Below are 72,089 nucleotides of genomic sequence, written 5' to 3' on the forward strand. Positions count from 1 at the left end.
TTAAGGCATTATTTTAACACGGCGATGTAATTTGAGGCAAGTTCTTACCACAAACACTAACAAATAATTAGAAAAAGTAGTCGTTGTAAATCGTAAGAAAAAACGCATACAGATCTATAGTTGTAGAGGCAAGAGAACTATTGAATTCGAAAGTATTTATATACATTATAATTAGGACCTAATTAGACTACATCCTTGTAATCTAGGCGATATGCAGTAATTACTGAAAAGTATGTTGTTAGGTCAGTAATTATAAATGAAAGTTATTACCTAGTTTTTGCTGGGTACTAACCTGCCAGAGTAAATATCCAAGAAAAATCCACACTTTCACCAATTAAAAAAAACGTATCTTTGAAAATACATTTCACTAAAAAAATCTGCAGTATAAGTTATATATAATTAACTAATTGTCAGATATTACTCATACGTCTGGTGGACTTTAAGTAAAGACGTATATACACAGTTGTTAGTTGGCAAAAAAATGTTCAGAAAAAGGGTAACTTAAAATCTTTGTCTTGCAACGCTGTTAAAAAAGCATTGTCAGTATTTGGTAAAACGAAAATAATATCAGACGCCATTGCTAGATAATTGTTTCACAATTTTTATTGTTAGATATTAATTCGCATGCATTTGACAATGGAACCATTATTAGATAAATTTTTTAGAACATTGTCATTACATTGACAGATTTGCCAACGTTGAAAAATCTGACAACCGTGTATATGTAGGTTATTTTTTTATATAATATAAATAAATAATTTTAAATGTATCCACCTACAAATATTGAATGTTTTTCTGTCTGTCTTTTAACCAATGCATTTTTCTTAACATTTTGTTCTTTCTCATTTCGGGTTTAAAAGCATTCAATATTTATTTTCACAAAAATCTTTCAACTTCAAATGCTGCACGAACAGTTGGATATTTCTTATAGTGTAAAAAATATATAAAAACAAGCAAAAGAAACGATGAACAAATAGTATAAAAATGATGTCTAAATTTATTTTTTCACATCACATGTTGGTCTTATTGTTTAAAGGCACATTTATTTAAAAAAATAACACACAAACAAATGAACATACAAATGCATTTTCTTCTGATATCCTGTCTTTTTTGTAGGCGTGTAAGGGCAAGTTACATATGTGTGACTTGATTTAAAAATTTTATGCTAATAATACGTTTCTTTATTATTGCTGCACATTTAGCATGACATTAATCCCTATTTGTCTCCTTTTGTATAAATTTATACATTTGCTCTAATACTATGTTGCACCAACATCTAAAGACGTGTTCATGTGTATTTGTTTTTGTAAAATATCTTTCATCCGCTTGTCAATCATGCTGTGTGATTGTGGATTTTATGTCACTTATTGAGATTTATTTTATTCGTTTTATACTCTTTTTTTTGATATTTTCTAGCAATTATTCTGTTTTAAAATTGCAGTTTTTTTCCTATAAAATTGTATTTTATTAGAAAAATGTTGACGTGTTGTTGGTTTTTCTTGTAAATTACCATATTTTTTCACTCCCTACTCATTTTATCTTTGCTTTTAGTTAAAAAAGTTTTAGTTTTCAGTTTAAACTTGGCAGAATTGCAAATTTTTATTTTCTTGTTTATTGTTGTGTTTTTCTTTATAAAAATATCCCCCTTTTAAGTTTATATATATATATATTTTTTAACTATTTTGTTTTTTGACTTTAAACTAATAAAGTAAACTTAAGTTTTCTATTTAGTAAAAGAAAGTGTAGTCAAGAAGTGAAACTAAAATGTAGAAGAAATAATATTGAAATAAACAAGCAAATAAACTGAATGGTAATTTTCTAAAAGTAGTAAAGTAAAACTTGTTAAATCTCGTAAAAGTTTTCTTTATCATTGACTTAAAAATTGTATTTGCAAATTGACTTGTTGCATACAAGGAAGTAATAATAAATTATTAGGGTGAAACATGTTGTTTAACCGGTGAAATTTTTGCTATAAGGGTTTTATTTGTGTTATACTTTTAGGCGCTATTTTAATGTTCAAATTGTTTTGTAAAGAACATTTTTCGTAGCGAAATTCTGCCTTCAGTTTTCATAAAAAAATATTAAAAAATTTTAACGAACATTTGCGTAAAATCTATTTTACCTAGAATTAATTTTAATTATTATTTATTTAATTGGAAATTTACACAGATAAATTTCAATAAATACTTTTGTTTTCCTCACATTTTTTAATCCGACATTTTTTCACTCATAATTTTCACAAAAAATGTTATTCGCCGATAATGTTTATCATATTTGAAAATTATGCTAAAAAGTAATTTCGAGATAAAAATTTCTCTCGATAAATTTATCATTAGAAAACTCGGTAAAATTCTCTGAAATATTTTCCATTTTAATATTGAATGATTGCAATTAACCCAAAATTTTGCAGCAAATTAAATTCTTCGTAATTTTATTTTCTCTGCCTACTTGTCTTGTTTTTAAAACGAAATTTTAAAATAAAATCATAATAGTGTCAATTTCTTAACCAGTATCCTTTTATCAACTTCCTCTTGTATGGCACCCATTTATAAAAAAAAAATATTTTTTTTTATATTTAATATTCTTCAAAATTTCCGAATAAAAATAAAAAATAATATGTATAAATAAAAAATAACCAAAACAATATACTCTACTAAATGAATACATTAATTTGTCCTATTTCTATGTTGTAAACCCTGTAGTTTGTGAGTAGTTTAACACTTTGGACTGCTTCTTTCTGGTTACTGCTCTTAATAGAATATATTCACATATAGTTATCCTATATAATTTCGATTGAATAAGGAAAATAATGGAAAAAGTCAGAGTAACTTCTCGCTTCTCGCAAATACAAAGAGTACTTACTACCCAAATGATTCAAAAGTATTGAGCCAAGATTGATTTGGTTTACTTTAAGGAAAATATTTGAGAATTTATAGTCGATCAATAAAACAAGGTTTACATGGAGGGACAGACAGACAAATGGACGGATACACAAACTTAAGCCACTCAAAAGTGATTCTGACCAGATTACTTAGTATACATTAAAGTGGATGCAGTATAATTACTACAAACGCATAATACCCTCCATACTATAGTTGTGTAGAGTATAAATACGTTGTGAATGATGGCACATTGACTACTTACAAGAACTACAGGGAAAGTTTTCAAACAAAGAATACAACAGCAAAAACAACTGGAATGTGTTTAGTTTAGTGTGACTGTATCCGACATCCATCACATTTTTATGTTTAAGTGTCATGGCTTTAGGCAACAATGTTGCCATTTGTAATACATGATTCAATGCGGGTATTTGGAGGATACGACGATGACGATGTTGAATGTTGCTGACAATGATGATGTATTCAAGCTTTTCTATTCTAAAGTTGTTTTTATTTATTTATTTTTTTTTCATACAGCCGATTTATTTAGTTTTATATATTTTTGTTTATTTTATTTTTTTTTAACTTCATATAAAAATATTGCCAACACCATGTTGTTGGTGGTTAACCATTGATTGTTGTTGGTGATAATTTCAATGTTTGTAGCTGTTTTGTTGTTTTTTGTTGATGTTAGCTAGCTGTATTGCTGCTTGTTAGCATCATACAAATGCCTGCCAAAAGTGTCATCAATGGCAGTTTTTGTCATTTATTTATACGGATGGTTTGGATGTTGTAATCATAATACAACAATGATTACAAGTATATCCCAAAATATATTAATATTGAAGAATATTTTTTGTTTTGTTTTTAAAAAAGTAATTTATTTTAAGGGGATAAAATAATAGAGTTTTTTAAATATGTTAAAACATTAAATGTATGTTAGACAATGATAATATATATAGACACGTTTTAGCAAAACGGAAACCTAAAACAAATATTTACAATTGAAAAAGTTTAGGAAAGGTAAAATTTTATTTAATTTGTATATAATAATTTGCATAGGCATCAGAGCAAAACGAGAAGAAAAATAAAATAAATAAAAATTACATAAATAAAAATGATGATGAACATTAAGTATAAAATTGATTTCCATACGAGTCATTTAACGGCGTAAATGATAAAGACTCCACAAAAATAACAACAAAAATAATATACAATAAAATAAAGGCAAGACTAATAGCAACAAGAAAGTAAAAAGCAAAAACAAACCAAAAAGAGAAATGACTTAAAAGCCTACAATAATTTTTATTTCCCATAAGAAAACAAAGTAACCTAATTTTGCACATATGTTAGTAAAATTTTACACTTAGACATTTACATTTTATATGTATTTATGTAGTATATAAACAATTGCGTAGTGTATTTGCTTTTTGCTCCCTTTTTGCGTTTTTTAAAACGGAAACGAAACAAATGTTTATAAATTTGTTAGGAAAGGTGGAAAATTTGCTATAAAAAAATGAAACGTAGAAAATGTATATCACTTCTAATCAATAGCACTTGAAAATTTTTTTTTGCTTATAGCAATACGTTGTTTAATGTTTAACACCCTACATGAAAAAACTTAGTACTATACTACAAATTATGCAATTCATTGCAAAATTTTAACAGTGTCTGAAAAGTAACGAATAATTTTTAGATCAGTTTATTTAGAAAATATTTGGTCTTAGAGTTAATTACTTAGGATCGGTTTATATTTTAAATTAGATAGCTAGTTGGTTAGTGAGTTAGTAAGTAGTAAGTTAGGAAGTTAGTAAGTTAGTAAGTTAGTAAGTTAGTAAGTTAGTAAGTTAGTAAGTTAGTAAGTTAGTAAGTTAGTAAGTTAGTAAGTTAGTAAGTTAGTAAGTTAGTAAGTTAGTAAGTTAGTAAGTTAGTAAGTTAGTAAGTTAGTAAGTTAGTAAGTTAGTAAGTTAGTAAGTTAGTAAGTTAGTAAGTTAGTAAGTTAGTAAGTTAGTAAGTTAGTAAGTTAGTAAGTTAGTTAGCTAGGTAGTTAAACTTTCAGAATTTCGTGTATGGTATAAATTAGTCAAGCTTGTACTACTATACTTTTACTTTTCAATAATAAACTACGTGATAAAGTGCTTTGTGTATATTGTTTACAAACATTTTTTTCTTTTGTTTTTACATTAAAACTACAAAAATATAAATAAAGTTTGTTAATTTCCTTATGCGTAAAGATTTTCTGTAGGCAAAATTTTCTGTTATTGGCAATACTGTTGTATTATTTTTACAATGTTAAAAAAATATAAAATAATAATGGTTTGTATAAATATACAAACACTTACATATCCTCAGCACTAAAGAAAAACTTTCCCTTTTTCGCTCAAATATGCATACATGCACAACAAATAAACAAGAAATATGTAAAACAAATAAAATTACACACACGCAAAATAAAAGAAATAAAAAACACCAAACAAAGTTCATGTTGTTTTATTTAACAAACAACAATATACAAAAAGAACTTTTGAAAAATTTGTATTGCTAAGAGTGTAAGTATTCAGTAACATATACAGGCATACATATGTATTCATTAAGTACCAATGATATGGGTATGCGTTTGTGTGTTAATTTTCTTAAGGGCCTTTTGAATTTGTGTTAATACTCATTGATTTTGTAGCCTTAAGCTGTATTGGTCTGCAGTTTGTGTATTTATCATACCGAAACACATTAGTACTTATACTTTAGCTTTACAGTTTACATACAGGAAATTAATTTAAAAGAGAATTTAAAAGAAACTCAAGGATACACGCGTTCATTTAAAGCTACATATTACATAAACCTACATACATTTACACAATAAATATGTACATATTTAAAACAAACTGTTTTTTGTTGACTGAATGAATTTTGGTTTTTGTTTTGTTTTTTTTATACAACATTTTTTTTGCTAAAATGTTAAAGTTTAAACAAAAAATATATACATTTTCTTAATGCAATTTATGCCTAAATCAATTTAATTTTTACTTAAAAGTTTTGTGTCAACTTTCTTTTAGTAATATTTTTTTATTTTATTTCCTTTTTAGTTTGTTTTATATTTTTTATTTTAGTTTATGAGCAGCATTTTAAATTATTTGGAAAATACGTTGACATATTACGGAAATATAGATAATATAAGTAAAAGTTTAGTTTTTTTTTTGTTTTTCCTGGTGCTTCCTCATGTTAACAAGCATATGAGTAGATACATGTGGGTACAAGAGCACTTATTGATATGGTTGTATGCATACATATCACTCATTTTGTAAGGAGTAACACATACAATTATTTACTTACATACAAAAACATAACTTTATGAGCGACAGTGTTGGAATGAACAACAACGATGTCATAAGTGGTAAACATAAGTTCTTTTAATTTAAATATTTTATGGTGTTGTTTATGTTAACACAAAAATATTATAACCCAGCGACAGTAGTTTAGAAATTAGTGTTTTTGTACAACTCTTATTTGACGTATGATAAATAAATAATTCAATACAAAATCATATATTACGTATATGCTCTGATATTTAGAAAATAAGACCAAAAAACGTTTATAAGGAAATTGCACTAACTACACAAATTTACAATATATGTCTTATAATATATATTTTTATCTTATTTTGGAAAGTAACAATTCACTGGGTCACCGTTTTGCACATACGTAGGTGTGTGTTTATGACGAAAATTATGCAAAAGCATTATCTTAGACATACATCACTTTAACGGCTTGTGCTTTTTAGCTACTTTCAGTATTTTTACAACCAACAAAACCACCAAAAATAATAATATACATAAACTTAAATGTGTGCATACTATAACACACATAATGTTATGAGAAAATGTAAGCAGGAAACAAAAAAAAAAGTAATGTTGACACATTTACAAAAACAGACACCAACATGCATATATAAATGTATTGCATATTTACTTACAAAAACCAGTAAAATAACACAGACAAGACTACGATAAAAACTACATATACATAGATAAAGCTGTGGTACCATACGTTGTAGAAATGAATAAGCATATATATGTATATATCCTTGCGAATCTTTTTCACAAAATGCATACATAAGTAAGCATGCATACACTCGATCTTCTTACATAGTTGTCTGTGTTAGTTCACAAAACTACAACATACATGTAAAGGTAATTGTAAAGTGTCAACACTATGTCTTTTTAATGCCTTGTCTACCTTTATATTTTTCCATCTTTATTTTTATGAAAAATTACAATTTTTTTATTTTTACAAATTTTTTTGTTTCATTTTTTTGCTTTAAGGTGACAGGTAAATGTAACTAAATATATTTATGTTTATGTATATGTTTTTGGAATATATTTGTTTTTTATTTCGTTATTAAAAAGATATAATGTAGACCTTAAAATCATAAGAATCTCAAGGGATTTTATAACAATACTAATAGGGATCTCTCAAATAAAAGAGAAAAAATTGCATAACAATTTATTATATGACAAATGTGTAAAAATGATGTAAATAGAAATTTTGTAAAAAAAAAAGTATAAAACAAGGCATAAAATGAAAAAATGTTGAAGGCTGTTTTCATGTGAAATTTTCGGTACGTTTAGATTAGTTAGACGTTAGTTATAAACAAAAAATATTTTTTTTTTTTTAAATATTGAAGTTTATTCCATAATTCATTTTTTTATCTTAAAATTAATTTAAAAACTGAAATGTCACCCAAAACATAAATGACTTTAAGTGTAGAATTGATGAGATGTTTTTTGAACAAAAGGCAACTTCCAATAAATAAATTTCATTATTAATTTATCAAAATAATATTATCGATGACTGAAACAAATTATTATCACATACATATGTAACAAGGACATAAGTAGTCTTCAACACAACATGTATGTATATATGTATATACAAGTATTTACTCATACTACTTAACGGTAGACAAATATACAAGAGATTATTTACTTTTTTTTACTTTTAATATTTGCAAATGTATGAGTAAGTATTATTTTCATAAAAATACACACAAATAGGCCTAGCTACTTACTCACACACACTCAAACAAATATACACACATGTAGATATAATATGAATAAGGGGCCTGAAAATTGACTGAAAACAACAAAAATATCATAAAAATAAAAAATGAAAACATTTTCATTATGAACCACATGTGAGTATAATAAACAATACAAATAAACTCCTTCTACCTACTATTCACACACATACTTTTTTTATTCATATACAAAATAATATAAATGTATTCATACATACATATATGTATGTTTACCTACATATATACAAATATTAATGTATATGTAGCTTATAAACAAAAAGCAAGAAAAAAAGAAATTCTTTAAACAAACATATTGTTATGTTGATATAAAATTTACATAAAAATAAAACATATTTTTTGTTTACAACGCATACTCATACATTTGTAAATATACTAACAAAGATATACTCTCCGACATACATACATATAAGTATGTAGGGAAATAAAACATTACACACATCTTAATAAAGAAAATAAAATATATGCAAAAAAACCCACACAAAACTCATACACAGATAAATTTTAAATTATTTTTTTTTATAAAATCACCTTAACACCTACTTCAACAAATCTAAAGAGATATAAACAAGTTGAAAAGAAAATAATACTAACACACATATACATACATTCATATTAACATACACCTCTACATACATATTAATGATGTATGATCGTATTTTATAGAATTTTTTCTTTAAAATTTTTGCTTGAAACACAAAAATAAATTATTCTACAAACCGGAAACAGTAGAAATCTAATTAGACTTAAACATTAAGATATATTTTTCTGTCTTCAACTGTTTTGTTTTGCAAATTCTCTGGAGGTTAATATGTGAAGTGTAAAATTACCTTGGAACGACAGAATACGATTTTTATATGTACACTACAATAGGCAAGTAGTAATCAAAATTGCATTTCTTATGGAAAAATGTAATTCTTATATAAAAAAGTAATTGTCACAAAAAATATATTTTTAAATTTTTACTGAAATATGTAAATTTTGCACATTTAAATAATTTCTAAGAATTTGTGTTTAAATTTGTTTTATCACATTTTGAACTTCAACCAATTATCGATTGTAGCGTCTCAATAAAATATAGCCATAAAAAAACAAAAAAGAAAATAACAGAACTATATAGAAAATATAAAATTTATTAAAATTATACCAGAATCTGTTTAAAATCTGAATATATGGAAATAAAATTGTAAATATTTTTTTATGAAAAAAAACTACAGTTAATATAAAAAATGTCAAAAGCATAAAAAATCATCATCATACACTCCAAAAAAGGCACAATTTGTTCAACCTACAAATGTATGTATGTACACTTACCTTCTTACTGTAGAAATATGAAAAACAGTTATTTTCTTAGAAATAATAACATGACCTTTTTCTGCGTCTTCATTGAAATTACACTGTCAATGATGGAAAATTATTGTATAATGATTAAGTTGTAGACATCATTATTTTATTTCTTTTTATATTTTGACTGTTGCTCCTTTGATTTTTGTCATGAAAAATATTTGGGTATATTTTAAGGTGTAAAATGACAAATGTTTCGCTTTACATTTTTATCTGTTTTACGTAAAAGGTGTGTGGAAATTTTGCAAACAACTTAAATTTAAGTTCTAGTTTAGTTCTAGTTCAGTTCTAGTTCAGTTCTAGTTCAGTTCTAGTTCAGTTCTAGTTCAGTTCTAGTTCAGTTCTAGTTCAGTTCTAGTTCAGTTCTAGTTCAGTTCTAGTTCAGTTCTAGTTCAGTTCTAGTTCAGTTCTAGTTCAGTTCTAGTTCAGTTCTAGTTCAGTTCTAGTTCAGTTCTAGTTCAGTTCTAGTTCAGTTCTAGTTCAGTTCTAGTTCAGTTCTAGTTCAGTTCTAGTTCAGTTCTAGTTCAGTTCTAGTTCAGTTCTAGTTCAGTTCTAGTTCAGTTCTAGTTCAGTTCTAGTTCAGTTCTAGTTCAGTTCTAGTTCAGTTCTAGTTCAGTTCTAGTTCAGTTCTAGTTCAGTTCTAGTTCAGTTCTAGTTCAGTTCTAGTTCAGTTCTAGTTCAGTTCTAGTTCAGTTCTAGTTCAGTTCTAGTTCAGTTCTAGTTCAGTTCTAGTTCAGTTCTAGTTCAGTTCTAGTTCAGTTCTAGTTCAGTTCTAGTTCAGTTCTAGTTCAGTTCTAGTTCAGTTCTAGTTCAGTTCTAGTTCAGTTCTAGTTCAGTTCTAGTTCAGTTCTAGTTCAGTTCTAGTTCAGTTCTAGTTCAGTTCTAGTTCAGTTCTAGTTCAGTTCTAGTTCAGTTCTAGTTCAGTTCTAGTTCAGTTCTAGTTCAGTTCTAGTTCAGTTCTAGTTCAGTTCTAGTTCAGTTCTAGTTCAGTTCTAGTTCAGTTCTAGTTCAGTTCTAGTTCAGTTCTAGTTCAGTTCTAGTTCAGTTCTAGTTCAGTTCTAGTTCAGTTCTAGTTCAGTTCTAGTTCAGTTCTAGTTCAGTTCTAGTTCAGTTCTAGTTCAGTTCTAGTTCAGTTCTAGTTCAGTTCTAGTTCAGTTCTAGTTCAGTTCTAGTTCAGTTCTAGTTCAGTTCTAGTTCAGTTCTAGTTCAGTTCTAGTTCAGTTCTAGTTCTAGTTCAGTTCTAGTTCAGTTCTAGTTCAGTTCTAGTTCAGTTCTAGTTCAGTTCTAGTTCAGTTCTAGTTCAGTTCTAGTTCAGTTCTAGTTCAATTCTAGTTCAGTTCTAGTTCAGTTCTAGTTCAGTTCTAGTTCAGTTCTAGTTCAGTTCTAGTTCAGTTCTAGTTCAGTTCTAGTTCAGTTCTAGTTCAGTTCTAGTTCAGTTCTAGTTCAGTTCTAGTTCAGTTCTAGTTCAGTTCTAGTTCAGTTCTAGTTCAGTTCTAGTTCAGTTCTAGTTCAGTTCTAGTTCAGTTCTAGTTCAGTTCTAGTTCAGTTCTAGTTCAGTTCTAGTTCAGTTCTAGTTCAGTTCTAGTTCAGTTCTAGTTCAGTTCTAGTTCAGTTCTAGTTCAGTTCTAGTTCAGTTCTAGTTCAGTTCTAGTTCAGTTCTAGTTCAGTTCTAGTTCAGTTCAGTTCTAGTTCAGTTCTAGTTCAGTTCTAGTTCAGTTCTAGTTCAGTTCTAGTTCAGTTCTAGTTCAGTTCTAGTTCAGTTCTAGTTCAGTTCTAGTTCAGTTCTAGTTCAGTTCTAGTTCAGTTCTAGTTCAGTTCTAGTTCAGTTCTAGTTCAGTTCTAGTTCAGTTCTAGTTCAGTTCTAGTTCAGTTCTAGTTCAGTTCTAGTTCAGTTCTAGTTCAGTTCTAGTTCAGTTCTAGTTCAGTTCTAGTTCAGTTCTAGTTCAGTTCTAGTTCAGTTCTAGTTCAGTTCTAGTTCAGTTCTAGTTCAGTTCTAGTTCAGTTCTAGTTCAGTTCTAGTTCAGTTCTAGTTCAGTTCTAGTTCAGTTCTAGTTCAGTTCAAGTTCAGTTCTAGTTCAGTTCTAGTTCAGTTCTAGTTCAGTTCTAGTTCAGTTCTAGTTCAGTTCTAGTTCAGTTCTAGTTCAGTTCAAGTTCAGTTCTAGTTCAGTTCTAGTTCAGTTCTAGTTCAGTTCTAGTTCAGTTCTAGTTCAGTTCTAGTTCAGTTCTAGTTCAGTTCTAGTTCAGTTCTAGTTCAGTTCTAGTTCAGTTCTAGTTCAGTTCTAGTTCAGTTCTAATTCAGTTCTTGTTCAATTCTTGTTCAGTTCTAGTTCAGTTCTAGTTCAGTTCAAGTTCAGTTCTAGTTCAGTTCTAGTTCAGTTTTAGTTCAGTTTTAGTTCAGTTCTAGTTCAGTTCTAGTTCAGTTCTAGTTCAGTTCTAGTTCAGTTTTAGTTCAGTTCCAGTTCAGTTCTAGTTTAGTTCTATTTCAGTTCTAGTTCAGTTCTAGTTCAATTCTAATGTTCCAGTTACGAGATTTTTTTTCCATTTATGGCGAATTTTTTTAATCACCCTTTTTTCAAAGAGAATTCACTTATTGTTTATATGTTAGCAAAAATAAGAAAATTCATTTATAATTAAATCATTTACTGCCTTGAGTTTGTGTTTAATAATGTTCCTTCCTTTCTAGACAAAGATGGCCTTGATATAATCCTGTTTAAGAGGAAGGAAACACATTATACATACTTATGATTTATTTCTGAGGTTGCTAATGTTCAAGGTGTTATCTTTTATATTCGTTGCAAAAGAAAACAATGATTCTGCATACTATTACTCTTACAAATATCTATTGTTTTACTTATGGTTTAAGGCGCATATGTATGTGTGTATAAACTCAGACCGATGAAACTTAAAATAATATGAATGAAAATGGCTAAACAATATCCGCTTTAACACAGACTCACTTTATATATATGTATAAGTGTTTTTGTTTTTATTTGGCTTCATTTATCGTTTTTGGTTATTCTTTTATGCTGTTGAATATTTTTAATATTCTTGGTTTTATTTAATTTCTACAAAAATTGTTGACGTCAATATTTATGATGAGCTTTGTTGGATGTGTTCAAATACATATATTGAATCGAATACATATATCATTATATGTGTATACCATTTAAAAGAAATGTTGAATACACTTATAACAGATAATATGTACATAAATTTATGCAAATACAATTATTATTAACTGAATCAAAGAGCAAAAGAAAACGGAATAAACAAAGACGACAAAGGGCAAGGTAATAGCAAAAAAAAGGAAGGAAATAAATAGAAATGAACAATAATAGGTCTACTACATACATCATTTGTAATACAATACAAACAACAAGAACAAAACGAATTTCAGTAAATAAATTATGAAAAAATATGGAGGAACAGGAAAATAAATAAAATACTCGACAAGTCGAGACTCAATATAAATATTAGGTAAACGTAAAAATCAAATATTTATTAAACAATAAACAGTATTTGTTTAGGTTTTCTAATATGAATTTTAATATGTTTTATATATATTTCATTTCTATTAATACTAATACTAAATATTATTGGAAATTTCTAAGCGAGTAATTTATATTCATATGTTTGAATTTATGTATTTGTGAAAATAATATAAATGAGTACAATTTGAGTTTCTTTTTTTGTTAGTATTGTCTTCAATAGTAACAAATATTGTGAAATAACTACATGTTTTATATAATGTTTTATTATTACAAAATTCTAATAAATTCTATGTAACCTGCAGCTCTTGGGGCTATTAAGAATCCATAGTATTTATTTTTATATTATTTGCAGACATGCCTTTTGTATGATTACATCTAGGACTCTAGTGAGAACATTAGCTTCGGAGTCTTCCTAAATAAGTTTTTAATTAGGTTTTATATGACGACCTGTCTTGACAATTTTTTAAAACTGTTAGATATTGATGAGTTTCATTTTTGTATTTAAATAAAATTGTGTGTTTATAAAGATGTTTTTTACTTTTTTAGAAAATTATTAAGTAAAACTGTTTCATGCTAACACTCACTCAAGCATATATGAATTTATTGTTCTGCACTTTCATTTCGACATGAATTGTATTTATTTGCATTTAAATCGGATTTACGTTTATAACGACCTATATTTATATACGTATACACGTATCTGTATACATATATACATATGTATATGCCATAAACATTTAAACAATATATATATTTTATGTATATTTCGATGTGTACGATTTATTTAAAGGAATGCAAAGGAAAATGATACACAGAAAGAAATGACCTTAAAATTTTATTGAATTATAGATACATTTAAAATCATACCTTTAAAGAAATTACCAATGTATGATATAAAGCGGTTGGCATGACTAATTATAATTTATATTTAAATATTTAAAAATCTAAAAAAATACAGTTTATTACCAATATTTCTAAGTGTATGTGCCATAGATTATTGTCCAAGAATATATTTACTGTATTTTATTTTATTTAAAATATATGACACCCTTTTGTTGAATGTTTTAAAATTTAAAGTATACTTTAAGATATGAGGTGCAAACAGAACTGACCTAAACAAATTTACCTACAAGGAATTTATTACACACATATAAATCTTAAATAATTAAAGTGTTGTAGTAAAAGGAAAGAGGGTTTAGATCAATGATTCCAATTGAAATTAAAACGTAAATGCTAAAAACTATGAGGGTATGAAAGTGATATAATCAGCTTGTATATGCAATTAGATGAGAACATACCTACATACGTTTCGTTAACATTAATAATGTAAAATTGCAACCTTTCCTAATCAGTTAGTTTAAATAATGATTGTAGTCTAAAAATAGAATGGTTATTGTAACAATTTTAAATATCATATTATGATACTTTAAGTGTAAAGTATTTACTAATAATATTTTTTATTTTTCATAATATTGTCATACATGACTATATATGACCAAAAATATATGTTTCGAAATTAAATTTATTTTGTAAAATTTCGGTTTTAAAAAAAAGTTAAAAATATATTAAAATAAAAATTGTGTACTTACAATTCTTGACACAATTCACAGATTTCAATTTGTTTCATAAAAACATATACATATAATACTTTAAGAGAAAAACAACACACACAAAAACAACCTATGCGAGGTGCGTATGACTAAAATTATTTGTTGCTGTTCGAGCAGACAAGTAACAATATAACATATAATGGTTATTTGTTATTTTAAATGGTTGTAAATAACATTAATATATTTTCATTGTTTACAGTATATGGTTGTTGGAAAAATAACTATGTTTCTGTAAATCATACTCAAATTTATTATTGTCCTGAAAATGTTTACAGTAACTCAAAAATAATTCAAATCTAATAAAAATAACAATTATATGTTTTCGATAACAATATATTTATACGCTGAACATAGTATAATTGTAGTAATCATGTCGAACTATATTCTTTCTCTGTGTGTGGGTATGGAAAGGTTTCTTCCTCTTCCTAGTATGTATATAACAGTTTAAATTTAGGAAAGGAAGTCTCATTCTTCTCAGATAATTCACTATCATGTAAATATTTTCTCGCTATAACATTCGGTCAAAGATCTATTGTAGTAGAGGGATGGCGTAACTTAAAGACTTAAAATAAATAAATTACGTTTTCTTATATTTTATTATTTTTTTTTAAATTTTAATAAAATTTTAACGATGTATAAAATATGGCAAAAAAGATGGGGGGTATATTGATTTTGTCATTCCGTTTATAACACATTGAAATATTTGTCATAGACCCACAAAAGTATATATATTCTGGTTCGTCATTAAATTTTAAGACGATCTAGCCATGTCTGTCAGTCTGTCTGTGTGTTAAAAGCACGATATAGTCCGAATGGAAAAAGCTAGAGGGAAATTTCAGGTAAATATTTCTTATATGTAAGGTTTGTTTGGTATTGAAAATAGGCAATATCGTTCTACGTATACGGATAGCCCCCATACAAGTAGCCCCTCGAAAAGCAGTTTTAAAAGTCATAACTTGTTTAAAAATGCGAATATAGCGACATAAGTAAGATTCGATTATGATCCAAAATCACTATGCAAAATTTTATGAGGATCGGTCATAATTGACCCTACCCCCATATAAGGTCCCCTTCACAAAAGGACTTTAACACTCATTACTGGCTTAAAAATATTAGTATATAGATGAAATTCGACATAAGAAAATTTCATATGAGTCAAAATCTATCTAAAAAATTTTATGAGGATCGGTTCATGATAGACCCTACCACCCATATAAGGTCTCCTTCAGAAAATGACTGCAACGCTTATTAATATCTGAAAAATACGAGTGTAGCGATGAAATTCGACACATAAATTTAATACGAAGCAAATTCTGTCTACCAAATTTTATGAGGATCGACCCATAAAAATACGATTGTATAGATGGAATTCGACTTAAGTAAGTTTCATTCGAGTCAAACGAGATTTGATGGTGGGTATATAAGATTCGGCATAGCCGAATATAACACCCTTACTTGTTTTATATAATAAATAATTTCAAAGCATCCCAACAAAAACTACATAGAGACATTCAATTTTAATTACTTACCTAACAATATATATTTTAATGACTTGCCTGTGAAGCTATAGAGGCTGTTAACTTTTTTGCATGCAATCTACAATGAATACTTTTATACCTGTAATCGTTTGTGATAAATAATTGCCACCAAAGATATCGCCCTGTTAGCAATTGTGTAAGTTTTTACTGGGTTTGTATACAATTTTATTTCAGAAATTAATTTCAGTATTTTCTTTCAATTATTTCCAATTACGATTGTTTTTTTTTTTTTATCAAAAGAAAATATATCCCTCAAATAAGCTTTCATATATGTATATTTCAAATTATTTTAAATTTACTTAGAATTTCTATTATCACCCTAGAATTTTTTGTTTCCCAGTAACCATGGAAGCTTAAATCCTAAAAAAATGCCTACATATACATATGTATTAAAGATTATCTGAATCAGCAAAATTATAAAAAATGAGAAAGTTCTAGGAAGTATAAAAAACTATAATACAAAATAACTACTAACTAGGCCTTCTCATAAACACACATGTAAATATGTATACACATATGTAAATAGAAACAACCGGTAGTTTTTATCTAACAAAAAATAGAAATAAATACTTACACATGTCTCTAGAAAAAAGGAATTGTACAAATGTATGTGTATATTTATGGTGTTGATACCTTAATAAATGCCTAGTTTTTACATTTTATTTGGCATAATATTAAATATTTTTTTTTAATATCCTTCAACAGTACTCATGTTAGATGATATAATATAAGTTGGTCATTAAACATGCAACATGTCAATGTATGAACCCTATAAATTTTAAATACTCTGGATTTTTTTAAATAGCAAAGTCGATTAAACCATGTCCGTCTGTTTGTCCTTCTGGATCCTTCGGTATCCAAATATTTAATAATTATTATTTTTTGTTTGGTATATGTTGATGTTTAAAATTATAGAAATACAAAATTAACCATATTTTTAACACACACTATGTATGCTAAAGGGTATATAAGATTCGACAAAGACGAACTCTTACTTGTTTTTTATATCATTTATTTGTATTCATGTTTATTTGGTTCATAAGTGATATTGACCTTTCGAAGGCATTTTACTCTTATTTGTTGCTTATTTGTCTTTCTTTCCCATATATTTTTTTTCATTTTTGGGTAAATTTTTATTTCTTTGAAAATATAAATTTATTTATATACACAATCAACCACTGTTGCCCCACGCATGAGTGAATTGGTATGGACTTTAGTCCCTTATCAGACATTTAGCATAAAATGGACATGACAGTTTGACTTGAATTATAGCCCAATATGATCAACTATTGTTTTGCGGTTTATTTTTCTATACAATAATAATATAGTGAATCACAACAACTCGTGTTTGTGGTTGAGGTTTAATAAACAGATTATTTGGGTGGCAAATAGTAAATTTAAATAGGAGACATTTAAGGGGGAGTTGGGGTTGTTTTAAAAAATAAACAAAATTTACATACATTCTTAATAAAGAAAATTTTAAATTTTATTAATTTAATTTGTTTTCTTGAAAAATTTCCTCAACTTGCTCAATTTGCTCAACCTTATTCTAATTATTTACAAAAATAAATCTTCGTGATTTAATAATAGGAATGGTGCTGTTTTCATGTGTCATACACAACGTACCATAAACCCATAATAAAACAATAATAAGGTAGAATCAGTAGAAAAGTACATTCTCAATTTTATATGCCTTGAATTGTCACAAAAAAGGAATTTAAAAAATATAAAAGAAACATCAGAAATAAAATTATTGAAATTTTTTTTTGTGAATAAAATGAAATTTATTATTTTGAATAAAAAAATATTGTAAAACCAATAAAAATCAAGAACAGGATGCAAAAGTGTAGAATGCTATTTGCGAGTGCCGTTCAAGAATTATTTCATGGTATTTTTTCGTGCTTTTTCATTTGAAGATTTTGAAGTTTTTCTCTTTTTAGTTCTTTTTTGTTTGACGTAACAAGGGCAGAAAATTGACAACTCTCCCTAATGATTCTACCTTTCTATGGTTGTATCATGCCATAAACCCAAATATTGAGTAAAAAAATATAACCACAAATAATAGCTATGGTATATGTTGTTTCCTCAGTGACTATGTTTGTTCAATTCACAATCGACGTCGTATCATTGTAGTGTTGTATGTCATCAAAAAAAAATGTATAAATATTTTCAAAACAAAAACAAATCAATAATAAAAAAATATGAAATACTACGATACAACCATACAACACCGATTATGAATTGGACAATTATCTATAAAATCTAACTAGAACAACAAGTAAGTATGTATTGTCAGGTCAGCTCGACACCAGGGTATAGTATCTCACCAATAACATTGAGACTTGGCAAAAAAAACTTTTATGTCAAATTACATCAAATCATCGTGAAAATTGCGACCTGTGCTTTGAATACATGGATTACATGGACGGACAGACGGATGGGATTCGGAATCTGATTCTGAGCTAATTGGTCATCTTAAACCCAATACAGCCTGGTGTAGGCTATAATAATGTTGCACGTTGTGTTTTTATACCCTAAACTACCGACAGAGACATGTACTTCCGTACATCTGGCTGGCAGCCAATGAATAGTTTAGACGCAAGGTACACGTCCTAATTTTCAACATAATTGGATAAAATTTGACATTTATGCTTGTCTTGATAAATGAATGTTAATTCGTGCACCAAATGTTCGGTCCATATTTACTTTTATATTCCATATAAAGCCTCTTCCGGAAAATAAATGTTTTGTCTATTAATTGCCTAAATATAAGTCGGAATCAAGATAATATTTAAGATAAATGCATCTTAATAAAAAAATAATTAGAACCCAACGATATCTTGGCTTAATATTAATACACTTCTCATGAAGGTTCAGATTTAAAAAAGAATTTCAACTATTTAATCTTATTTTCTCCATATCTCACAGTATAATCTATATATTGATAATGCAGTGCCACAGATTGTCTGGAGAAAATAGAAAAAAACAAAATATAATAATGAGTCGTTTCTATGTTCACCCTTTCCGTTTATTTTTGCAAGAAATGCTGACAGGTCACTTATTTGTTTAAAGTAATTAATTAAAAAATGTTTTTTTTATTAATTTTAATTCATACATATGTGTATGTTAGATGCAAGTGACCATATACATATGTATTTATTAATTCTATGCAAAACTCATATGCTGCTACAAATACGTTTTTTATAAGGATTCCTTTATCTAAAGAGAAATATTACATGCAAAATAAATATATGCATGTATATGTATGTATTTATGTAAACTATATTTTTATGTGCATATATACCTATATAGATATTTTTACGGTTTTATATCTAGTAAATACGTACTTACAGTAAGAAGTAAAATTGGAGAACAAATCGATTAAATTTAGTGTGAGTATCGATGTTATGTTATCAATTTGTCTAATTTGTTTTTGCAGATAGAAATGGATTAAGTTTTTAGAATTTTCAAGGTTGTTTTGAACAACTTTTTATTTCTTTAACAGTTCTACTGTAATTACATCAACATTGTAGATAATTTATGTATGCACTTTTACATACATAAATGTTTAGAGTTTTTTTACTAACTAGAAGATATTTTTTTCTATATTTATTGTAGAAAATAAAAAGAAAATGGATAAGACATACATACATATGTATATGTATATCTATTCTATTTATACCCTACACCACTTTAGTGGGGAGGATATATTGGGTTTGTGCTGATGTTTGTAACATAGAAAACTATTCGTCTTACGCCCACCTTAAAATATATCAATCGGCTTTTCTGAGTCGATTAAGCTATGTCCGTCCGTCTATCCGGCTAGCTGGCTGAACGTGTAAACCTTGTGGGCAAGGTTCATTCCGCTATTTTCAAGATAATTTGATGAAATTTGGACCAAGCATGTTTTTTGGTACAGGGACGAAGCCTATTAAAAATGGTTGAAATTGTTTCACCTAGCAACAACAGTACCTCCCGAAATAATGCCATAATTTCGTCAAGTATAATATTATCTCTTTAAAAATTGGCACTTATAAGTTTTATATAAGTATTAATGAAACTGACACTTCGTAATGATTCTTTGACCCTAGCCCCCAAACAATCCCCCCTTCAAAAAATGTCTTAAACGTCTTAAATTGACTTGTAACCATTTGTATCGCAATGAATCGGTCCATGTTTGACCTATACTCCTATATAATGCCTCATTTATAAAATTAAGTTTTTTAACAATTAATTGCTTAAATACTTTGGAATTAAGGTAAAATTCAACATAAACTTTTCTTTATGGAAAATAAAAATTTTTAAAATATACTCATGGTGTAGGGTATTATATGGTCGGCCATGCCTGACTACACTTTCCTATTTGTTTTATTTTATAGTAAAAAAAAAGAAAGTAACAGAAAGAATTATTCAACTTTTATATCTAAATGTATGTTTTATTTAAATTAAACTTTTCTTTTGCATAAAATAGAAAAAAGTACACGAGAAGAAAAATTATTTTATTATCTCGAACATGTATTACTGGCGTGATGGTGTATGAAAAGTGCCCATACATGAAGTTTGTTTTATATATTTTTTTAAGAAAGAAGTGATTTTATTATTTTAGCTGTTAAAAATAAGGAAAAATATGGTTAACAGATGCTAGAATAGTACACGATTTTTTACTTAATTTTTTTTTTTTAAGCAAAATGATAAGAAACATTTTATTAATCAAAGTAACAAAAGTTTTGTAGAGAAAATGTTTTTTAGATTGTATTTATTAAAGTTTTATCTTGTTTGTTTTTAACAAATAAAACTAAATTTATAAAGGATTAATTATTTAAACAAAAAAAGCTGAAAACAAATTGATATGTGTAACGAGAAACTTTTAATATATTGAACATATAAGTGTACAGAACTTAGAATATAAATTGTAAGCGGGAAATATTGACATATGATTTCTGATTTCCGATTTTACGATTTTATAACAGCAGGAAAGTATATAATCTGTAATCTCAGTCTGTTTAAGATAAAGGAGAAGGTGAAACCCAGATGGGGATGAAGTGGACTGTGCACCAAATAGAATAATATTTATGATACCGAATAGTGTTTTGACTGGTTTTTTACCATTCTGGTTTATAACTAACTAGAAAAGTAATAGGCTAATGCGCTTAAATGTAATTACATTTAGGTCATTATTTCAATACAGCAAGAGCATTGGACGCAAGTATTCACCATACTCACTTAAAAATAGGAAGTTATGTAAGTACATCCTACGATAGCATGCAAATAGCTATTAATTTGAAAATAACCAGGCTACCACTATATCTACTATCCTTTTTTTGTGTAGAAAACTGAATTTGAAAACAATACTTACACCAAAGCTGAAAGTACTTACATATTATATTTTTTGTAAGTCATGACCACACTCCATCTGAGTAATGTGGATGCTATGCAGTGCAAGTCATAATCCTGCTTGTGTTGGCATGCTATTGACTATGTCTGTGTTTATTAAAAAACATAGAGTCTGAAAAATTATATGGTGTAAAATTGGCAAGATTGTTAACCGAATTATTATTTGACTAGTCTAATAACAAAACTATTGAATAGTCTATAGTTTCTTATATTAACTAATCTACTGACTAGTTGGCTAGTTAATTGAATAGTAATTGACTATAACCTTGTTCATGAACTACTGTAGACTGGTTAATAAACTTATAGCGAAGTCAATAAACAAGTCAATAAAGAGAATATTAGACTAGATACTAGTCAATACAGACTATTGCCTAGTCCCCTAAAATTTCGTTTATAATATAAAGAAAATATTAGACTAGATACTTGTCAATACAGACTAGTCCCCTAAAATTTCGTTTAAAATATCTTATTCTTGTCTAATTTTAAATGTCGGTCTATTTTATATTTGTAGTAGGTTTCTAGATTATTTTTGATGTAAAAGAGTACGGACAAATAATAGTACTGCATTATCCATACTTGTTTTATATTTCCCAACCATTAGACTTAAACTTCGTTCAAAAATACAAAATACCGAAAAAGTAAAAAACTTTTACTTAATTCCATTTAACTTATTAATATTTATGGATCTTAAAATTGCATAATCATTCTCATTAGAATATTTATTTAGATCAATATAAATGGTATTTATTTTAATATTTTATTTTCCCCTTTGTTTTTAATTTTCTTGTTTGATGTTTAACAGCAGCTGTCTCTTCAAACATTGATGCTATTTTTAGAATTTCATTTAGACGATGCTCACACAGTCAAAGTGTGTTTTGAAAAACAATTTGAAGAATTAATATTGAAATTTTCTTAAAAACAATTTTTTTTTTTTTTGAAATTCATATATAATTTGTCAAAATGCTGTGAAGAACACTTTTGTAGGTGTTAATGAAAGACATATAAAATTGTCATTATATATTTTTTACATATTGATTGAAAAAAAAAAAAATTATGCATTAAAAAAATAAATTTGTATTATAAATATATGGATATGTAAACATCATTATAATAAATATGTATGTGTAATGAACACCTACTCAGCAATAATTGTAAAGCAATATTGCAGACATCTTCAAGAGAAGTTTTTTCTTTATTACATGTATTTGGCTATGTATTTCAACAGCACATTTGTTTGAAATTATGTAATGCTTAAGTATGAGATTAATGAGTTAACGAGTGACACGTTACATAAGTATTTTTAAAAAATTAATTAATAAATAAATATTTAAATAAATCATTTTGAGACATATAAAATCGAACAAATTTTTTAATTTTTCTACAGATGTGTACATTAGATTACAAACTCAATTAATTAAATTTTCATAGAATTTAATGTTTACACTACATATTGATTTATTAGCTTAACATTTAAATAAAAATATACAAACTATTCGTAAACATGGAAAAGTGTTGAACACTTGATGGTTAAATAAAATCCACTTATCTAAGTAAAATAATTTAGTTTGGTAAATTATCAATAATTTTATTGAATAGTTTAGTTTTAAAAACTGAAAAGTATTTAACATCACAGCAAAAACTTGGTAAATAATTGACACCATTAACTATTAACATACTTTTCAATATCGTCCTGTTTAAACAGGATAGGTCGAGTAATGTGTTATTTTTAATGTGTCAATCTATCTAATTCAATCGTCACTTTTCATCAAGATATAGGTTTTTAACAAGATTTACATTAATTGAATTCTCTATAAAATTGCCTCCAATGACATCACCGTGTTAAAAATAATGACTTAAAATATTATTGCGTAAATAAATTTTAGCATTTTAAACCTTTACAATGAAAGTTTTTGCTGGGTTATTATAAAATTTCTATTCATTAAAAAAACTCAATGAAATATTCAATATTAAAATTTATTTATTTATTTATTTATTTATTTATTTATTTATTTATTTATTTATTTTTTATATTAATTTTAATAATAAAGTTGTCAAAAGCTCCTTTGCTAAAATTCAAAGGAAATTAAAAAAAATGTGATTTTTACAATGTGGCCGGTAGTATATACATTAGGATTCCCGTGGAGCACTTTTTTGGAGGAATACCCCTCAAACGAAGCGTACTTATGTACTAAATAGGAGAAATATAAAAAGACCTTCAGGTCCCTAGCAGCTCAAAAAATAAAAAAATCAGTACAATATAATTAAAAAAATTCTACAATCTTTTCGGAATGAGTCTCAAAAATTCCGTAATTTTGTGCTTATCGCGGGAAAAATAATTACATTTTTTAGGCTCTTCCTGGTTAAATTACAATTTTAAAATAGTTTAAAAATTTTAAAATGGACCAAACAAAACGCCGAACTATTAAAATTTTTCTGTACAAAATAAAAATGATGACAATATTAACTCCTATTTCAATAAGAAACGAAATGATTCTATGTATTTTTTCATCGCTTCAAATATAATTAACTTGTGGTTGTGAACAGCGGAAGTTTATGATTCATCAAACGTTGTCGGGATTTACATTGGGATTGGTCTCATATAAGTATATCTGTCATTGTGAGAGTTATATAGCTAGACGAATAGAGCAAAATGTTTGTCTGTCATAACAAAAAAATTTTCACTTGAGTGTCCTTTACAAGTTACAAACGGGTGGGGTCGGATCGTCATAAGCTCACTCTGTGCTCTTAAACTGACCAAAAACGATTTATATATTTTTTATAATTAGATAAGGAAAATGTATCTAGTAGTTAGTATGAAAATGTATCTTATATTCGGTACAACCGAATTCATGATTTATTTTCTTTTGGAAATTTTCCAGCGTTAAATATTTCAAAAATTAACAAGCATTTTAGATATGAATATAATTTTATGTATTCTAAATGTATCTGTGTGCGTGAATGTGATTTTGCTAATTAATGACTTCCGATGAAATCGTCAAAACATCTGTTTTTTTAAATAGTAGCTTCTCGATGTTAAAATGGAGGTCATATAATTCGCTTATAAGAAAACAAATAATAAATATTTAAAATGAAAGGAGTATAATAAAAAATATCACAAACATAAACATGTTGAATATGTTTACAACAAACATACTTATATGACTACAACAAAAATAAACATATTGTGATCACTATCATAAGTTCAGTTGTTGCAATTATATTAAGAAATGTTTTGAACCATTTTTACTGGGCCCACATCTCTATTGCCAATTTTTGTTTTTTTATATTTAAAAACAATTTATGTACATTGTGTTAATTAATTTAAAACAATTAATAAATTTATGCTCAAGAAAACACCTTCGTTAACCCAAAAACAAAACCTGTAGATAAAAATAAATAATGACGTGCCACAACATGCATTTAAAAAAAATCTCAAGAAAATGAATAATTAAAACAAAAATTAAATCAACATCATTATGGTCATTTTCTTTTTATAGATTATTTATAAGATTATCGTGTGAAAAAGAAAAATTAAAAATAATTTTAATTTATTTTTAAAATAAAAAACAAAACAACAAACTTGCATTTTCATCATTCATTCACACCTTTAGCGTATAATTAATAGTATTTTTTTTTAATTTTCTACTTTTAGAGAAAGTTAATAAAAATACACAAAAAAAGTGTGAACACTTTTTAAACAAAAACAAATTGAGTTTCAAATAAAATAAAATGAATGAAATTAGAAGAAAAAAAATCTCGAGAAAAAAATTTGAAAAACATATGTTTGTTTTTAATAGAAATATCAAGGCTGCAATTTAAATTAATTTATTTTTTAGTTTTAGTGTCAGTACAATAGAGAAGATGAATGTTATCAGTGTATCCCAGTAGTTTTGTATGAGATTTCCTAAAGTATAATTTGCTAGGTTTTGTGTACTTTGTTCTATGGTAGATGTTGATTGGTTACTTTGTATAACAAAGGTGATTTAAAGTAAAGTAAATTCCTAAAAGTAGAGTTAATTCAGTTACCTCCCATTAGTTAAACAATGGCATTTCATAGCATCAATAGTGCCACCGGACTTAGACATAAAAAATAACATGACCAATTAGGTACTATCACCCAGAATTGCTGGGATGTATTGGTGTTTATATGTCTCTAAATGTTTGTATATTTGTTTGTGCTAATGAGTACAACAAAACAAAAAAATTAACAACATTTATTGTCGACATAGTTCTGTGAAATGTTTTAAGAGTGTGGGTGTTGAGGTTTATTTTTTGTCTTTTTTTGCAACTATTTTTTTTTTTGCTTTTCCTTTTTATTTCATTATTAAAAACATTTCATGGTTTTGTTTGATTTTTTTACAAAAATTTATTTAAAAATTTGTTAACAAACATTTGTTGATCATAAATTATATTGAGAAAAAAAGCGAACGAGCGCAAAAAATCTGCTTAAATGAAAACAACAGTAAAAGGGCGTAATTTAAATATTTACACTTTTACGCCCACATACACAAATGTGTTTTATAAACGGCTTCTATGTCGTTAATGTTTGTTTAATCAAAAAAAAAAAAAATGGAATTACAATTTTTTGCTACTGTTTTTTAGTATTTTAATTATATTAATTTTTTTTATTAAAATTTTTTGTATTTAACATGAAAAGATAATTAGAGTTGAAAACACACAATCGAGAGCAGAAATATGCTAGAACTTTATATAAATATTTTATTTTGTTGTTTGGCATTTATCGTTTCCTGTTGATTAATATATTTTTAAAAATTTTGCTTTCAATACTGCTATTATTTTATTAGCTGATGTCTTTGTTTGTTTTATAAAAAAAAACATACTTATAATTCAAAGTAAATAATATTTAATGAAAATTACATATATTTTTAATATTTCTCTATTAAAATTAAAGTTTTATTTAATATTATTTTACTGATTATTATTATTTTTTTTTTTTTTGTAAAATTAAAATTTATTTATTTTGTTAATTTAATATTTAGAAAATATGGGACTGTTTCCAAAAGAACAACTTTTAACAATTTTGTATATTAAATTTACAGTTAATGTATTGAATAAAACTTTACGCTATACAATTTGTTACATTTGGCAGATGCCACAAAAATTTTAGCAAGTTCGCCAATTTTTTCGAATTAAAATTTTAATGTTTTCTGTGAAACATTTTTATAATTTAATAGTTTCCCAGATATACGAAATTTTTTATTTCATTTATATCAGAGGTGCCAAGCCTCTCGTTAAAAGTCTACCATTTATTCTATAAATGTTTATATGATTGGAAATTTTCTAACTCTAATGGTTAGACGAGTTTTTATTTCATATGGTTAGTAAGTTTTGCTGTTTGTTTGTCTGAAAATTTTTTCATTTCTTAACTAAATGTCCCAAGAAAAATTTTAGAACTTGTTAGAACAACTACTAGTTCTAGAACGAGTAAAAACAGAACCACTTCAGATTCTTACACAACGGCTTTGGAAATAGTAGTGTCGCCATTACTTCAGGAACCCGTTCATTAGAATATGGTTTTTAAATGTTAGTTAATAAGTTAGTCAGTTTGAAAGGAGAATGTGTATACATCAAATCCGAAGAAATACACCTAGGCCTCTATCGGGCCTGTTATACGCTCCTTAACTAGTGTCTCAGGTGGGAATCGAACCCACCACTTCCGGTCTACCAGACTAAAACACTAACCGCTAACCTACCGGAGGCCTCTGTGGTTCTTAAATACTTCTAAATAGTTTTCATGGAACTTGTTCTTTGAAACTAGTTATTCATTGCTACTACACTAGTTCAATGGAACGCATTCTAGTTCCGATACAAGTTCTTGGAATTGAAAAAAATGTCAAAAAATTAAAAATTTACAAACTTATTTTTATCAAAATAGAAAACGCATTCCAATGTATATTTTTGCATTCCACTGAACTGCAAGATATTAAAGAGCTCCCTAATTGAATGGTACCGATAGAAGAGAAAGTTAGCTGCATGCAACGTATATCCTTACAAAAAATATTTTAAAAGATTAGAGATGTGGAAGAATTATATTAAATTTTATGTAAGATGTGTATATATATGTACGTTTTGTAAATAACATTGGTACAATAGTAAAAATTTCTCCTAATCTAGTAATTTCAAACAAAAACGCTAAAAAAAAGAAATATTTGTTTATACGTTTCTAAAGCTTTCCTAGAACTAGTTCCGAGGATGACAAATTTAAACAAAAATCATTGATTAAAAAACTAGTTCCAGAAGCGTTCCAAAGAATGAGTGACTACTCTATAACGCTTCCTCAGAATCAGTTCTAAAGGTTCATTGACAAAATCATTGGTCTCAACGCCAAACTAGAACGAGTTCAGTCTAAAATCATATGTTCTAGAACTAGTTGTAGAACTAAAACAATTTTTCCTGGCGTAGCATGTCTTAGAAATGTTTTTAAATGAACCTCATATATTTAATTTTATAATTTATTTTTTTATACTGATTAATTTATATACAACTTTTTGCTATTTTTAATTTGAAAATTTAATTATGAGTTCCATTAAAAATTCTAAAGAAAACAAAATAAAATTGATTTAGTAGCAAAAAAGTAGAAACACAAATAAACAAAAATATATATGTACGATATTCAAATATGTATATCATTGACTCTTTAATAAAAAAAAAATAAAAAAATCATCAAATAAGTAAATATTAAAAAAACTTTTATTATAAAGATATAATTTGTTTATTTTTAAAAAATGAAATAATTTTCATAAAAAAAAAAACAAAAAGATTACTGGATAAGAGGAAAATATTTTAAAAATAAAGAAAGAGAATATATACAAAGGTCTGTTACAAAATATTGTAAATATTTGGAAACAAATATTTTCCAAAAAAAAACCAAATAGTTTTTCAAGTAGCTGTATATAAAAAAGTACCAAAAATCAAATAGTTTTTCAAGAGGCTGTACTTAATATATAACCACACTATTTGTGTGTTTGCTTAAAAATTATTATAAAATATTTGTGCTGTTTAGGGAGTACCAGCTCTGATGGTCACCCACGCGCCACTCTAGACATTTTTGAACGATTAACGAAATTATTGAAAAGCCTTCAACTTGTAGTCATAGGAAAGTATAATAATATACGTAATTTTGAATGTTTATATTTATTTCATATTATATTGTCTGAAAACATTAAAAAACTAAGGTGAAAATAATTTAAATGTTTTACCTTTGAAAAAAAAGCCATAAAAATAACAATCATAATGAACCTGAACTTGAATTTTAAATAATGAATTCTATATAATTTTCAGTATTTTTTTTTCTTAATAATTTCTGTTTAAAAACACTAAGGGAAATTTAAGAATTTACTTCCGCTGCTAAAATTTGTGGTGGTGTTGTTGATTTGAAATTTTTTAAAACATATTAGTTTGTTTTATTGTTAAGTAGTGTAATAAAATGAAATAAAATGTAGCATTTAGTTAAGAAAACAATTTTAACGCCTACATTAAGTTCATTAGAATTTTTAGTGTTTTTCCTAGCCTTTGGTTTTTAGTTTATTTTTCAAAAACAAACTAAAAATTGACGTCATTATTGTCTTCCAATCTGCTGAATGATCTTCATTAATTCATTAGAAAATTGTGGCCAATAGTTTTTACACACAAACCCACACACAGACTTTTTTGTATATAAAATTTTACCAAAATATTATGTGTTTCTTTTATTTGCATTGTTTTTTCTGATTTCAAAAAAAAAAAAAAAAGAAAATTGCTTTTGCTTAGATATTTTTTTTATTCTGGTATGAAATGGAAAATTGTGGCGTATTTTTGCGTCAGTCGTTTATTCGGTTGCGATCGTTAAAGACAAATTAGCAAACGTTCCATTTTAAAATTTTTTTACTTTTCAAACGTTATCCTTTTATAAATAAATAATAAAAATGGCTGTAAGTGTTTAAATATTATTTACGAAATATTTATTAATAAATAAAAAAAACTTTCACAATATAAAATTATATTGTAAAAAACATATATATATATTATATATATATATATATATATATATATATATATTATATATATATATATATATATTATATATATATATATATATAAAACGAACAGCTGAATCCTGTGTATAATTAAATTAATGTTAAAAAATGAATTCAACAGAAAGTCAAGCATTAAAAACCACTTGAGCGTATGATTGACAATTAATTCAACAATAAAAAAAAAATAATATTATACTGAAAAATGAAAACATTGCGGCGTTCTACCAATAATTTTGAAATAATTTTATGTTTATTAATGTTTAATTTTATATAATTTTATACAAATTTATTTTATACACTTAACTGACTTGCAGTACAAATTGTTATTCAACTAGCACAATTTACTGTGAATTTATGTTTGCATTAATCATACAACACGTTTGTTAAAATTAAAAAAAATAAGTGTTTTAGTTACCACAAATTTACTACAAGTTTTTACTTAATTACTATAGTAATAGTATTTTGGTAGAAATATAAAAAATTTTAAAATGAATTTGTTTTATGTTCAATAGGGTGATTGTAGCTTTAAGGTTAAAATTAAAGTGCTACAAATAATGAAAATAGGCGGAAAATATCTTTTGAAATAGTTTTCTGCGATACAATGTGATTTATACTGGACTTTAGACCAGACTAGAGTAAATTAGACTGGCCTAGACTTGACTACACTGGACTATAGACTTGACTAGAATTAGATTATAGACTAAACTATAGCTGAACTATATACTAGACTATGGACTAGACTATGGACTAGACTATGGACTAGACTATGGACTAGACTATGGACTAGACTATGGACTATACTATTGACTATACTATGGACTATAATATGGACTAGACTATGAACTCGACTATGGATTATACTATATACTAGACTATAGGCTGTAGACTAGCCTATAGTCTAATCTATAGTCTAGTCTTTAGACTAGACTAGTCTTTAGACTAGCCTATAAAAATAATTAGAATATAGACAAGACTAGAGACTAAATACTTAACTACACAACTATTGACTAGACTATAAACTAGACTTGACTACTATAGTGTATCTTATAAACTATAGACTAGAACATAGATATGGAATACACTATAGACAAGATTATAAATTTTATATATTTCTTAGTTTTATTATACCCTACATCACTTTAGTGGGGTGGGTATATTGGATTTGTGCTGATGTTTGTAACATACAAAAATATTCGTCCTATACCCACCTTAAAGTATACCAATCGGCTTAGAATCGTTTTCTGAGTCGATAAAGCTATGTCCGTCCGTCTGGCTGGCTGTCCATGTAAACTTTGTGCGCAAGGTACAGGTCGCAATTTTCAAGATAATTGGATGAAACTTGGCACGCGCATTCATTTTTTGGCCCAAGGACGAAGCCTATTGTAAAAGGATATAATAAATAGCCCCAAAAAACCGTGCCCCCAAAATAGGGCCTGTGGGCTCATAACTAAGTTAAATGTTATTTTATGTCAACAAAATTTTTAATGACATTACCGATTTTTGTAATGATCAGGCCTCATTTGACGCTGGCCCCCATACAAACTCCTTTCAGAAAATGACTAGAAGGTCAAAATTCACCTATAAACACTAATAACACTTTTAAGTTCTACATAAGTAAATTTGAAGTAAACGTAGATTCCTCTACCAACATTTATAAGGATAGGCCCATACTTTCCCCTACTCCCCTTTGAGCCTTCTTAGAAAAAATCTTTATTTTTGTAAAAAAATGTAAAAATATTCCGGAATTAAGTTAATAAACAAATCAAATGTTTTTTTAAATAATCCTCATTTTTAACATACTGACTGGTGACACCAGTCTGGTGTAGGGTTTCATATGGTCAGCTATGTCCGACTATGCATTCATACTTTCTTTTAATTTGTACCAACCTAATGATTTTCTTAATAGTTCTTAACACTCCTTCTCTACTACAAGTGACTGCTACTAGACCATATACATATGTATGTATTTACCATAAAATTATTAAATTTAATTTGAATATTAAAATGAATACAAAAATATATATATATAAATTAATCATAAACTTTTAAATAGTTTTAACAAAATTTTCCTGTATTTTTGCACTCAAAAACAAACCACAAAAAATATTTTTGTGGCCTTAAAATTTAAAATAAAATAACGAATCTAAATGAATCGAAATGAAATTATAATTTGAATATATTTATTTCATTATTTATTTGTTGAACTTATACCAAAGTTGTAGTAGTGTTGTTAAAATATTGGCTAAATGGTTAAAGAGTAAAAAACACATGCATAGCTACTTTAATTGGTATAAGTTTAAAATAAGTAAGTAGCTAATTGGATCCATTCGGCATAAGTTTTTAAATCGTTAAGGTTTCAAATTTTCTTGACAAAACATTAAATATTTTTTTCAAGATTTTCAAACTTAACAGGTTAAAAATTCTTTCTTATAGAAGAATGTAGGAATAAAAATGTATTTTTCTTAATTTTCTATGTATTCGAGTCATGAATAGTTGTCAAGCTTTTTTACTATATAATAGTAAATATATAAATGCAAGAATAAAACCACTTTTTTGTTTGCATTTTGTTAAAAAATTTCAAAAATTCACATTTAACCGATCAACAACACAAATATTTAAATGACTATTTTCATAAATTGCCTTTTAACACTTTGTAATTGAGAGAGAGAGAGTTCGCAAATAAATTACATGTTAAATTTATTTTAATAAATAAATTACAAGTTAAATTTATTTATTTTGTTTTTTTGTGGGCAAGGGAAGAATTTTTTAATTAATAAAATAAAAATTATAATAACAATGGTAGACCATTATAAACAAGCAAACATTTAAAATACATTTACACTTTTACATATTTTTAAACCAAAAAATAAACAGAATTCTTGCGTATTGAAAATTATCATCAATATTGATGGTTGGGCTATGGTTCAAAATATCATCATTTAATAAATTTAAATAATTAAAAATCTATTTTCAATAGTTTACCAAATAATATAACATCTTCCAAAATATTCGCATAAAAATTATTATTAAATTTAATTAATTTTATATTAGTTTAACCTTTAATATTATTTACACACATATACATACATACATATGTATTAACTAATAACATTTATTTGTTTAGCAAAAATTTTAAACTTCTAAAATTACATATATTTTCCATTTTTTCGAAGGTCAGCATAAAACCAACAATATTTTATGATCTTATTATTTTAAGATAAACATTGAGTTCAATGTATAAATATTATTTTATATTGCTTTTTGCCTATAATTTAGTTTTAATTTGGTTATTCATTAATTAAATGGAATTTGTTTATAGACATTCACATTAAATGTATGTAATTATATATGTACATAGAATCTATAAACATACATTAATACATATGTACGTATGTATGTATGAATGTTTGTATAAATGTACACAATAGAGTAGAGATAAATAATACCAATAAAAACAATAATTGCAAATACGAAATAAAATGGAAAAAATAAACAGCATAAATACATAAAATAAATAGAAAAAATAAAACAATTTAATTAAATTGTATAATTGGTAAAATAAACAATAAATTTAGTTGTTGAAAATGCAATTTATGTTTTTGAGAAAATTTAATTTCTAGCAAAAACAGCTATACCAACAACAACAAGAAAAGCTTAAAAACTAAATAAATTATTTTTGGAAAAAAATAAACGTGCAAGACAAACATATTCAATGCTAGAGGAATTAAACCGAATTAAGGTTTAAGTATAAAAATAGTATTATTGTTTAAACAACAACAACTACAAAAAATAATTAAAATTGAATTTCAATTTAGTAATTAAACAAACAAATTTTTAATAATTTTATATTTAAGTCTGCAGTGAACAAAAAAAATTTAGAAAAATTCTTCCTTTAGATTTTTTTTGGTAAGACAGACAGACAAAAGGAGGGACAGACGCGATCATTAAACTTTTTCAAGAAAATTTTCATTAATCTAACAGACAGATGGACAAACATGACTAGATTCTTTCAAAAGAAGAAAAATACATATATGTATGGGAAAATTTCATATTTATTTTAAATTCTATTTTTATAACCATGCAGACAGACAGACAGAAAATACTACAAATTAGTTACCAATCGAAAGACAAAATCAATATACCATCGCATATCGATAATTATAATAAAAAAACTTTTAAACAAAATAAAAATTTCCAAGGAAAAATTTTAGAGTTTGTTAGAAAAACTACTAGTTCTAAAACGAGTGAAAACAGAACCTCTTCAGATTCTTAAACAACAGTCTTCGAACTAGTAGTGTCGCCATTACTTCTAGAACCCGTTCTTTAGAATATTGTTGTGGTTCTCAAATACTTGTAAATAGTTTTTAAGGAACTAGTTTTTTGAAACTAGTTATACATTGCTACCACACTAGTTCAATGGAACGCATACTAGTTTCGAAACAACTTCATGGAATTAATTAAAAAAATGTAAAAGAAAAATGAAAATTTATAAACTTATTTTTATCGAAATAGAACTAATACAATTTTTCCTGGGATGGTTTAATTATTTAAAAACGTATTAAAGTTTTTAACAATATTTTAGATCACGTTCTAAATATTCACTAGTATAACTTTTTCATCTGCCATAACGATTTAACAATAACTACAAATAACATTTGTTGAAATATTAAAAAAAAAATATTTTTCATAATTGTTTAATTGCTTTAAATATTTCAAATTGTTGTTTTTTTTTCGCTTAAATGTTTAACAACAGAAACAAAATGAAAAGTTGTTGTTTTATTTTTAATTGTTGGTTCACAAACAACATATTAATTTATTTTCCTTTAAATATTATTAGTCTTTTTTTTATTGTTTGCTTCTACCTCAAACTTTCGATGCTGATGGCAAACCACAAACAAATGATTGATGGATTTTTCTTTTGGCGACAAGTGGTCACAAACTACTTGACATTTGTGTATTTCAATGCTATCGAAAGTTGAAATATATTTATAAATATATATATTTTTTTTACTTTAATGTTATTGCTGCAGGTTTAATTTTCAAATGAAAACTATAAACAAAAACAATGGAACTATAGCCGTCGCAAATTTTTTAGTATAAATTTAATTTATATAAAAAAGCAACAGCATCATCGCCACCATCATCACCACTCAGTCGTCAGTGGTGGAAAAAACAAAAAGAAATAAGTGAAAATATTTTACTTAAAATAGATTTATGTATATGTTGAAATCATATACATTGTATAATATATTGAATGACAACAATAACAAATATCAACAGTAATAGCAGCATAAACAAACAAAACTAACATACAACAATAAACAAATATTTATCAAAATCTATTTGAAGCATGTGTTGAGCAGTGACAATTTTTGATATTATTATTATTATTTTGTATTATTAATATTAAAGCCATAGAAGATTACAGAGGCTATGTAACAAAAAACTAGAGTTATTAATAGAACTCTTTAAACGGATTTTTGAATTTTAAGAAATTCTAAGATATGTGGTTAGTTTATGTAATTATCCATAAATAGTAAGTCTTTCAATTAATTTCTGTGCCTAGAACTTTTTCAAAAAAGTTCTAGGATTTTAAAGATAATCCAATATTTCGGATGCATTAAGAACTTTTTAAGCTTAAAGGGAAATGGAAATGAAAAAGATCTATATATGAAAATGGTTTTTCATCCTATTTTGGATAACTTTTTCTAAAAAAAAAAACAAACAAACAATGGAATGAATCATTTATTGCATGTTTATTAGATTAAACTGCTATTTCATAGCAAATAATCAAAATTTTTGAATCACACAGTCTTGAGTGCCAACTACTCAAGCTTTCTGCTTCAACAAGATGGCTACAACTCATCCGCTTGAAACCGGATGCTCCTGCTAATTTTTTTAGGAAGTGAGTTATGATGCTACTCATGTAGTCTTTCGGTATGTTGTGTCTGTTATTACTGGCAATTTTTGTTAACCAACAAGCCAAAATTCAGTCTTATTCAATTTTCCTTCTGTTTGTCTGTCTGTATATCTGTCTATCTATATGTGTCTGAGTCCTACTGTATGTATATCTTAGAGATTTTAATCTTCAATAATAATATTAGGCGTGGTTTCGAAAATTTAAATGAAACCATAATCTAAACAAAAACACTCCTGTATGTTGTGGTTATATTTAGTTTTTATATAGAAGCAGTCTAAAAATCTGTACAATAAAAATTTTTATATATGCCGTCAAAAAAGACTTAAGTGTTGTATTAAATACATTTACTTTTTAGCACGCGCACATTATATTGTTGTACTATATATGATGATGATGTTAATGCTGTGTGTGTTTGTTTTTAGACAATTTTCAAAAAATATACATATTTTAATATTTTGTATATTTTTACTTTTAATAAAAATGTTTGTACATACATACACTTATTATATTTTACGCTTTGATAAAATATTACATTTATTTGCAAAAATTATAAAAAAAGCACATATGTACAAAAATATACAATTTTATACTTTAACTATGTGTACATATGATTGTGGATTAAAGCAAATTTTATAATAAAAACATACATACATATACATTTTTTTCAATTTCATTATTACTTTAAATTTATTTTGTCGGAAGAGTGTTTGTGATAAATTCAATTTTTTATATAAAATTTTTCTACCATTGTCCTATACATTAAAGTATTTAGTTGTTATATGTTTCTGTACTTATATCTATATATGCTGTCTGTTTTGGTATATCATATACACTTTAACTGTAGTTTTATTTTTTTTATATATAAAATTCATTAATTTTTCTTTATATTTTTATTTGTTTAAATACACATTTTTTTCCTTATACACTCGTTAGTTTCTATATTTTGTATTTTTTGTATAATTCTGTTGCTATTTTTTTCTGTTTTTATAAAACATAAAAATATTAATTTTAATTTGTTGCTGTTTTCCAACTCCATTTGCTGGTTATAATTGTTGCACGTTGCAGCCATATTTAGCAAAAAAAAAAAAAAAATTAAAAGGAAAAAAATTAAAGGGAAATACTGGCAAACACTCTGTTATTAAATGACTTTATGGTCATAATATTAAAACAATTTGTTGTCATATTAATGTGTGGTAAATTTTTAATAAAAAACTTAAATTTTTTTAATAAAATTTTTATATCATTTGCTTTGTTTGCAACTTTAGGGGAAATGTAATTTATTACACTCGTGTTAAGTGAACTTAAATAAAAAAGAGCTTATAGGATTTTTTACTTTAAACTGAATTTGGAAATAAATATCAACAATTATGAAAATTTGTCTAAGGTTTTTATTGGCGTTAATTTCTACTTAATTTATTAGTTTACATATATTACGATTTTAATGGAACGTAAATGGTTATTTTATGCGCGGAAATCTTTATATTATCTTACAATTTCTATGTTTCAGGTTTTGGAATTTGTAGAACTAGTTCAGCTCTATTTCAGTTCTAGTTCAGTTCTTATTCAGTTCTAGTTCAGTTCTAGTTCAGTTCTAGTTCAGTTCTAGTTCAGTTATAGTTCAGTTCTAGTTCAGTTCTAGTTCAGTTCTAGTTCAGTTCTAGTTCAGTTCTAGTTCAGTTCTAGTTCAGTTCTAGTTCAGTTCTAGTTCAGTTCTAGTTCAGTTCTAGTTCAGTTCTAGTTCAGTTCTAGTTCAGTTCTAGTTCAGTTCTAGTTCAATTCTAGTTCAGTTCTAGTTCAGTTCTAGTTCAATTCTAAGTTAGTTCAGGTTTCGATATGACAAATACTTTTTTATTGTTATTTTTTTATTTAAAAAGTATTAATATTTTCAGCATAATAGTAAATATATAATTATTAAAAATTTTTTTAAATATTTTTCATTTAAATATATTTTAGTTTTTATGAATATAGGATTTCCGTTGCTTCTAATATGCATTGTTATGTTTAAAAATTTTATTTTGTCTATTTATTAACCAAGTTGCATGTTATTGTTTTTATTCTAAAACAAACAAAAAAAAAAATTGTATACAATTTGCAAGAGACTGCTGCTGTATTTTTTCGGTTAATGTGTTTAGACAAAGTTTATGACTGGGTCGTGTGCTTAATATAAATATACATATAGAGCAATACAGTGGGTAAAAAAAGTAGCACAATAATAAAATACAAAAAAAATTTTGATGAGCTAATTTGGTCAAAAATTTAATTTTTATACAAATATCTTAAATATGTTTTACAAACTAATTCTAACTAGAGCAGTGGGTTTTCTGTACTTTATGGAAGCAAATAGTTCCTCCTCCTCTTTCGGCATAAACTTTTTTTAGCCAGACAGTGTATATACATATAAGTATTTGCCGCATTCAAGTGGGTGTTGCGTTGTATACAAGTTGGTTTGTTTTTATTTTTTGTATATTTTTGTTACTTCTGGCCCACAGCCAATTGGCTTAATTAAATTAAACAGATTTTTGAGTTAGAAACAAATAAAAAGAATAAAACTCATATAAAAAAACATAAACACCAAAAATAATGCTTAACAAAACATACAAATCAGAAAAAACAAAATTTGAACAAGAAAAGCAAACGGAAAAATAAAATAAAGTAAATAATTCCAGAAATGCAAACAAATTTTGGCACAAATTCAATGTCATAGAAAAGTTAAATAAATATTTTCTCGAAAAATCTAAAAACACTTTATTCGACTTGGAAATTTTACAAATTCGTAAGGAATTAGCTTTATTTTTATAGTACTATTATCTCTATAATAAAGATTTTAATAGATGTAAAAATATAGTTTGTTATCATGATGAGAATTATCTTCAGAAAATGCACTTTTGTTTAAAAAATTTATTTTATTTGTTTTTTTTTTCATTAATCTTTATCCATCTTTCCGAGATTTCTTTTTTGTTTCATAATTTTCATTTTAATTTTTTTGTACGTAATAATTAACCAGAAAACAATTTAATATTTATAGGAGTGTATGAGGAAAAAAGCAACTAGACCACAAACTCACACAGCTCTTGAATTTTAAATAATTTCTGATTATTATCAAATTGTGGAACAAGTTATAAAAATACACAATGAAAAACTGCAAGTGTGTGGAAAATCCATTATATATTTTGCATATTTTAGTTTATGAAATGCAATTGGGATTTAAATTATAATAAATTCATTGTAACATTAATATTATGAATTTAAATTAATGTTTATAGAGAAATTGTATAAAAATTAAAATAATATTAAGTTAAAATGCAAATTTTTTTAAACAGTAAATGGCAACGAAATTGAAAATTTAAATTCTATATTTATTTCATTTTTAATTAAAAAGTATACAAAAGGATTAATTTGAATTATGTTTTTATTTGCAGCCCCGCAACAAGGAACAAGAACAAGAAGTCTTGAACTGGATCTTCGAAGTTTTGGGTGAAAAAGTTCCCGCCGGCAATTATGAAGATATCTTGAAGGACGGTATTGTTTTGTGCAAATTGATTAACAAATTGGCTCCCGGCTCTGTTAAGAAAATCCAAGAACGTGGCACCAACTTCCAATTGATGGAAAACATCCAAAGATTCCAAGCTGCCATTAAGAAATACGGTGTACCAGAAGAGGAAATCTTCCAAACTGCTGATCTCTTTGAACGTCGTAATATTCCCCAAGTTACCTTGTGCTTGTACTCTTTGGGCCGCACAGTAAGTTAATACTTTCATAGAACTTAAAGCATAATATTAATTTGATTTTTTTATTTTAGACCCAACACCATCCTGAATACAATGGCCCCTCTTTGGGTCCCAAGATGGCTGAGAAGAACGAACGCACCTTCACCGAAGAACAATTGCGTGCCCACAATGCTGAACTAAACTTGCAAATGGGCTACAACAAGGGTGCCTCCCAATCTGGCCACGGTGGTTTCGGCAACACCCGCCACATGTAAACTTAATGTTTTCCCTATCATTATTTGTCTTAAATTAAGTTTTCATCTTGTTTATCATATTCGGTTTTTTCCGTTTTGTTATCACATCAGAAATATTAATATACATTTAATTTAATGAATTTCGTGTTTTCTATTTGTTTTATTTAGTTTTCTATAATTATAAGCATCTTTTGTAATGTCATGTAGTTATTTCCTTTTTTTGTTCTTTCTTTTCGTGTTTTTCTAATTAAGTAAAATAAATATTAATATATTAATAATAATAAAAAAAATTACCAAAAATAACAAAAATTTATTCTTGGGCAATAAATAAACCATTTAAAAGGTGTTAGATAGAAACTTCCTTAGATTGTCTTTAATATATTCTCTACATAATTTGGTATTTTAGTTGTCTGTTTAAGAGTATGAGCCTTAAAGCCTGTGTCAACACCTGAATATATTTAGATAAGCTTAATAAATATCAAGGTCGGACTTTAGTTTGTTTATTTTTTAGCAAAGCAACCAACCTACAAGATAAACAAATAAACAAACAAACAATAACAAAGCTGTAGACATCAATTCGAAAAAATATAATACGTATATACACTTAGAGAATATACTGGCATTTAATGATGAAATTCAGTTATTAAAGAAATTAAATAGATTATGCCTAAAATTATGCCACAATTATGCTAAAATGTATTTTTCGTTAATGTTATAGCGTGCAGTAAAATGTTTTTAAAAGGAATCAGTTTGCAACATTGCAGTGATATATCATTGTATCGTTTATGTTGTCATAAATTTTTTAATTTAAATGTTTGCAAAAAATATAAAAACATCAAGTAACGATGAAGTGGCGTATACATTATATTTGAAAAATTTAATAACAAGTATACGTAACCACTGATAAGTTATATGAACAAAAGACTAATTGAAGAACTATGAAAGCAAACATTAACAAGCATGGTAAAGTGGGGCTTAGGCGACCGTATGATACCCTACACCAGTGAGAATATACAAAATGTGGATTATTTTTTAAATTATACAGCATTTAATTTGTATTTTATCTTAATTCTGGAAATTTTTTTACAAAAAAAGAGAAATTTTCTTTTCTTGTTGACATTATATTTTGAAAAGACCTATTCGGGGTATAGTAGTGTGGGGTATGAAAAAGGCTTATTAGTAATGAACTTAACACAAAACATAAAGAATACCATTTCTATTTTTCCAGTGTATATTACAAATACGAAGATTTTCATAAAGTGCGTGTTTTATGTGTCTTATAAACAAATTGCATGACATTTTAGATTAAAAAAAATACAACAAATATGTATTCCCTGTGTATTAAGTAAAGGACACACGCACTAAACCCAATCTAACAAGTCATGAAAACTTGTTTTTTTCTCGGAAAAAAAAACCGACTACCAACACAAACGCACTCACACATAGTAAGAAATATAAACAAACATTGATTAAATATATAAAAAATATGACCACAAAATAGTTTTACAAATATTTATACATGTGTACAGAACAATGATTAAAAGTTCATACTACATAACTATCATAAGATAGTGATATTAATAAACTTCTGCATTACTTAAAAAATTGATTGCAATTTTTTACCTTATATGTAGTTGAGAAAATATGTCAGTTATGTTGTTTACATCTTTCACTATTCTATGTATACTAATAAATATACAAAACTATTTGTATTGAGTTTTATGTGTAAGTGCTATTGTAAATGTGTTGAACCATGCTAAAAATTCACAAAGTTTAATGCCACAGAAAATAAACATTGACAAAACAACAACAGTAATAATGGCAACAACTTAAGCCCAGGTGAATATTTAGAAAATTGTATTTATTTACCTGGTTTTCTATATAAATTTATTATTATATTTTTACGTTTTATGAGTGTGTGTTGTTGTTTCATTTTTAGTAGACTTGCATGAAACACATTATTTATTTTAATACTCATAAATATACACAAATAAAAGGACAACTTATTTAGAAAAAAGGTTAACTTCAACAAAAAAATGTGAAAATTGATAAAAAATTAATGTAAAGTCAAAATTAAAATAATAACAAATTAAGAACTTAGGACTTAAAATTAAAAAAAAATAAAAAACTAAAGTTAATCTATTTGTCTTTTAAGCATACCAGTTCAAATAAACTAATATTTTTGTACATGTGCTTAGATGTGTGAATATAATATCGAATGTAAATGATATGAATGGTCACGCAATTTATACAAAAAAATCATTACCAAATAACTATTCAAATGTATATACATATCTCCATATAAATGTGGTACATGGAAAAATTTTGTATATTGGTAGCTAGTGTATTTAGTAAATATTATTTTAATAAACATTTAGTTACCCAAATGCAAATAACTATGAACAAAAATTGTCTATAATAAAATAAACAGGAACAAATAAATTTATCAAAATTTGTTCTATATATTTATTTGTATTCTATGCCACATTTTTGTTTTATTTTTTTCGGAGAATTTATGCTGTCGTCATTGTTTTCAATTTAGGAAATTTTTATTTGAATTTATTATTGGGGAGTACGCATTGATTCTCTGCTGCCGGAAGTATTAAAGTAAATGGTAATTACTTTACGAATGGCTTTTTAGAAACTAAGTTTCCTGGTTGCAGTGCCTTTAATTTTTTCAATTAGTGTTATTCTTAAATTTTAAATCTTAAATAATAAAGATATTTGGATCTAATTCTGAGTTACAAACATCAGACTTGCAAGATCTGAACTTTTCTTTCGTTGCATATTACCTATGTGATGTAAAGTTTACCTCAAGACAAGTATTCGATTCAGGCTCTCCTGCAGTTCATCTAAGAACAGTGTCTTCAACAAATTCTATGCTATGTTTGTGTATGTTATGTTTGTATAGCTTTCCAATGCACTTCCTCTTCTTGATGAAAGAAGGGAGACCCAGATATAGATAGGGTGCTACCCGCCGAGACTATAAACTGATGATGTCAGTTCTGGTAGTCTATGTTCCTTCGGTATCCACGAAGAGTCTGTGGTTTAAAACCAAATTCTGGTGAAGTGGGTGCTTGGTTAAATATTAAAACACGGTGAAATGTAAATTTTCGGGAAAATTTTCTGTTAAAGCTCTTGTTCCTATAAGCGAGATATATCATCCGATACTTGTATTTGATGGACGAGAGGAATCCTGATTTGTATTTGTGCAGAAGCCGGAATGACGATTGAAGTGTCGGTGAAGTTGGTTAAGACGTTGTAAAGTTGTTAAATCTTGTAGTTACTGAAATAATTCTGTTATTTAAATATTGAACTGTAGTTCGAACAACCAATTACGTCCCCTTGGAATGCACTATGGTAAGTCTTTATATGATGAGAACGTACATAATATTAAAACCCGATATTAGGTCCACCTCTTCTATCTAATCTAACCATTGATTCAATTTTCCTTTGTCGAGGTTAGATTGAACTTTACTCATGACTCCTGCCATTGCCCAACTTGAGCAAAGTGCACGTATACTGAACCGAAAATTTCATATAAGTAAATTGCACGTAAGAAGCACAATGAAGCATTTGATGAGACGTTACAGAAACTTACCCAGTGGTTGAAAAGGGCACTGTGAAGTAGGATAATCATAGCTGATGATCACGTAAAACTCAAGCCATATTTTTTTAAACGCAATTTTTATGTTTGGGCTTATATTTATAACGTATTTTCATTAAAACTTCATTTTTTTCACTAAAAATTAAATTTTTCACTAATACCTTAACTTAACTCAGAAACTACCATTTTCAGAAAATGTATTTTATTAAAAATTATTTATTCTACTTACATGAAAATTTCTACTGAAAATCAGTTTAAAAACACAATTTTTTTCATTTTATTTGCATATATTTTGTCCCACTTAAGTTAATGTTTTTTGTAATTTATAAAATAACAACTTCAACTAAATACAACTAACAATTTAAACAGCAATTTATAATAATACATTTATGTATAAAAATACAGATTAGTTAAAGTACTTTTGAAATAATACACAACATAAGAGAATAAAAATTTCGTAATATATATTTATATAAAAAATATATGTGTTATATTTTCACATTTATATTTTTATTTAATCACTATGTATCGAGTTGGTTGACTGGTTGGTCATTCATTTAATTTGTCAGTTACTGAACAAACACACGTACTTATGTACTCAGTCATTTCCTCGTTTAGACAGTCATTTATTTCAAAATGTTTTTTTTTTTTTTTTTGCAAAATTATTTATCTGTGTTTAGTTTCATCAAAACGTTCATATACATACATCCAATTGTGGGAGTGGTGCAACTCAACAATTATACAATTTATATAAGTGAAATTGTATAATTGTTCTTGTTGAGTGTATTTGAATTTATGTTTGTATGTCAATTTTGAATTTTTAGCTTATCCCCAGTACATCTGTACATGCATGTGTATTCATTTTATTGTATTTCTTTTTTTCCCAAATATTTTCATATAATTTAGAAAAAATTTTCAATATGACGGATATTTCTATGTAGAATTTTTTTCCCATTCAATTCATGTTCTATTTATTGAATTTTATTTATGTTTACTTTTCATTTTTGATGTTCATAATAAAATATTAGAAGCATACACACACACTCTTATTAAAATACATACAAGTCATTTATTTTACAAATTTGTTTTTTTTTCTGTTGAATGTTTTGTGTGTGTGTTTTTTTTTATTTGAAAAGTGGTATAAATTACTAATGCTCATGTAATCATTTTTTATACAAGCACAAATAACAAAAATATAATTTTTTGGGAAAAAATATTAAAAGTCAGAAGTGATGCCAATATAAGAGAAAACTCATAGCGCTAAAGAATTTATTTATACAGAAGTGTCTAAATGGAACAAAGAAATTATCATTAAAAAAAGTAAAGAATACTGGAATCGGAATACTGCACACATGATCGGGTAAAATTTATCATAATGTTTCTTTTTGAAATGATTTCTAAACATTTTATTGATTTTTAGAGGCTTTTGCGGTAATTTAGAGTCTGTTCTTCTTCTTAAATATGTAACTTCTTAAATATGTGAATTTGTTAAATTCAAAATTTTAACTAAAATTAGCATAAACCTTTTTTGTAGGAATAATTTAAGACGTATACGTTATATTATGACAATAAAATAATAAGTATACGCAACATGAGCAAAATAACTTTGATAAAAACCAACAATAAATGCAAAATATTTTCGAAAATTTGTGTGCCCCAATAAAAATAAAAACGCCAAACAACCTTATTGAAAAATAAATTTTTAAATAGTATTTTTTTTCTCATTTACATCCTGTTCTAAATAAATTGATGAATTTATGATTTTTCTAACATACATACATAAATATGTATATGATTGCATATGTTTGTTATTGTTACAATAAAAATCATGTTGTTAGTATGTTGCTAAATAAATACAAATAAATGAATAAATAAATACAAATTAATGCCAACTTAAAAATAACAATTTATTGGTTACAAAGTTGACATTGACAATTGTTGACTTTATGTGTGTGTGTGTATGTTTTTCAATTTTTTTTTTGTTCTTCTTTCTATTGACAATTTTTGTTACTTTTCGATGTCAAAATGATGTTCATATTTGTATCATATAGATAAACAAACCGACAGACAGACAAACAAACAGTTACTAACTTGTATATGAATTTGTAATATATTGTAATGGATAGATCTTGTATGTTTTTTCCATTTACACAATGTATGCAATATTTGTTTGTAATTGTCATACAGTTGTATTGACTTTAATAAAACCAAAAAAAAAAGTAACCAACAAATATTTATTAGCAAAAATTTATTGTTGTCCTTTTTTCTTGTTTGGGTAATAGTCGAAATGAAAACATAGTAAAAAGTTTTTATTACCAGAATATCATTAGTAACTGGGCAACTACTCAAATCCAGAGGAGTCTTCATAATACTACTAAATTTTACCATGACAATTGAAACATATCAAGCATACTGTTCTGTTTAATGTAAAGTACATAGATTGTCATAGTATAACTTTTCCAGTTTGAAATTTTCTGTTATCCATGTATTGGTTATTTTTAGCCACATACTCATTTAACATAAATGGTTTTATGGTTTTATCATTTTATATTATTTATTTAATTTTTTTTTGGGATATTTTTTCATTTAAATGTTTGCGTGTTTATTTGTATTTGCATTTTGGTTTATGTTTCTATATTTTTAGTATTCTACATGTGTTTATGACATTGATGTTAAAATCAATTAATATTTTGTGGCATTAGTTGGTTTTAGGGGAGGAACAAATAAAAGTAGAACAAGTACAATATAACCATTTACTTTTTACCTTTAACATTTATGGTTCAATTGTAAATTTTGTATTGGTTAAGTAATTTACTAAATAATATTTTGCATAAAATTTAAATAAAATGTATAGAACATTAAATAATAAAATTAAACTTCCGTTAATATAATGGTTGCATGTTGTTGGTTCTTTACTAGGAAAGTTTTTTTTTATTATTTTATACAAAAATTATAGTTTCATTGATAAATTAATGATTTTCTCTTTGGATATAAGGTATTTTTTTAATATCAGTGGTTCAAAAAATTTAATATTTTTTCTAAAATTGAACAATTTAATCGTAAAAGTTCACTTCCACGATTGGTCAATTAGTTGTGTAAATATTATTTTTTTTACAAAAAATTCAAATTGTTTTCACCAAAAATCCTCTTTTCCTCAATATATCTTCCATTAGCTAAAGGACAATAAAGGAAATTTCTGCTTAAAAAAGTTCCATTTTTAAGAACTGTATCTTTTGGGTAGAAAATTTGAAATTATTAATTTATCAAAAAGCCGTGAGACCGTGCTACGGATCTTGTAATCCCATGATTTAGACAAGAGTGTAGTTTTGAGATTACTCTTATGTAATGCATGAATGGATTACGTGATCCTCAATAAGGACATCACAATGTTAAAAGGTGTATGTGTTTTATGGGGGTTTAGTATTAAACAAGTCCTAGTCCTTTGAGGACTACTTTTTTCACGCGTGAGTTCGAGTACTGAGTAGTTTTAATTTTTGTTGGGAATCGTCTTCAAGTGCCATAAAGCGACCTATATGAACGTCATTCGCAGCTTGATGAAAGGAGGACTAGAAGTGGCAACAAGCTCGATATAAATCTGATATGCTTATGCACTATTATCATTAGTTTTTCTTAAAAAATTTCGAAAATAGATACAAATGGAACAATTCTTTTAAAGTGATATATGTTTTTACGACACGGTACGAGGCAATAAATTAAAAACAGTATAATCTTTTTTTTAATAAAATTAATACAATTTTCTTGTTTGCTGATAATTTTCTCTTTTCCAATTTTTGTCGCCATTTTATTTTTATATAAAATTTATAATGATTCTATTTAAATAAACACGTAACCAATAATGTAGTAAATATTAACTAATGTGGAAAATTGTTAACAAACTAAATTACTATAGTGAAAACTGAGTTGTTGAGAAAATTAGATAAACTTAATTTTATACATTTTGTAGTTGATAAAACAGTAAAACAGGGAGACTGAAAAAGAGTCATACAGATGACAGATATGAATTTCATAATTTTGTTAAAGTAATTACATAATGCATTACTTAGAAATAGTAAAGGGTAAAAAAGATGAAATATTTTTTTTCTTTTTTAAAGTAATCTAATAATATAAATAATGTGCTTCCTGCTATAGCTGTTTAAAAAAGGAATAGTTTTTCTTTACTTAGTTTAATTTTTTTTTATTTTTTTTAATTTTTGCGTATTAAAGAATTTTTGTTACCATTTCGTTTTTTGTGCAAATTTTAATAAACACATTTATTTCTGCTAAAAATTAAATCACGTTATAAAACACATACACAACAGCACATGTGCCAGAATTCATGCAAATATTTTTTTCACATTTGAAATTTTCACATGTATCTATCTGTTGATTAACATTCATAATTGGATGCATTCATTTGTAAAATTAAATTCAAAGTAACAAAAATGCATTTAGCAGTAAAAAAATGTAGAGAAAATAAATGAATATTATATATTTTTTAATGTATCATCATAATGTATAGACTCAACTTTATACAAATACTACACACATGCAAGGGATTAATTTAGGGAATTTGTTTTTTGAAACATAAAAAAATTTTGTTAAATATAAAACTTAAATACAAATATTTGTATATAATAATTTATTTAAAAATAAAAAAATTAGAGAATAAAATTTTGTTTAAATACTCCGGGTTGCATTTCATTGCAATGTTTTTTTTCATATTTTAATAAATTTAATTAAAGTATTGTTAGTTTTAATTTAAAAACCGGCAAATATTGGCAAATAATTTTAATCGTTGCTTTATGAATATGAATATGATTATTATTTTATTTCATTTTATTTCTTAGTATATTGGAAATATTATTGTATTTTTTATAGAAGAGTGTAGTGTAAAATAGTGAATACTTCATCCTCAACTTTTCGAAAGTTCACCGAATATTGACACTAGCATTCAAAAATATATTTCAAGTCCCCATCTAGTCTATTGTTCGTTCCATTACTAAAGCCCCTGGTGGGAAAACAACACCAACTACTAACTCACTGCTAAAGCTTCAGCAATTTCAATTCGCCTTTCCATCCGTTTGTGTGTTCGTCTGTAAAGTTGAAATTCTTCACGAATATTCTTTTTTACTGAAGTTTGTTAGCCTTAGCTCCCATATAAGGTACCTATCAGAACATGATATTTACGTAACTGTAAAGTGTAGTAAAGTTTGAACAAAAATCTCTCTTTCAAAAAATATCTTACTATGTCCTTTACCCCATACAATCCTCCCAACGCAGACCAAGATTATTTGCAGATGTTAAGGTGGTTAACATTTATTATTTTCCCTCCTTTTAATACCTTTGATCAAAAACTAATAAATGTCAGTGTGTTACAAATAAATATGAATGTCTAACCAACGTAATTTATTATTCTTATATCTTTTACGCAAACCAAAAAAAAAAAAAAAAAACAAGGACATTTTAACCAATATTTCTAGCCTGTGAGTAAAACCAAAGTGTTTACTTACCATCTAGACATAGAAAATTAAAAACAAAAATGAATCTATACACACCTGCAACTATTTAACAATTGATATACAAATTATTATAGCAGAAAAACTTCCTAACACAAAATTCAAGAGCTGTTAACGCTTAAAGCCCAAAAAGCAACATACCAACAAAAACATACTCAAAAAAAAAACAGCAAAAAATAAGACAAGTGCGTAGAAAATAGTTATCATCAAAACTCTGCAAATCAGATGGCTTTCAGTTACTCCTAACCGGACATACTAAAGCGAGGATTGAGTTACTCTCTGTTTCTATAATACGAATCAAATAATGCCAAATTATAAAAACAATGTAGACAGATATTTACGAAAAATTCTATGTAAAAGGACTACATTGACTCCATGCAATACTGCTGAGATCTACAATCTATAGATAGTTTAACACACAAGCAAATACACCTAACAGTGTTAACAACACCGCTTACAAAAACGTTAATAATACTGGTAGAAAAAACATTCATTGTTGTAAAACCAAATTGGGTTTAGTAGAGCAACAGCACAGATTCATACAAATACATATAGATAGTTCAAAACACAGACGCACACACACACACACACTTCCTACAAAAACCAAAATTGCAATAAAAATGGTAAAAAATAATGAAACGTAAATAAAAAAGAAATAGAAAACTGTATTACAATAAAAACTTTATACATGATTTTGTTGTTACTGTTATTTAAACGAGTGTTCTAAACATTTTAGTATAACAAGTAGCAACAGATATACACTCAACCAGACACAGTCAGCGCATAAATAAAGCAGCCAAGGGTTACTTTAAATATCCAAAAACAAGTGCAAATCCATACACGAATTTTTATTTTAAAAACTCACAACACATGTTACTGAAGAAACAAAAACTTCACACAATCTACATAATAACTTATATATTGCCCATCACTGCTCTAAAGTGAATAGTTTGGAAAGTTTGTTTCATACAACCAAAATGAAAATCAAACTAAACCGTTGCGAATTCATTTCAATTCAATCGAACCAATAGTTTAAAGCCATTGACTTTTCTAACTTTTCAATATATTCAGTAACAATCTGACAAACGCACACACATTTGCTCCTCCTTGAATACATATACATAATGAATATAAATGTGTACTTATATGGATGAGTGTATGTGTATGTACATTTGTTATAAATAAAAAGGAATTCAACATTTTTAGCGCTTTAGCTTTTGTTTCTGTTTTTTCGCTCGCTTATGTTTTTGTGTTATTCACATAATATTGATTGCATTGATTTTGCATTGTGGCCTCGTTTTAGCGTTTAAATTTTCTAGTATTATACAAATAGAATACACACGAGTACACTTTTATCCGTTGAGAAAGTATAAACTACTCAGATGTAAAACATACATTAAAGGAATTCATACGTATGTACGAGTGTATGGTATGCATTTAACTCATAGTAATATAATAACAGTACGGAATAAAAGTTATCAGTTCTAGTTGAGTTCTAGTTCAGTTCTAGTTCAGTTCTAGTTCAGTTCTAGTTCAGTTCTAGTTCAGTTCTAGTTCAGTTCTAGTTCAATTCTAGTTCAGTTCTAGTTCAGTTCTAGTTCAGTTCTAGTTCAGTTCTAGTTCAGTTCTAGTTCAGTTCTAGTTCAGTTCTAGTTCAGTTCTAGTTCAGTTCTAGTTCAGTTCTAGTTTAGTTCTAGTTCAGTTCTAGTTCAGTTCTAGTTCAGTTCTAGTTCAGTTCTAGTTCAGTTCTAGTTCAGTTCTAGTTCAGTTCTAGTTCAGTTCTAGTTTAGTTCCAATTCATTCGTAGTTCAGTTTTAATCTAGTTTCAGTAAGATTATTATTTATGTACTTTTGTGGACGAGTGAATTGTTATTTCGAAGGACCTGAATTTTTATCTGTTACTGTTTTTCATATGAAAAATTTAACTTTACATATTTCTCTTGTGGTTATGTCAGTGGTAATCATACTCATACATTTAGATAAATACACATACAAACAGACTTCGCCAAAAGAAAAAATCCGTTACCATACAAACTTGTTACAGGTATTAAACGAGTTTAAGTACAAGTATAACCTCAATACTTATTTTAGACAAGATAAATTATGCTTATATTTACTCGTACATCTATAGTTAAACAGTAAAACCCAGTTAAAGAACTTAAATAAAATTAAACTTTATCATATACATAAGTATTTGATTTCAAAACAATATGTCCAAATGATTTTCCCTTAAATAGTAAACTATCAAATTTTTAATAATTTTGATAAGTTTATTAAGTATGTAAGTGTTTACTGTCTTTGTATTTAAAAGTGTTTGTGTATTTGTCTGTTTGTTCTTCATTATCAATTTAATCAGCACAAATATCAGTTGGTAACTAAAATAACACAGAAAAAACATCTTTTAGTGATTTATATTCGTTCATTCGTTGGTTTGCTTTTTTTTCTTTTATTTTCTCTGAGATTTGCTTTTTTGATCTTATTTTCGTTACTTTGGAGGCATTTAAAAATATAAATGCAAGAAAAAATAACACTTTGAATTATGTTGAAAGTTTGTGTTTTTAAACAAAAGTAAACAAGTATAAAAAGGACTTGTAATCTACGAGAGATTAAGTAGTTAAATTCTAGGCAATTTGTGTAATTTTATAACAGTGGCATGGAAGTGCAATTTTTGTTAGAAAATTTTAATTAAAACTATTAGAAAAATTTTATAGTTTTGCTAGAGTTAATCTACTTTTTATTACTGTTTTATATCAAATATTCCAATTTCAAATTTAATTCTTTCTTTTCAATAATGCTAAAAAAAACCTGTTCGCAAACGTTTAAACATTTTTTTGTTTACGCTTCACAAAAAGCAATCACATCAAAATTTAATTTAAAATTTGATATAAAAACTTCTACGATTAATATCTATATTTTTTGTAAAATTTTAATAACAAAAATTTAGTTTTAACTTTAACTGCTCTTCTTACCACTTTGTGCTAAATTTTAGTGACTTTTCAGTTTTCATACACAAACACTGTTTGCTGCATATCACATAAACAGTTTTGCGAAAAAGTTAAAGCCATAAATTTTAACAACAGTTTTCAAATATTATGATGACTTTTTTGCGACTTTCTTTTATATAGAGTATTTTTTTCTAAAAGTTTTCCTTTTTTCGTTAAATTTAGTTTTAAATTGATTCGTTTTTTTTCACAGAAATTATGGCCACTATTCTATTTTAAGCCATTTTCTTCGTATGACATTTTTTTTTGCATAATGTGAAAAAATTTACAAATGCGATTTCTATTTCATTTTTATATTTAGTGCCAGTTTGACTTAAAATTGATTCATACATAAATCTTTTAGGATTTTTTTGTTTGCAAAGACCATGATTCATTCAACTATTTTTGTGTTTTGTTACATTATGTGTGGTTTTGAAATACTATTTCATTATATTTTTAGATTTTTGCTGTTTTAATTCTTTTGGGTAAAATATGTGGCTGGGTGTGGTTGAGACGGTGTAAAGTTCTACGCGTGAGTCGCAGTTCCCCAGCAGGTAGTAACTTCAAATTGATAAATATTTTCAGAAAGGTATGTCGAAAGAAGTATTGCGTATCAAAGTCAATAAAATAAAATTCTATTAATCGCAAAACCAATCTGGAAACTTACAATTTTTAATTAGAGAAACTTATTCCATTGAAACGTATTAGGATAAAAGGTACAAGATTCGACTAAGTTATATCTGTCAATCAAAATGGCTGCCTCCCTGTCTGGCTGTCTGTTCTGTTTGTAAAATCAATTATGAAGAACGCAGATATCTGTAGGATTAAAATATTATTCTATTAAACATATTTATATAAAATCAGCAAATTCTAAAAAATTTCAAAACATTTAGTCACCAACTTTGTTCTTTAACCGAACAATAGAGAAGTGTTCTCACAAACTGCATGGTTTTATCTTGATTTTATACGTTGGCTACAAAAACTTTATTTGTAGCATTAGAATTTTAATTAAAATTTCTAAATTCGTGCGCTCTGATTATAAAAGTAACAAATACTAGTAGTGAAACAAAGAAATTAGAATTTTAACAAGATGACAAAGGGAGTTGTTGATATTTTGAAATTAGCTAAAAAATTATGTTGATAAATTAAAAAAAGTTACATAAAAATTATTGCTAAAATTTGTTTGTATAATACATAATTTTTCTTAATTAATTTTATAAGTAATTGGACTTTCCTGTGAGATGAGAGATTTTTCGAAAGAATTATTTTTATTTAATTAAAATGTTGTTGTACCTTACAATGAGAAGAAACTTCATACTTTTCTTAATTTCTCTCATCCATTTGAATAGCATAGTTTTACCTACAATGATTATTTAACGCTTAAGTTATGTTATAGTTAATGTCGGCTAAGCAAGTAATACCCTTAAGGGATCATACAAATCTGATCTCAGATAACAATCGGACACAAACAATGTTTGATCTTAATTTTATTAAATATTAAATAAAGATCAATATTAAGCAAAAAATCCGCCCCAAAAAAATATGAAAAATTGAAACATTCTCTCTGCTATGCAAAGATTTATACTTTTCATTTGATGAAATATTTCGTTGAAATTTTGTTGTAGTCTTATTTTTCATTTACTCATCAACCTTCAACTGTCATAAAACATTTATTTTCATTTTGTGTATTGTGTTTGTAGAGTCTACTCCCTCCCTATGATTATTTCAACGCGGACACACTTTCAGACAATGATTGGTAACATGTTGTTCTAGTTTTATTTTTTTTTTTTTTGTAGGTTGCAACAAAACATAAACCAAAAACGAAAAAAAATTGTAGACTTTGAACTCTTTATTATCGAAAAAAATGCAAATAAACAACATATACAAGAACTGTTAGTTTCAAAGGAAAATCTAAATATAAAAAGGCCTATTTGGGGCCTTTAAATTCCTGCTAAAACTTTATGATGTTATACAAATATTGTAAAAACTTGCTAAATCGAATCGTTTGGGGGTTTCAAAATTCTTCTACAATAAAGAAGTTTATAAAAAAAATCGGTGCCTCTTAACTGATAGCGTCAGCAAGGCCTTCCATTTTTTTTTATTTATTTTTTCCTTTTACTGCATACAAGTATTTGTAGGTGAATGTGTTCTACACAGTAATAAATTCTCAAAAGGTACTTTGTTTACTTGTCGTTTTCTACCGGTATATTGCCCTGCAGTTCGAAGTGCCAGAACTATTGTTAAGTATTACTGTTATTTTCCATCACAATGCATATAGCTACAATTTTTTCTATGATTAAGTCAATGGCTCTATTACTAACAAAAATCTGAACCTACTTTGATAACAAACTATCATTTGTCTCTGCTTCGGTTGAGTTAAATGTATATAGTGTACTAAAGTTACTATTGTACACTGGTTTCCATAATACACATACTTTTCAAATAATTAAAAAAATATTTAAAAACTTACACTTTTAAAGAACTTAGTAGCTCCATTAAATCCTTGTAAAACTTCTGGGTAGTATGCGTGTGTTTAAATTTTTTTTTTAGTATGTTAGGGTCTGTATATAGAAAACAGTCGGTAAACGTTTGCCTACTGTTTTGAACTTTTTGTTGTTAGTGTTGTTTTTGCTTGTGCTATTTCTACTTGTTGTAAATGTGTAACAACTGTGTTGTCTGCCACTGAAGTTATACGCTCAACACTTTAGTTTTGTTTGTTGTTGATGATGGGAATATTCCGTGGTGTATTAGAGACAGTGATGTTAAAATATAACAATTATAAAACCTTTTTACGATCTTTGTAGAACATTTTTAAAATGTTAAATCTTTTTTAGTATAGCGGCTGCAGACAGATGTTCAGTTTAGGTTTGGATTAGGGATTCATAATGATTTTTAATGTGGACTTTTTTAGTTTATGAATTAAATCGTATGGAATAGTCAACACTTCGGACTAAACTATTGACAATTGTATTGACAAGTATAATCTGTTGGTAATTCTGTAATCTATTGGCTAGTATATTCATTAGTCTATAAACTATTATTAGAATAGTTTGAACAAGCCTATTTTATTGATTAATATAAACTAGTGTAAACAATTATCTATTGACCAGGGTATTGACTTGTCTACAAATTCTCTGAACTAGTGTTCTGACTAGATAAGTATTATATTGATAACCTATGACCTAATCTATTACCAAGAAAAATCTATAAAATTATTAGGCCATTTACTATAGACTACAGACTGGTGATTTTACATTTCTATTGACACGATTATATGGACTACTAAGAAAATTGTATGAAGTATTAAAAATGCATTTCGTACACCACTCTAATAGGAACGCATCTTAACGTTAAAAATCCTAAAATATATCGGTCTAACACTCACCTTTAACAGCAAAAACACTTACTGGCCGATGTAATTAAAATTTATACAGAATTATTTATAGTATTGCAAGAATTTAAGTCATTTATAAAGCACACACAATTTTGATGACAAAAATTTTTGTGACACACTGTTTATAGTAAAATAAGTAACCAAGATGATGATGCATTTCAGTAAACCTTACGTGAGTAGACGAAATATGAAGATATGTATATGTATGTACATTGTACAATCAACCATATGTATGTAAAGCTATAAATAAATAGTGTAGATAACTGTTTATATAATGTCATACATAAAGTTACGTATATAACTATATAACAAAACAAAACATACATATGTTAGTATGTATGTACTCCTATCCAAATATTCAACTATGTATGTATGTATGTATGTATGTATGTATGTATGTATGTATGTATGTATGTATGTATGTATGTATGTATGTATGTATGTATGTATGTGTGTATTTATAAATGTATTTTGCACGTGTTTATTTTCAGTATATGTATGTTTAAGAGTTTTTGCAACAAATATCATCAACTATGATCAATGTTTGCAACATGCTGTAATGCATCAAAATCCCCTTTGGTACTTATTTTTTAGTCCTACATGTGTACACGAGCAGTAACAATTGCACCGCAGCAATAATAAATAGTTTTGTACGAACCTTGAGAGTCAGCGGAGAGGGAAGCAACCAAAGCAATGTACGCAACATAATCATTTGAGCAAAATAAAGTAAATAATGTTTAATTTGTTACAGACATTATAACAACAATAATAAGAAATTGTTTAGTTGAAGGGGAAAAATTAAAACAATTTATTTAAAATTAAAAAAAATTACAGATTTTTGGCATAATATTATTTAATGTTTTTGCAAAATGTTTATATAAAGTAAATAATTTTCGTATTTTGTTTAAAAGTAATGGCAAAAGTTCTTTAAAATATTCAAGTGCATTTAACACATTTAAAGTAAATAAATTGCTGCTCATTAAAATACCTTTTTTGCTATATATATTTTTTGTGTAAGTTCCTAATGTTTTTCAAAGTAGCACTTGTTCGTTTTTTTACCCCTTTTTGTGCAAAATGCTAAAAATGTAAATTTTAATCTTTATTCACATCTAAAGTGAACAAATGTTTAGTTTTCCACTTGATTTCATTTCCTTTTTAGTCATTTGAAGTTTTGTTGTCTCAACATTAGCGTGTGTTTTTAATTGTTTTATTTATTTCTTTTTTTTTTTGCTCCTTTTTTCATTTGCTGTTTTGTCTTTTTACCACTTTTGACATAATTTTTGTTTAGTAGTGTGGGTTTGTTTTTGTGTGTGTAAGTGTTAGTGCAATTGGGTAAGACATTCTTTTGTCATAGTCATTGTCGTTGTCCTAGTGATGGTGATGATGATGACGACAATGATGCAGTTGAATAAGTATGCGAACAAAAATTCATGAGAACATTATAATGTTGACCCAAATCCTTAATACTAAATATGCATATTTAGTTATGTGTTTTAAGTGTCATATTTATGTATGCATGTCAGGATTAAACCTCTAAGGAAGTCTTAGTTGTGATTATTAGTACTTTTAGTTCTTAAATTGTTTTACATTATTTGTTATGAAGCGAAAGTGGTTTTGTTTAAGATTTCTTATGTCGTAATCCTAATATTCTTGTATTAATCCTGCTTAATGTATTTAATTAATTTTTTTAATTGCTATTTAAAAAAAAAACTACGAAAATATCGTTAAAAAGTAAAAAAATAATCCTTTAAATACCTATTCTATCGGATGTTACCTTGTCTGATAAAATACTAATACTCGGTGGAATCTATAATCTGTACCCCTCAGAGGAGCGACTTTGCAAAGGAGCTGGTGTTAAGTGTGTATGGTACGGGGTGATAGTAGGGATACACAGATCTTGCACACCTGTATACCTAGAATGAATGTGTCGTATGTTGTTCTATTTGAGTGTGTCGGGTGAATGAGAAGTATCCATTGTTGAATGATACCATTGAATTTTCCCTTTTTGTCCAGGTATGTTAAGGGAAACCTCTATTCAAAGTCCTCAGCTTATTTTATGGATTCGTATTTCGGTCTGCCAAATAACGTCTATAGATGCTGTTGTTGAACCAATAGCATCGTTGCCATCTGTGTGGTTGTAAACGGAAATATTGTTCTTGCATCTCGGAAGTTATACAACGGGCCAGTAATGGTCAAATATTAGATACCTCAAGTAATTTAGGAAAGGAACGTATACTGGTCCGGAAATTCCATATTAGTAAATTTCCAATTGTGTGAAGTATACACACTCAGTGGTTAAAAAAAGACCACAGAGATATAAGCAAACGCGGCAGGTGTGCACGTAAAACACTGGACATTAATTCATTTTTAATAGCAGTTTTAATGTTATCTCGACCGATCTTGATTGAAGATCGATCTCAACTAGAGTCCGATTATAGTCTTGATAATTGACTACATTTTCTTTACATTATCCTTTGTTTTATTATAATCTCAATACAAATGTAGCTTTACTATAATGACAACTGCAGTCGGTTTACAGTCTTGAAAATCGTTAGACTACTTTACTGCTGACTAAAGGTTTGTTTGATTTAAGTTTGACTATAGTCTCGACTAGATTTTGACTATAGTCCTGATTACCGTTTGACTACAACCTTAGCTACCGTCAGAATTTACTGTCATTACAGCATTGATATTAGTTTAACAATAATCTCGACCATAAAAGTATAAGTCTTTACTAAAGCTTAACCACAGAATTCACAATACTTTGAATATAGTAGCAACTGTAGCATTTTCTAAGCTTGAATATAGTCTCACCTAAAGTTTATGCTCTAGATTTGTATTGGAATAAAAATATAATGATCGAAATAAAACGCAAACTATTTTTTTACAACAGAGACAAATCTCTTTCTATAACATCTAAGTAAAGTAGAGATGCTCTAAGAAGTTGTTGCGGTGCCCAAAGGTTTAATAAAGTCAAATTCCACTTCATTTTAATCACAAGAACATGGCTTTTGTTTGACATTCCTTTTCTCATTTTGCAAAATAATACAAATAGTGATTAAAATGTAAATGAAGTCAAAGGAAAAAACACGCTTCATTTCCTATTTAATTACACAAAAAAGAGGAAGGAGCTTTATTTAATACAAAAATTTTTGTTCAAAAACTTTAAATCGTCCAAAAGAACAAAAAAAAGACCTTTAAGCACACTATTAATTGCAAAATTTATTTAATAAACTTTTGCTTAATTTACAAACAAAAACCGCTCAAGTGAAAAAGGATGGATGCATTTGTGTATTCATTTGTTGATTATTTTTGCAACAAAAGAATAATAACAAATAATTAATAATAATAATGCTGCTGCTGCTGGTAAACAATAATAATAGTAAGCATTTAATACAATGTGGAAATGACAAAAACACACAACAACAACAATAAATAATAATAACAGAAAAACAACAACAAAATTGTAATGGCAAATATATAAGAAATAACAGGAGGGGATGGGTAAATATTACTTTATTTAATTTTAACCATAAAATACAATAAAATAATAAAATGTTTTTCATCGATGTTTGTCAATGAAAGTAATAACATATGATGACATATACGCTGACAGCCACATGAAAAAGCGAAAGACAGAGCATGATGTGGCGGGTTGTAGAGAGACCACAACAACACCCAAATGATACTTAAATATTCATTAGCCTTATAGTGATTCCCCCAAAGGTAAGCAGGATAAATTTGTGTGATGTTGATAATGACAACACATACAAGTGCAATCATTGTATGTATGTTACCACAGTATGCTTAAGCTTACCTATGCGTAGGATTAAAAAACTAGATAGGCTTTACTTTTATTTCATATTTATTTAATAATTAAATTACAATCAAAATTATTGCAAATTTTTAAAATTACATAAATGTTTTAATGTGATTTTTATTATTAAAATTATAAACAGTTTACTTTAACAAATTAGTAAAATTTATAGCTATTTTTTTGTCCACATGTGTTTTCACATACGTAAAACTCATAGGAAGTAAATAACAATTGTACAAAATAATATTGAACACACACTCACATTGATACGTGCACGTTAATAAGTAGCAAAGTGCAGTTGTACAATCTCACTTATATAAAGGGTGTTTCAAAATGTATGCCAGATTAGAATTTTTAGTCTTTTTTTAGCAAATTTTGCCAAAAGTACAAAAAAAACGTGAAACTATTTTATTGAAATTTGTTTAAAACTCTATTCCGAAAGAGTTCTATTTCCTTTTGTTTTGGCACTTAAGTACTTTCATGACATAGAAGGACGGACAGCAGTATACGTGACATTTTGGTTTGCTACTTAGTTTGTCACAAAAAAGATCTCAAAAAAAAATCTACTTTTGCACTTTATTATAATCTTTTGTGATTTTTATAACACCCTTTTTATACATATATGAATACATTTACCCACGTACAAATAAGAAATATCAATACACTAATATTTGTAATGTACACTACACCCACTACTCACACGCTTCTATGTACGTGTTGATGCAAATGTTGCATAAATGTATATATTTAGTTTTAGTACCGAACAAAAGTTTAGCTTTTCTTTTTTATACTTAAAATAATCAAAAAGTATAACGTTTTTCAGTTCAAATTAAAAACTAGATTAAAAGCATAATCAAAAAGAAATTAAGATTATTTTCTTGAAATGAAATTTGATCACAGATATCCATTTGCTATTTAGATAACTTCTTAAACTTTTTAATGTATTTTTTCAAATATTTTGAAAAATATTAATGTTCTTAGTTTTTTAGTATTTTAACCATAAAAAATAGTTTTTGTTTTAAATATAAAATTATTCCGAAATTAAAACTGATATTTTAAAAATTAAGTTTTCAATGAGTTTAAGTAGTAGCATATTCATTTGCATTAGGTTTACAATCTACTGGATTATTTACGATTCACTTTAAATTTTTTGATAATTGTATATGAAGAGAATTTAGGGTCTTTGGAATTACCTCAAATGATTTACAATTCCAATATTTTCAGTCCAAATTTGTACATTGTTTCATACAAAATTACTTGTGCCCAACACTGTACGAGTAAAGACATATTCATATAGAATTGTATGTTGTAGTCAATGAAGCTTTAATAATGTGATGACAACTAATAACACTAGCCAACCACTTATTCATTTAAAAGCACACATACGCACATACATACATACCTCAGTGGAAAACACATACTAACGCTAACTTATACACGTACACTTCTATATTAATACACCTGTTTCATCCACTTACAGTTTCACTAATAATCACTAGAGTAATACACACACATACATACATTCATATGTGCACGCCGCTTAACTTTATAAAATTTAAACAAGTGGCAGACAGTCGAACGGACTGGTGAACAGATAACTACTAACACACACATACATATGTATATAAACATATACATTTACTATATAAACAATGAAAGATGATAATGGACAATAGTGTTTAATGTAGATGAGTATAAATACAATATTAATATTGCAATGGTGTTGGTTAGTTGGTGTATGTGTTGGTATACTTTTGCTAATTGTGAATTTATTTATTGGGGTCAATTAATGTCAGCAACATAAAACATTGAAAATTATGTTGTAACAACGATAATAAATGGTTATTTTTTTTTTGTTCGTACTTTTGGCTTTTGTGTTGTTACAATTACAAAGGGAATTTTTATTTAAATTTAGACCTTTTTTAAAAAGATTTGTACAATAACATCCAAAAAATAATGCATACAGAATTAATGAAATGATACTTAAGTAAATAATTAATAGTTTAAAAAAATAAAATAATTTGACAATAAAATCGAAGCCTATTTCCTGTTTTATATCATGTGTTTTATATCAATATAGAAATAATATAGCAATCCTAAATTGAATTAAGTTTGTAGTTATGGAATACGGCTACTATTAGCTGTTTTACTATGAAAGCCTTCTCATTGGGATTTTTAGAAAAATTTTAAAATTCATGGCACACAAATAATGGTTGTTGAAGCTTTTATTAGTTTTCTAACGAAAATAAAAATGATATAATATAAACTGAAAATGAAAATGTTGCTGCTGCCAATGGCTATAACAAAACTAAGAGGTGATTACCTCTTCATATTATTGAAATCAATAATAGATGAGGAAATTTAAATTGAAACAGCAATAAAAATAATCATAAAGTGGCATCATGTACGCATGAGTAATATTTAATACATTAGAGTAAGAAAAAAATAACTTATACGCCTAGAGTACATAATTTGTTTTAAATCAGGGAATATTGAATTTTAAATAAATCTTAAGCTTAAAAGGGACTTCAATAAACATTATGCTTGATGTGGTTAATTATATGTTTTAGGATATGATAATTTAGATAATTAAAAAAGTATATGTTGTAAAACGAACATTTCCAAAAATAGGTTCTAATTTACTCCAATATTATAGCAAATTCAAAATGTATCTTTTGAAAAGCCCCAAAAAGTTCCATTTTATAGGCTCTAATTTACTACGGGCTTAATATTATGTATCTAGTAAAAACTTTCTACTTTCAATATTATAAAAGATTCCAAATTTTTTAAATCAAAATAATACCAAAAAGTCCTATTTTATGTGTTCTCATTTAGTACTCCTGAATATATATGATTAATTTAATTTTTCAGGTAATAATAACACACAGCTTCAAGATGTGGTTCCTGCTTACTTTGTTATTATTTGAACAACATTTTTCGTACGATGCTTTTCATTGTTGTTTATTATTTTTGTCTAAGCCAGTATCAAAAATCTAAATTTTTTATGAAATTTGAATAAGTTGTTTTGGATTTTTTATCATATCGTAGTTATTTAAAACCGATTTTTCTGATTTTAAGCAGGAAAATTTTCGAAAGTAAATGTAATACAACTGTTGAAGATTTGGGTCCCGATTCTCTGCCGAAAATTGATCTCAACAAACTGACGGATGGACAGAGACACAGACCAACATAGCTAAATCGACTTTGCTATCTACAATGATTCGAAATATACGTACATATATGTATACCTTATAGTAATTACAAAAGAAATGACAAACTTATGTATAGTAATCACAATAAGAGGTTTCTTTAATCTTATTTCGTTGACAATTATTAATATGATCGTGAAAGTTATATGAATTTAATCCGATTGGTTGATGTTTGTTCAAGTTTAATAAAATTTTCGAAGTGCTTCTTATATTGCATATACACAGAAGTAAGAGAATATACGCGAGTGGTACCACATTGACACCAAAGTGTTTACAGTTTTTCAAAAACAACCTTTGTCAAAGTATAAACATGCGTACTACAACACTATGTAAAATAATTCGTTGTCGAAATATAAATGTTAACAAACGGGACAATGTTGCGTTGACAACATTTTGTTGACGTACGTAAATGGGTGGTCGTACATATGTACATATTTATACTTTGACAACGGTTGTTATTGAAAAATTATGGACATTTTGGTGTCAATTTGGTACCAGGCGTGCATATTTTCTTCCCTTCTGTGTACATATGACAAAGGTGGCTAAATATCAAAAACAAAAAAAATATCTTTGAAAATATTACCAACCCATTTTGTCTACCATAAATAAACCAAGTCATTTCACCCTTTATTTAACATAAATTAAGTAAATTACAAACTTTTTACCCTCAAATACTTTCTAAAATAATTATTTTTTAAAGCCTTAAAATTAATTGTCGTAAAGTCCCTTTGTTACAGCATACTGCTTGAGGTTTATGCAAAAAGACAAAGTTTTGTAATAAAAACTGATTTTTTATTAAATGTTTGTATTTTTTATATTTTTCCTTTCAACATAATCAGGTTTGTTTGCCATGATTTTGCTTAGTTTGTTTGTTACTATCATTTGTTTTACCTTGTTGTGTGTAACCTGTCAAACTGACAAAAGGGTTGTGAAAAATACATAAACATAAAAAATAGTCATAATTTTATATTAAAAGCAACACCAAGTGTAATGTCTATCTTTTAGTTTTTTTCTTTAATTTTTACAGCCAGTTTTAAAAACATATAAACTAATTAATAAAAATTAAAAATATTTTTATAAAGATCAAAAGTGTCAAAATTTTATACTACAAACCCCTTTTTGTGTGGTTATTACCATTAGAGTTTTCTTTCTGTCCTGTGGGGATTATTGTTATGTAAAGAAGGAAGTGGTTTGGGAAATAATTATTAATTTATGACCAAACTGTTACAGAAACATGAGGAGCAAAATATTTAACAAAAATTTGAATTTTTTTATTTAATACAGATTGTATGTTGTTGTTTAACAACAAGTTAAATGTTGCTACAGATGTTAGATGGCTGGTTTGATTAGTTGGTTAGGGGGGTCTAAGTATATAAAGAGTAAATAAAGTACTTTGAGTTTTTCTATGTTGACAACATTTGTTACATGTTGTACTTCCTATTAACTTCCTGTAGTATTCCTACAGTATTTAAGAACAACAAACATTTTTGCTGTTCTTACAAAAACGTGTGGTCATTAGTTTAAATTGGAAGAGGGGTTTTCTAAGAGGATTATGATTTAATTTGATTTTACTAAACCCTCCTTCTATCAATAATAATTGCTTGAAAGCTGTTTTGTATAATTAGTTTAAATAAAATAATGTGGTTTAAATATTTTATTTTTAAATTATTTTCATTTTTCCTTCAAAATCTCAAATTCTAGATGTCACTTTAAAATGTCTTATACTGCTTAAGAATATAATGAAAATTTTATTAAACCTTAGGAATTTTTTTATTTAATATAAATTTTCTTAATTTTGTTAAAGGTAAGTCTTATTAAAATAAATATACTTATATCTATCAACACACATACATACGTATATACAACATTTGAGTGACAACATTTCTGTTTTTGAGTGACAGTTTGCTTTGTTTATCGTTTAAATTTATTTATTTATGTTTTTAAATTAATTGGAAATTATGATTTGATTGGTATTAAATAATTTAACAATAAATTGATTTAATTTTATTTTATAAACCAATCGCTACTAATTATAATTTTATGTAGATGTACCCAGCAAAAACTTTCATTTACTTACATTTACAATAGTATTTTAAGTTATTATTTTAAAACGATGATGACATTGGAGGCAAGTACTTACCACAAACACTTACAAGTAATTAAGAAAATAAGTCTTGATCACTTGAAAAAGTATACTACTCCTATAGCTTCAGAGATAAAATAATTATTGAATGGGAAAGTAATTATATAATACATTATTAGACGACTTCTTTGTAATCAAGACGCTATGTAGTAGTCATTGAAAAGTATGTTGTTAGGTAAGTAATTACAATTGAAAGTCATTGCCTAGTTTTGCTGGTTACAAATGTACTTAAATTAACACAAAAATAAATCTTTTGAAAATGTTGAAGATTTAGAAAGTGAAATTTCTATTAACCCTCCGTCATGTTGCAATAGTCACGTACGTAGCGCATGTTTTTGGCGAGATACACTATGTATTTCAGTACATTTATATGAAAAATATGCCATTTTAGTAACAATATTACGATATTTAACAATATTTGTAGAGGGTACCTGGAGACTTAAACCCCTAACCAAATTAGAAATATATTAAAATCGCAGTTAAATTCGTAAAATATCTGGCCAGAAGAGGATACTTGCTCTTTAGTAAAATTATCAGTCCCCAGATCGGTCAAACTAATTTTTTTTATTCAAGAACTTATTTCAAACTAAATTTTATATTATTCTCATGCTCATTCACTTGTTTTCGTTTAATAATTTATAGAAAACGTTTAATTTTGTACATTTTTTAAATGTTTTACTTGTTGTTCTCAGTTTTTTTTTCGATTTATGTTTTTTTTTCGATATAAATTTGTTTCGAAAAACCAGAATATTGACAAATGACCTTTTCTACAAGTTTAAACAAGTAAATACTTGAGAAAACTTGTTCAAGATGCTACCAATTTAATTGATAAGTTTTTTTCCTCTTGTCTTTTCATTCTTTCCAGTTTTTCCTTATCCTCAAACTTTTACCCATTATTATTTGGTGAAAAAACAACAGAATACAGAAAATGGGTGTAAACCATTGTCCATATATGCATAAAACTACAGAAGACCGGCAAGAAGATGAAAACGTAAAAACAACATGAACCAAAAAAAAAAAAGACAAGAAAAAATGCTGAAAATTAATTTTCTACATAAAAGTAAAATGCAAATTCTGTTAGCTTTTTAAGAAAAACTTTTTAAGAGTTTTACATACTTTGTGATCATCTTGTGTTTGTATTAGTTTGTTTAGTTAGTGCCAACACCAAAAGAAGAAAATCAAGATAAAATAAAAGGATGAGGAGAAAAAACCAAAAGCCAATAGCCTCTCAATAGCAAAGCCATAGTTGTGAAAACATATAAAGTTTTAACACTGTTTCCTTGAAATAAAAATGTATATTTCAGCAAATGATATAAAAGCTCTATAAGAAGATTTACAATTTTTCTAATAACTGGTGTAACTTCTGCATTAAAAGCTGAAAAAACATTCAATTCAAAATTGATATTTAAACTACATGTTGTTAAGACTACAACTTACTTTAATACTTACAACTACAACATGTCAAATTTTTTTATAAAAAACAAAAATGTTTTGTTCCCTCGTGTTGCTTTTTTTATTGCCAACCATTTGTTAAAGTGCCGGCTGACTGAGCCGTAGGCTATTGACTAGTGAATGGTGTGGGTTGGTAGTATTAGAGGAAGTGACAAGATTTTCTTTTATTTAAACAGGAGGCAAAAATTTGAAAAAGTTTTAAATATTATTTAACAATACATGGAAAAGGCATTATCAAATCTATTTAAATGATGATTTCTTTTTACTTCAACCACTTTTCAAAAGTTTCCTCTGACCCTTAATTGGCGTGATTTTTCAATTTAAAAGTTTCAAAATAAATAAAAGAAACATTTTTTGTTTTATTTGGTAAACAACAATTTAATTATTATAAATTTATGCTCATAATTAGAATGTGTTACTAAATACATAAAATTTACATTAAAAGATGAATACATATATAAATTGGGGAAGCAGAATTAAAAAACCTTATCAGCTTTGAATTAATGTTCGTTAAACTTTTCAAAATTGTTCAAAACTTACTAGCTAATTAAAAGGAATTTCTTTAAATTAATCATCTTATGCACAAATTATTGAAAATTCAAGAAAATGTATTTCATTCATAAATTGAAATACAGAAATATATTGACATACGTTTGTAATTATAGAACTAATATTTATATATCTAATCAGTATTATCGACCAGTGTCAATTAAAGGAACTTTTTTGCATAATTTTTTTTAATAATAACTAGAACTATTGTCTAAGACCCTTGTATAATAATTGTTATTTTATCTCCCACAAGATAAATTTGCAAGTGTTAAATATTTATTTAAAGACTGATACTTTAAATAATACCTATGATATATATGTTTTAAATTAAATGTTAATAAATTAATCTTTAATCTAAGTAATAAATAATTGTCAAAACGTACATATGCCAATATTTATAAACTCTTAAAAGTATAATTTAATTTATATTTGAAAAGTTTTGTATAGGTTTAATACTTTTGTCATTTCGAATAATGTTTATGTATTCGCTTTCAATTTGGGTTAGAAATATGTAAATTGTGGCCTAATATTCATAAAAATCGATTATAAGGCTCTCGACTTATTTCTTCTGAATATCTAGAACTGAACTAGAACTGAACTAGAACTGAACTAGAACTGAACTAGAACTGAACTAGAACTGAACTAGAACTGAACTAGAACTGAACTAGAACTGAACTAGAACTGAACTAGAACTGAACTAGAACTGAACTAGAACTGAACTAGAACTGAACTAGAACTGAACTAGAACTGAACTAGAACTGAACTAGAACTGAACTAGAACTGAATTAGAACTGAACTAGAACTAAACTAGAACTGAACTAGAATTGAACTAGAACTAAACTAGAACTTAACTAAAATTGAATAGAATTGAACTAGAACTTAATATTGCAATTTTTTACGAAACCCTTAGATCGGCTGAATATTCTCAAATATCGCTTTAGAATAAATACATTAAATCTTAAATAACGCTCCAATTAAATAGTAAAAGTAGCTATTTTAAATGTCGCTCCTATCGAGATCTGAAAGTTATCAATCTAATTTTATTAAATATCTTAACTAAATACAAAAATGTTACAAAATATTTCACCCTGTATTCTATTTGTGACACAAATACCAAATATTTAAACAATTTTTTTGTATTTGTTATATTAAAATTTTAATTTTGTATAAAATGAATTATAATTTATTAACCTTGTTTTGCATAATTCAACACGGAAAGTGAAATTATGTGAACATTGTCTACAAGACTTTTTGCAGTACAGCAGTAATAGCCCAGCAAACATTTATATTAACGAAATAAAAATATATTTCGTTATATGAAAAATAACTTAATCTTCGGATTTAGTTAGTTTGTTAGTTAAAATTTCTTTAATTTTGTTCACTGGTTTATTCTGAGCAATGTATACGCAATAAAATGCATGTGAAAATTATATATTGTAGATGGTACAGAGAAGAATTTAACATTCTGTATGGTTTTATAAAATTATTATTTGCATAAAATATGTTTCAATATTCTCTTCTTATAAATTCATATGCATCTTAAATAAATTGTTAAAATATTTTAAACATTTTCAGCAACTACAGCAACACAAGCAAATGCATAGTTGTTATTGCTTATGAGTTTGTGAGTGTGTTGATAAACTTGTTGGTTTATAAGGCGAAGAGAGATGTGAGATTACAGGGTGTTTGTGGTAACATTGTATACTGCATACATTTACATACATACTTATATTTTGTATGTGTCAAATTCATATGTATGATGATGCACCATGTCTTAAAATGTGAGAACTACTTGCGTTTGTAAAAGTTAAGTTTCTCATTTGGTTTGTAAAAAAGAACAGGAGAAGTGGAATACTATTTTTACTTCGGATTCTTAAATCAAGCTCAAATTAGAAAAAAATAACGAATATTTGTGATAATTGTTCATCTATTACTAAGTAAAAAAGCTTTTTGCTGGAGTGTCTGTAAAAGTCGCTATATTCAGCTATTTTAAAAATTAAAAACTCTGGGAATTTCATTTAGTTTATTTAATAAGAGTGCTTGTGTCTCAGTTTTATCTATTACTCCATTTTGTGCATTTGACTTCTACAAGTCGTTTGTCTGTCTTCTGTTTTCATACAATTATCCATTCTTAGTATTTTGTGTTTTGTCTTTTTTTTCTAACTATTTATCAGATACTATATGTACATCATTAGGAGACAATTTTTATGTAAGTACTTATATTTTGTGATTTTATTCGTATTTTTTTTTTTTTTTTTTTGTTTAGAATCTATGAATTTTTATTATGTTGTTTATGTGGTGGGATTTTGTTAAGAATATCATGTGCTTTAAGTTTGTTACAAAAAATGCAGATTGTTTTTTAATAACTTTCTTTTCTATTTGAGAATTTGTTCTTAATAACTTTTGCTTAACTTTTGCATGTAAATTATGTAAATTTTATTTGCAAAATACTATATTTAATACTTTAAGAAAACAAGGTTAAAGATTGTGTATTAGGGCTAAGAGATTATCCTTGTTTTATCCCATGATAATAATTGAAATCTTTCTGCTTACATGAGTTTAATAATCTCTTTAATAAGATTACTAATTGCTTTAGATATTATGACAATTATGTAAAATGAAAAAGTATGTTTTTTTTAAGAAAAAAAAATAATTAATTGATTTTAAAAAAATCTTTTGGCAATTGGTTTGGGTCTATATAATGTACTAAAAGTCATAGACTGTTTTCGTCTATCAGGGAACTTCTCAAAGACATGTCGCTTAATATATAATAATATTGAAAATTTGTATTTTGACGATATATTGGGTCTTTAGAAAAATGTTTGCAATTAACATAATGACAGACGGGCATTTCATTAACTATTTATAAGGATCCAGAATCCTTTTAAAAAGAATTTATAGAATCGGATAATTATGCAAAATTTCAATGTTAAATGCAGTATGTAGTATTTTGTCTGCACATCCTATTTATATCGGGATGTGCAGACATAATATATCCTGCAGGATATAATATATCCTGCACCACTATAGTGGGTAGAGTATTATGCGTTTGTGCTGATGTTTGTAACACCCAAAAATATTAGTCCTACACCCATCTTAGAATCACTTTCTGAGTCAATTTGGCCATGTACGTCTGTCCAAGTGTGAGCACTTTACAGGCCGCGTAAATTCCTCTACCAAAATACAAAAATGTATAAGGATAGGCCCATATAAATACACATCTACTACAGCAAATCACTTTCTTTCCCTTAAAAATAAACTCATATAAAAGTTTTTAAAGAACTTTTCAAATTTATAGCCATTTGTCCGCAATATACATATAAGATTTTTCACTAATAACATTTCGCTCTTAATTTATTCCCAGTCATTTAATACATGTACTTTACAAAAAAAAAGAATTTCAATTCTGAAAACATTTTGCCAAAGTGTCTTTGATTTAATTTATATATACTGTCATTTAAGAGTAAAATGTGCTGCAATTGAACTCGATTGGAAATGAGAAAATGTCATGCATTAAAAGTTTTTTAAATCAATTTATCTAATTATTCTATTTCACTTCACATTGATCATTAAATACTGAACACAAACAGTTTTAGTTACAATTTCAGTTTGAGAGTCGCACTACTACTATTGCAAAAATAATTCAAATGAAAGTGAAATTAACTACAATTGATAATTTAGTTGAGGGACTGACTATATCAAAATATAGAAAAAAGTTTATTTTCTACTGCTGCCACTGCTTAAACTACTAACAATTTGAACTGTTGGCAAAGAAAGAAAAAAGAGCAGCAACTTGCCAAGAGGTAGTGTTGCTGGTGTTGTACGAAATTTTCCTCCAACATGTAGCAGTTGTTGTTGATGATGAATGATGGATGTTTGTGCTAAACACTGGGTTGCCAGGTCAACAAGAAATGTTATCAATTTTAAAATGTTTTCGCTTTTTTTCATTTTTTCTTTTAGTTAGTTCATGGCATGTATCTAGACATTTTTATTGTTTTTTTGTTTTTTTTTTTGTTTTTTTTTTGTAATACAGTAATGAATATTTCTACATTCAGTCAAACAAGTCACTCATTTATTCATTTAGTTTTCTATTCGTTTTACTATTTATTTAATTTTTTGTCTTTTGCATAAATCTTGTTATTTGACGTTATAAATGTTTCCTGTGACATGGATCCAAAGACGAATCGTTTAAATTGAACTCAACATGGATGAACTGCAGCTAAAAGCTGCACTAAAATGTTCAGCTGTGGATTTGTTAGAATAACAGCAAACAGTTGTTATTTGCTTTGGGGTACTTGATGTTGTGCATTTGTTATAAATGCAATTAGAAATGAAGGGGTAATATTTTATTATAAACTATATATATTTTTCTATCTTACTATAAGATAATTGAATTAATATTATATATAAAAAATATTTTTAAGATTATTTTAACTTTAATGTGCTTTCTTGATTTTTGCTGTAGATCAAAACAAACACAAAACAAGTCAAAATGTAATGGAGTCCAGGATACATACTTAACTGGGATAAGTAAATTTATGCTGAGATAGAAATTCAAAGTGATTTTATTCTATTAATTTATATAATAGTATGAAATCTTTACATTTTTTTCTAAACTCTTTTTGTTGTTCTAATAAGGCGGTTTCTTAAAGTTCATAAAGGTAGAACTTTCTCCATATTGGTGTGACCTTTAGTCTGGACTATATATGTATATCAAATCTTGATTATATATAATATCAAACGTATCCTCGGTCTCTAATTCGACAATTTGACTTGGGATCAAAACAGAACATCTGGTTCCTCCGATAGCCCGGACTAAAAAGTGTCAGAGTTTTAAAACTATCTTTTAAAGTAGAGTGTATGGGAATCAAAAGAGATAAGGAAGTGCTGTACCTTTAGTTAGGTAGTTAGTTAGTTAGTTAGTTAGTTAGTTAGTTAGTTAGTTAGTTAGTTAGTTAGTTAGTTAGTTAGTTAGTTAGTTAGTTACAGAAGAGATGGAAATCATGTATGAGCGAAATTCGAATTTTAGAAAGGTTTCCATTATTTCACCAACATGTTCAGATTCATAAATCTTTCTTTATTTTCTTAATAATTTTATTATTATATAAGTTAAAGTCTCATTTAAGATATAAAAAAATTTGACTTGATAATTTTCAATGAATCAACATCAATTCCTTGATGTCACGTACTAAATGTCAAACATCTTTAAACCCCTTATTTTCAATCAAGAAAGTCATGTACAAAATGCTTACAAGCGACAAGATTTTGATAAACAATTCTATGTAAATAATCTATTATGTGTGACAATACTTGGCTATTGTTCTTGTTCTTGTCATTGTTTTTGTTGTTGTTGTTGCTGCTGTTGTTGTTGACGATGTCATTGTGGACCAAATGCTTTTTCAGCAAATTATAATTCTAAACAATAACAAATAAACACAACACAAGTATAAGAATATTTTGAATCTTAAACCAACAAAACAGTTTTATACAGCTTAAGATAATTACCAAAAATGACTAAAACAAAACTAAACAGTTCGGTCAAATTTGTAGTCAAAAAGAGCAATATTAAGGAGTTCAGGAAAAGAAATATATAAACATTAGATGGTCAAAATGTTTTACTAAATGCGGTTAATAACAGCAACTGTATTTTACATAAAGTCTCAACAATAAGATAAGCCACAACAAACAAGCTACCAGTATGAAGAGAAAGAGAGAAGACTACTGCTGCTGCTTTTACAACAACAATAGGTTTAATAAAACAACAAGATTGGAGGGAGGTAAGTGAAATTCTTTACTTACCTCCAAGCTTAATGTAATAAACAAAAAACATAATTTTATTTCTTTAAAATTAAAAATTTTACATTTTAAAATGTGTATACATATATATAATTTCAAACAATTTCACTAATTTCCATCCTTGTTAGGGTATACATTTATAAGAATTTTTATTTTAAACAGAGAATTCTACAAACTAATTTGCACTAAAGTTCTATTAATTGGTTAATTGTCATTTGCAATTTGCATATTTTCAATTATTCAACCAAATCAAAGTTTATTGGTTAATCGTTTGAACAGCCTAGTATTTAACAACTTACAGTTATGCCAGCAAATTACTAATACCTTTAACATTGTCATGCCAAATACACTTACACATAT

General features: G+C 26.6%; 1 protein-coding gene across 1 annotated transcript; it reads left to right on the forward strand.

Moving 5' to 3' along the window:
• Positions 1–29,164: 29,164 nt before the first annotated feature.
• On the forward strand, positions 29,165–39,555 carry LOC111680265 (myophilin). The gene is made up of 3 exons (XM_023441899.2): positions 29,165–29,279; positions 38,724–39,044; positions 39,104–39,555. The coding sequence occupies exons 1-3, from the start codon at positions 29,274–29,276 to the stop codon at positions 39,284–39,286; spliced, it is 510 nt and encodes a 169-aa protein (XP_023297667.1). The 5' UTR covers positions 29,165–29,273; the 3' UTR covers positions 39,287–39,555.
• The last annotated feature ends 32,534 nt before the right edge of the window (positions 39,556–72,089 follow it).

This window comes from Lucilia cuprina, chromosome 4 (genome assembly GCF_022045245.1).
Source record: "Lucilia cuprina isolate Lc7/37 chromosome 4, ASM2204524v1, whole genome shotgun sequence".
NCBI lineage: Eukaryota > Metazoa > Arthropoda > Insecta > Diptera > Calliphoridae > Lucilia > Lucilia cuprina.

Coding starts and splice junctions, on each gene's coding strand:
- LOC111680265 (XM_023441899.2), top strand. Junction 39,045..39,103: donor TGTACTCTTTGGGCCGCACA/GTAAGTTAATAC, acceptor TTTTTATTTTAG/ACCCAACACCATCCTGAATA.